We start from the raw sequence: 60,948 nt of genomic DNA, 5'->3' as shown, positions 1-60,948 counted from the left end.
GAGAATATTTTAAAAAGTGAATTCACAAAAAAATTTCATAACATTCTATGACTATATAACTATAATCAAAATTAAACAATTATACATAGTTAGTTGTTTATTTAAATAACGCCATGCAAAGCTTCACCCAAATAACAGAAAATGAATTAATCAAGATCAGATCAAATTCTACGTCTTGAAATAAAATAAGTTTTTATTCCATATTCATGTATTTTCCAAATAAAACAAGAAGCTTTATGGAAATTGTTAGGAATGACACTGTATAAAAAATGGAAAAAGCTTTGAGAAAAAGCAAAAGTAGTTGCTTCCCGAGGCCTAAGCAGTAAGTCATCTCTGGCTTAGTAGATTAAGACCGGTACCTACATAGGCGGATCTAGCGGTGGAACATATGAAAGTCTCAAACGGTATTCCACTCTCACCTATCTAACAAAAAAGATTGATTCTTCTTCTGACTCCGACTCCGACTCGGACTCCGACTCCGACTCCGACTCCGACTCCGACTCCGACTCCGACTCCGACTCCGACTCCGACTCCGACTCTGACTCTTCTTTTAACACACAGTAAATGGAAAAATTCTGATATTTCTATCTGTTAAAACTTTGCCTATACTTGTTCTAGTCCTTAAAAATATCTTGAATTATACCTCATATAGTTGAACCAATGGATTCCGTCGTGCTTCCAGCAAATCAATAATCTCAAATAAGGCTATGATCACAGTCTTATACTAAAGGTCACGATTACACATACACCATATGCTGAATTTTCGGCTCAAATTTGACACGCCTCGCGCATGACGTCACGCTGGATTCAAAATGTTTTCTTGGTAATTAAGATTAAGTTAGAATTGTAAATATTCACCGGGTTCTTGTGTGCTTTTGATATTCTTTTTATACTTAGCGGCTTAGCCAGTATTAAAGACTATTGTAGAGTTGCCCTAACTGTTATTATTTTATTATAAAAGATTGTATTTTCTATTATAAAATGATAATATGCGGAATTGAGCCGAGGCTACATGCAAAAACACTAATCGAAATACCAAAGGAACTGGTATTAAATACTTGTTTTTCAATTAATGAAAACTTGGATAGGAACCGGTAGTCGAGAGGATAAAATTAATTTAAAATATGCTAAACAAATGTTGTAAATTTTTGAGGTTAGGTCATACAATTCCTATTCTATGTTGTTATCAATTCACATGTAGAATTAGAAACTAAAACGACTTCAGCCTAGTTGGAAATTTACCTATATATTGTTTTTCTTATTTTCCAATTTATACTATTTCTATCGGTAGGGTGAATTTATGAACACTGTCTTTTACTCACCTAATTTATTTAAATGTTTCCACTAAACTTAACAAATTATATAATAGCTTATCACTTAATCACTAATACTTAACTAGCTTATATAATTTATTTAAATTTATTAGTTACTTTTCTATTTCCTTTTGTTCACTATGACTATTTATTATAAACTAACTAACTATGCTAAACATGCTCGATTTATATAGCAGAAATGACATTTTTAGAATTCTAGAAAGTAAGCAAACAAAAACAAATAAATAATAAGACCTTCCTAGAAATTAATTCAAAAAAAACGTAACATAAACAACTCGCCCCTGTTTATAAAAAATATACAATAAATGCGCGCAGAAAATTCAAACGATTCAGCGTATGGGGCCATCCATAAAGTACGTCACACGAATTTTAGGACTTTTGAACACCTCCCCCTGTCCTTATTACAGGTTGTCACATTTTTATAACCCCCCCTCCTGATGTGACGTCACACATTTTTAAAATTTATGTATGTATTTAAAAATAATCGGGAGAAAACAGCTATTTTCATTTTTTACTTATTTTTATTAAATAATAATCTAATAAAATCAACATATAGTCCAATATTTCATAAAATTTTTTAAATTTTCAATTCACATCCAAACTTTGCGTTTTAGTATTTTATATTTTAACATGTGACGTCACAAAACTATTGACCCCCATGCCCCTTGTCACACGATGTCACACTTTGGTGATACCCTCCCACCCCATTAACGTGTGACGTATTTTATGGATGGCCCCTATTAACCAAATTTTAAAATTCCATTATAACCGGACAGAACCGGCCTCACAACCTATGTCGTGGACTTGTTCGTAATAATATTTTGCTGGCAATCACTTATTTACGTCTTTATGTGTCTCCTCCATTCATTTTGAAAAGTATAGTTCCATACAATGCAAAGTATCTATAATTAAAACAAAAATGACTAAAATATATCTATAATATATACTATAAGGAGCCTTAAGCACGTGTTATTTGGTAAATTCAATAACCATATATATATTTTCAAGGTTGGCCACTGAGTAGTTTCGGTTTTTACTGATAGAGAGCGTTACTTTGTTTTTTTAATAACTTACGTTAGTGCTGTACTTTGCCGTTTGTCACGTGATACTGGTCACATTGATTTTAGAAGCAAGTTGTGCATGATTTTAGTTGTGGGTTAATTTTAAATGGAGTGCAGAATCGAACATTTTCGGCATATTTTACTTTTTTTTCCGTAAAGGAAAAAAGCGGCTGTGGCTTACAAAGAAATATGTGAAGTTTGTGGTGCTGATTGCTTACACGTGTCAGAATTGGTATAAAATATTCCGTTCTGAAAATGTTTTCCTCAAAGATGAGCAACGTTCTGGTCGGCCTACTGTAGTTGAGGATGATCAAATCAAAGACATAATTGAAGAGGATCGTCATATAAATGTGCGAAGAGGCTACATGTATAGCACACAACAATTGATAACATGTCTTGTGCTAGTTAAGAACTTTGATATTTGGATACCTCGTCAATTGAAAGAAATTCATTTAACACAATAAAACGATTATGGAGCAAACACGATGAACCAGCACAAACCACATCGAAAGCTGAAAAACAACAACAAAAGGTCATGCTATCAGTTTAGTGGGATTACAAAGTGTGTTTTTTGAGCTGCTTTGAAGAAACCAAACGATCAATTCTGATGTTTACTATCAACAATTGATGAAACTGGATGAATCAATCAAAGAATAACGGCCAGAATTGTCAAATCGGAAAGGTTTGCGTTCCACCAAGATAATGCAAGGCTTCATACATCTTTGGCAACTCGTGGGAAACTAGTGTACCAATTATTCTATGGTACCATTTATTTCGAAGTTTGCAGAATTCTTTGAATGGTCAAACTTTCACAAATGACGATGATCCTCAATCGCACCTGGTTCAATTACTTTTCTGATAAGGACCAGAAATTTTATGATCGCGGAATCATAAAGCTGGAAAAAAGGTGGCAAAAGATCAATGAGCAAAATGGAAAAAATATAATTGATTAAAAAGTATATTTCGTTGAAAAAAATGTTTTATTTTATACTACAAACCGAAATTGCATTGTCGCCAACCAATACTAATAATATTCATGTCTTTGTATCAAATATTACTTTTGGAATCAAAATAAAATTTTATTTTATTTTTACAGTTTTCATTACATTACACATTTTGATTCCAACATGACGTCACGACGAAAGAAATCGCGCGTATCTACGCATTTGCATACCGGTGTATGTGTAGTGTGGTGTAATTTTTTATTGATAATTTAGATAAAGGAAAATGCCATTATTTTGCTGATTTGCTGTCACGTTTTGTTGCTAAAGTTAATTAACAACAAACAAAAACAGCATTTATCGATGAAAAAAATTTTGTTCCATTCCGATGATGCTGTGAATTGTCTGTGAATGTTGCAGAGAAATTAGACAATTTACGTTATAATTTATTGCTTAATCCCTTATATTTATATATATTTTTATTAATATCGTTTTTAAATTATTACAAAATAAAAATTAATTCTATAGAAATTTAACTTTTGTATTTACCTATCATACTATAACGCGACTTTTATAATAATCTACCTGAAAAAAAAATCTCTCGAAGTTATATAATAATAAACATAAGCTGTTCCATCCTTCTTACTTCATCATTGTGACTCATTCGTCGTTGTTGAAATACGATTTGGCAACGCGGTCTTTGCGAGGGCAGTAAACCTGAAGAATGCCGGTTTGAAGAAAATGAGACTTGTTTTGATTCAAACAGAACCAGCTAGTATAGCATCACAACTAAATTCACAAAACCAGTTGACGAATTATTTTGAACAATATTTTTCTGGCCAACTGAAATCTGTTGAGCAAAACAAATATTTTACCTTTACGATGTACCTGACCAGTGAGGTAAAGATTAAAATTGTAGCAGCCAGCATCCAAATCCATCATCTCAAATAGAAAAATAGACAGTTTTAAGTTATTGTGACAACAAGTAGCGTTTCAATTTAACGGATATACCTAATTGTTTGGAATGTGTGGTAATATCATGTGCTGAATGGTAAGTATTTTCATTATGTATTTAAATCTTGTCTGCATACAAATTATAGTCAGAGATGTTATCTGTGTTTTTATTATAGATTATGACATGCACATTATTTGTAGTCACAATAAATATAATTAAAAACCAGTACACTCAAAAAAATTCATATAGATTTATTTCAATTTTTCGTTTAAAAATAAATAGATCTATTTTTTAATTCGACAGAATTTCTGATTATATATTTTTAATATGAAATCAAAAAAAAACGTTCATTCAATAAGAGACATAGTAAATATTTCTTGTATTGTTTGTATTAAAATAAATACTGTAACATCTCCATATTAAGAAGTAGCTGGCAACATTGGAATAAAAATAACGAAAGAAATTCGGAGAAAGGTAAGGACAATAAGATTTTACATAGATCACTTCATATCGCAATATTTGTCTTTGAATAGTTTAGAAATTACAATTTTTCGAATTCTTCATTGAAAATCAACTTTACGAGGTGTAGCTTTCAAATAACGAGACTGGTGATATATAAGTCAGGCAACAGTCTCGAATTGGACAGGTATCCATGGATAGGCAGACGAGGATTTGTTGAGTGATTTCTTCCTAAGGGGCCTCTCAAGGACCGCGTTTTTACAGGAGGAGCAGGACCCTTCCCGACTTCCGAACTGCAATTGAAGAAGAATTTGAAACTCTTCGCCGACAGCTTGACATGCCTCACATCAATTTGAACACCCATATTGGGCCAAGTATGTACAATTCCGGCCCTAGCTTGGAAGCCATTATTAGCTCAGATTTGGTGGGACTCTGGGTCTGCAAGCCTGGACCAAGCCTTGTTACCTAGATAAACCCAAGACTGGTCTGCAACCCTGGGCCAGGCTGGTTGCTTATAAAAATTGATTTTTAATATATTGTTAATAAAATTTATACGCAGATGATGCAAAGATCATAGCAAATGGACAGAGGGAATTAAAAAAATCGATCAACAAATTAGAAGAAGAAGCAAGAAATTACAGACTGGGAATAAATGCAGAAAAAACAAAATATATGAAAATAGGAGGAAAACCAGAACACAGACGAAACCAACTGAAAACTAGCAAATACAATTTTGAAGCAGTATCGACCTTTAACTATCTAGGAATAACGTTGGGATAAGTAACCAGAGAGAGAGGATAAAGGATAGGATACAAAAGGCTATCACACCTATGGAAGAAACAAAAAAGTACTAAAAGACAAAAACATAAGCAAACAAAACAAAATAAAAATGTACAAAACCCTAATAAGACCATTAATCACATTTGCGATGGAAATAACAGTAATAAACAAAAGAGAAGAAGAAGAACTTAAAAGAACCAAAAGAAAGATAATGAGAACTATATCAGGCACAAACATAACACAGGAAAGAGAAATAACGGCAAATAATAACGAATAAATAGAGAGAGAATTGGAGAAGGAGAATATAGTGAGATACATAAAAGTACAAAGGCTCAACTGGGCCGGAGCGAGGAGATAACCAATTGAAATGATCAAAAGAATAACGCAATGGATCCCATTGTGGCCAAGGAGAAAGGGCAAGCCGAGAAAAACTTGGAGAAACGAAATAGAGGAGGACATAAGTGCACTCGATATAGAAACCTGGAGAGTAAAATGCCGAAACCGAAAAGAATGGAAAATAATAACAAAAGCAGCCAAAACAAACGACAAACTATAAAGAAAATAACAATTAGAAAACTAGGAGTAATCCACCTCAAAAAAAAAGGTTTTAAAGCGCCAAAAGCGATGATGATGATGATGATGTTAATAAAATTATAGTTTTATGACAAATTTCTATTAATACACTCTACTTATTAATGTACATAAAAATATTGGTTAGATAATTAAACATAATAAGAAATGATACTATTTTTATTGTCTTTTATGCGTAAAAGAATTTTATTCATAGGAAATTATTACTTTTAATGTTAAGAAATATATTATGGATATTGGAACAAAACTTTATATTGTTATTCAGAGTTCTGCCTAGCTTGTCTGACTATATGCCGGAGCTAAGTTACCCAGACTTCAACCAGGTTTGGGCCATTATTGGTTTGCCAAGGTCAATTTCCCAGCCTTGGCCCAAACTAAGCCCCGTCGTTCAAGTCTGGGGGCTCCTACAAGGGTAACCTTTTTTCAATCCCTTTTGTAATTTGAATAAATTCATTTCGACGGTGCATTTTCTCCTTTTAATGCAAACTTGTTGCCTGATGTATGCCGACCTCTGTATATTTATTTACTATCACCTTCCATAAACTCCTCCTATCTAATCTTTTTCTATCAGTCCCTTCGAGACGAGCCTCACTTTTTCGTTCATACCTTCAACAGACTCAAATCTTGTTCCTTTAAATGCAGATTTGATTCGTTGTTCTTGTTGTTCAAATGTCAGGTTTTTATGTACAAGCTTTGCACACTCTTTTCTCATATTAAAATTTTCATGTAAAATTTCCTGCACTAATACTTAGCCAGTGGTCATATTTTCATCCGTTTTTTATTTGGAAGGGCGACCTGCATGTGAATAATCTTCAACATCTTCTTGGCCATCTTGAAAACGCTTGAACCATTTAAAAACACGTGGACGCCACAAACATTGATTGCCATACACTTTCTTCGATAAATGATAAGCTTCATTTGCAGTTTTCCCAGGTTTCCAGTGAAATTTCATAACAATCCGTTGCCTCATTTTCACGTCGACTATTTGTACGAAGAAACAATAGAAACAAGTGCAATGACCTAAAGTGTCAGTATGGGCAGCAATCTTAGGCAAAGGAATAATTGGTCCTTGTTTTTCTTTAAGAAGAGAGCAAAAAGTCATTGTTAATATCGAACGTCATATTGCGATGCTGGAAAGTTTCTTCGACTTGAAACTTCAAGAATAGTGAATTCTAGGACTAGGTTTCAAAAAGGCGGAGCTACCAGTCAAACGTTAAATCATTTAATGATGTTTCCGAAACAGATATTCCCAGACAGACTGATTTCGAAAAGAAAAGATACCCGATGACCTACTTGTAGTTCATTATTGACGCCTATTGACTTTTTTGGTTGGAATACCTCAAACAAAAAGTCTACATTAATAACCCGAGAAACATCGATCAACTCAATAATTTCCGTTCACGGTTAGATGAGTTTCGTATAATTATTAAAAACAAAAACAAATTTTTTAAATATGCACGTTCCATTATGCCACCCTGTATTTAATTCATAAATAAATGAATATTTTTTTTGATATCTCATGGTTTGTGTTAATGCAGTTTTCTTGTTGGATTGGTGGCTCTTTCATCTAGTTTCATAAATAGTGAGATGTCTGTCCAACGTCACAATTGAGGACTTTGCAGCAAGAACGACGCAGCTCCAGTTTTAACGAAAATCGGGGTTATGCGCTGTTTACAATGATCAAAATATTAGCTATCGTTTGGTGCAAGATCGACGCAGCTATGGTGATTGGGTATACTAAAGCATGTAATAAAGGAGATGCGTCATACTGTGTTTGGAGCAAGAAAAACGTAGCTCCGCAGCTACGTCGCTCTTGCCCCAAACGCGCATCGCATTTTGTTTTGACGTTTATTAGATATTTTAGTAATTTAACTGTTTGCGTTAGTTTTCTACCTTTGCTATAATATTCTTAGTTGTTATTTTTGAGTTTATAACAAGTGTAATATGTTAGAGGAATTGGACAGTGAACCTGAACCTTTTAGTGGTGGTTCCAGTGATGAATATGTGGCAGATACAGCCGACAGTAGCACATCAAGTAGTGATAGTGATAGTTTGGAACTTTTGGCTACTGGAGCAAGACATCTTAATAGTGTGAACAAAATGGTCGGTCCTAGAGTGGTTGGCGAAGACTGTAAATGCAAATTTAAATGTTTCGAAAACTTTAATGAACAGGAGAGAACGCAGATCTTAAATAAATTTAATGAAATTGGCGAAAAAGTAATGCAGGATACTTACCTTGTAGGCCTAATAAGTACATCAGAAGTAACCAGAAAACGTCCTAAGACAGGAAATGGTATATTCGTATTGGTTCAAAATCCCACCGAGTATGCAAAAAAGCATTTGGTGCGGTTCATGGTATATCATCTAAAAGAATTGATCGCTTGTCAGTTTTCTTAAAATATAACGACGCTATCACATCTCCTAAGGATGGTCGTGGAAAGCATCACACTAGACCCAACATGATCCCCTCAGAAATCGTTGAGCAAGTAGATAGCCATATTCGCAGTTTTCCCAAGAGATCGTCTCATTACAGTCGTCAAAAAAATAATAATAAAATGTATCTTTCACCGGAATTAAATGTCAAGAAGCTGTATGAATTATATCTAGAAAAATATGAAAAAGATATGTTTGATATATATGGCCTAAAAGAAAAAAAACATCATTTCCGTCCGAAAGTGACTTACGACTTCTACTTTAGATATTTCAAGGCTAATTTTAATATTTCGTTTGGCAGCCCACTGTCCGACACTTACAAGACTTGCGACGAATATGAAAATAAACTTAAGCTACCCTTACCCGATGAAGAATTAAACCAAATTAAAACTTCTAAACAGCTCCATGTAAGCAGAGCTCAAGTATTCTTTGATGCACTCAAAGAAAAAACAGAAGAAGCTAAAAATAATCCCGAGGTATAAGTACTCTGCTTTGATCATCAACAGAATGCACCTTTACCTAAAGTCCCCTCTGGAGATACATTTTATCTTAGGCAGTTATGGGTTTTTAATTTCTGCATTTATTCTGCCAAATAGGAATTTCGCATTTTTACATGTATGATGAAACCACTGGCAAAAAGACACCCAATGAATCCATTAGCTTCCTAGATCATTATTTAAAAAATATAATGTTCAAGAATGTGAAAACATTGTACATCTTCTCAGACAACTGCGCTGCTCAAAACAAGAACGGAAGCCTAGTACAATATCTATCCACTTTGGGCCAAACTAAACAGTTTCAGTCGATTCTTCATCGATATCCTGAACCTGGCCACTCCTTCTTGCCATGTGACAGGTCATTTGGGGTTGTAGAAAAAGCAATACGAAAAATCGAACGAATATTTACTCCTCAAGAATATATGACACATTATGGCAAATGCAGCAGAAACTTTGAAGTGGTCCCAGTAGAACAAAACATGATTTTTGACTTTGTAAATTATTTAAAGCCACATTTTAAGAAAACAGTCATCAACCAGCATAGACAGAAATTTGCGATAAGCAAATACAAACTGATTTTATATGAAGCAAACAGTGGAATCCAGTGCAGCGAGTCTTGTAATGTACCTATCTATAGTACATTCAATATTCAACGTTCTACGTTAGATACCAATACAGCACCAAATCAACTGTATAAAGAAAAATTGCCATTGAAAAAAGTAAAATATGACAACGTGATGGTGCTGGCAAATCAATACGTGCCAAAAAACGACCTATCTTACTATGAAAAATTAACTTTTGCTCAGGGGAACACAGGTAGTGACGTCGAAATGACCAACGACGAAGAAACTACGAAGAAACTATTGAATAGTATTAGATTCTATGACTTATTATTATTGTTTTTGTTTAATGAGTAACATTGAATAAAGTTTATGTAATAAATATATACAAATTTTGCGTTCAAATGTAATTTTAGCTCTTTCATTATTGCAGACACGCACACTTTTTGAAGTTTTGGTGCAAGAATGACGTAGATCCATTAAAAAACAACTTTTTATTTGCTTTAAAATATTATATTTTTAGAAGATTTTCGGTATTTGTAATTGTTAAGGTACGTGCTTTTGGCAGTTTAAAACATAAAAGTGGTATCTAATAAACTATGGCGTATAAAAGTTTTTTTTTATTTTCTCAAAATCGACTTTTATGGAGCTGCGTCATTCTTGCTGCGGAGTCCTCAATTGTTACAAGGAAGTTGTTGAGAAAGTCTTTGTACATATAGTGAGGAAAAATCTTCTACATTTTGATGTATGATCTGTTTTGTTGTAAGGTTGAAGAGATTTTATTTTAACCTACATTTGTTCTAAAGTATTGTCTATTAAAAAATCAATTATGAATTAAAAGAGACCCTAAATCAAGATATTTATCAGCGAGAACGTATAAAAAGTGTAAGAATACAGAAATTAAAAAAATATATATTATATCCTTATATTTAGTTTCAGATAGTGATCATTATAAATATAAAATGGGTTCAAGAATAGGTGGTTTAAGTACTGTGCTACCAGCAGACAAAGCACTTGCAGGAGTTCCTCGTCTTCTTGATGATCTCCGAAGATTATCGGAAGATACCGATTCCGCAGATATTGTTTTCATTCTTGGAAGGGAAGAAGAAAGGGTATTGGCTCATAGAGTTATAATGATGGCAAGGTATTAATCCTCACAACGTATTTAGAAAAAAGTTTAACTTATACTACCCTAATTTTCAAACTGAACATATTTTAGGGTTTGTTCGGTTACTAAATTTACATAGGGTGTAACAGAAAAATGAACTACACACATTGATATTCAAAAATATATTAAAACAATATAAATATTTTCTCCGCGAAATTAAAGTTCGATATTCAAAATTATCTTGTTGAATATGTTGCTGTACAAACAATAATTTTTGATACTTTCAATAATACAATAAAATGTATCTAAATATCTGCAGATTCAGAGACTGAAATGTAGATTTCAGTGGAAATAAATTTCATTCCTCTGATATTGCTTCTGATTTGAAGCGCTCGTTTCCGGTCCGAATTGTTGAATCCCGCCATCATCAGGAAATGAATCTTTTCATTACTCGCAATTATTGACACTTCGAATATTCTCAGTTCTCTGTCTGTTTCATGATAAACTAGAATTTTGTAATAATGTTTATTGCCAAAATAAGTATACGTTTCACTGAAGCTTTTATTAAAATAAAAATAAACTAATACGTGACATATATAGCCTATGGATGGTAGTGAAAACAAAGTAGATAAAGTGTCCAGCTGTATATGATAAGTAACAGTTCAAAAACCTTCCAGAATGGCGCTAGTGTAGACAAAGAGTATGGTATGCAAAAACTTCAATATCATTTTTATCTCAAGCATTTCATTATTGAAATTTTCATTAACTTGCGTTATACGAAATATAACCTAAAATAAATTTACCCTGCTGCTAATGTGACGTCACTGATATTTAAGAAATTTTCACAGATTTTTCTCCCTCTCTCTCTCTTCCATATTATAAATGAATAAATTAAAAGTAAATTACAATAGTCGAAGCAATTGACTATTTAAACTACGTTGATTACTTACTAGTATATAGTTCACGGTAACTATGAGGAAAAAGAAGATTTTTATAAATTTGACAATTGTCAAAATAAGCTTATGCTCATTGAAAAATGGCCGATGTGGGGTAAACAAATGCTCTTGTCGTAAACTTCTGAGTACAAATTTATTTGTGATGTTATTTGTTGTATTTTAGACCTCATTATTTTCATTTAAACTGCGAAAGGTCTTCTTAAATGATTGCTACTTAACAAAGTGCGAAACTTCCTCCCGAAAAAGTCGTTTGGTGATTGGTTATTTTTCGACTATGCAATGTTGTGATTAACCTAGAAAAGTGATTCGTTCGATTCAAATATTTGTGGTATAAAACAAAAATTCAGAATGCACCTTCACGTTTTCACCTTCTTTGTCATCTCTTTATAGTGAAGTACATTTTTTTATTATTTTGGGGAAAATATTTTCAGACGTCAAAAGGTTTCTGTCTTTTACTGTGTAGAAAACTATAGTTCTACTTGTAATCAAAAAGGTGAAGATGAAATTTTCACAGATCTTTCTCCCTCTCTCTCCCTTCCATACTATAAAGGAATAACCGAAAAGTAAACTACAATAGACCAAGACTATTTAAACTGCGTTGATTACTTACTAGTATATAGTTCACGGTAACTATGAGGAAAAAGAAGATTTTTATAAATTTGACAATTGTCAAAATAAGCTTATGCTCATTGAAAAATGGCCGCTGTGGGGTAAACAAATGCTCTTGTCATAAACTTCTGTGTACAAATTTATTTGTGATGTTATTTGTTGTATTTTAGACCTCATTATTTTCATTTAAACTGCGAAAGGTCTTCTTAAATGATTGCTACTTAACAAAGTGCGAAACTTCCTTCCGAAAAAGTCGTTTGGTGATTGGTTATTTTTCGACTATGCAATGTTGTGATTAACCTAGAAAAGTGATTCGTTCGATTCAAATATTTGTGGTATAAAACAAAAATTCAGAATGCACCTTCACGTTTTCACCTTCTTTGTCTTCTCTTTACAGTGAAGTACATTTTTTTTATTATTTTGGGGAAAATATTTTCAGACGTCAAAAGGTCTCTGTCTTTTACTGTGTAGAAAACTATAGTTCTACTTGTAATCAAAAAGGTGAAGATGAAATTTTCACAGATCTTTCTCCCTCTCTCTCCCTTCCATACTATAAAGGAATAACCGAAAAGTAAACTACAATAGACCAAGACTATTTAAACTGCGTTGATTACTTACTAGTATATAGTTCACGGTAACTATGAGGAAAAAGAAGATTTTTATAAATTTGACAATTGTCAAAATAAGCTTATGCTCATTGAAAAATGGCCGCTGTGGGGTAAACAAATGCTCTTGTCATAAACTTCTGTGTACAAATTTATTTGTGATGTTATTTGTTGTATTTTAGACCTCATTATTTTCATTTAAACTGCGAAAGGTCTTCTTAAATGATTGCTACTTAACAAAGTGCGAAACTTCCTTCCGAAAAAGTCGTTTGGTGATTGGTTATTTTTCGACTATGCAATGTTGTGATTAACCTAGAAAAGTGATTCGTTCGATTCAAATATTTGTGGTATAAAACAAAAATTCAGAATGCACCTTCACGTTTTCACCTTCTTTGTCTTCTCTTTATAGTGAAATACATTTTTTTTATTATTTTGGGGAAAATATTTTCAGACGTCAAAAGGTTTCTGTCTTTTACTGTGTAGAAAACTATAGTTCTACTTGTAATCAAAAAGGTGAAGATGAAATTTTCACAGATCTTTCTCCCTCTCTCTCCCTTCCATACTATAAACGAATAACCGAAAAGTAAACTACAATAGACCAAGACTATTTAAACTGCGTTGATTACTTACTAGTATATAGTTCACGGTAACTATGAGGAAAAAGAAGATTTTTATAAATTTGACAATTGTCAAAATAAGCTTATGCTCATTGAAAAATGGCCGATGTGGGGTAAACAAATGCTCTTGTCGTAAACTTCTGAGTACAAATTTATTTGTGATGTTATTTGTTGTATTTTAGACCTCATTATTTTCATTTAAACTGCGAAAGGTCTTCTTAAATGATTGCTACTTAACAAAGTGCGAAACTTCCTCCCAAAAAAGTCGTTTGGTGATTGGTTATTTTTCGACTATGCAATGTTGTGATTAACCTAGAAAAGTGATTCGTTCGATTCAAATATTTGTGGTATAAAACACGTATAACTTCAAAAATTCAGAATTCATCTTCACGTTTCCACCTTCTTTGTCTTCTCTTTATAATGAAATACCTTTTTTTAGATATGTTGGGGAAAATATTTTCAGACGTCAAAAGGTTTCTGTCTTTTAGTGTGTAGAAAACTATAGTTTTACTTGTAATCAAAAAGGTGAAGATGAAATTTTATTAGATTATATTGTTTACCCCACGGCCGCTATTTTGAAGTAGATAAGCTGTTTTCTTAAATTGCCTAATTGTTTCCAGTCTAAGACTATAGGCACAAAATGAATGAATGAATATAAAAAAGCGTAGACCGAGAACACTTCCACAAAGAATAGAACGGTCTCCCTAGCCAAATCTGTTCATGTTCAAAATTGATGAAATATTAACTGGACTCAATTATAGCCTTCTTTTTTTGCATGAAATCCCAGATAATTTGAACTGATTTAATTCTACATCCCATTCAAACTTACTCAAATCAAAATAATTGAGATAACCACCCCTTTCCGATTGAGCATTAACCGTTGTTTTACGTAAATAACTCAAATCAGCATATTTTTGTATTGACAAGTGAATTTTAGGTTAGAATACAATGAGCTGAATGAATGTCTCAGTTTGTCATTCAACTTAATCCACTATATAACATCAATTAAATCAGATAATTTGCAAAAGTTGTTTTCTCGAACCCATTCGTACAACAGACACTTTAGCTTTACACCTACAAACACCATAAAAGTTGCAGTCAAGGAACAAACTCAGCAATGGTTTGCTTTTTAATCTGGTAAGTAGATAAAAAGTAATGCTGAGAGACAACATTCGCTTTTGGCTAAAGTATTTTTCGTTGTTGAAATAAATCGATTCGACTGAGGCATTAAGTAGTAAGTGGGGCTTGTTTCGTTGGATTTGTGACATTCTTAACTGCTAGATAGTCTTCCCCGGCAGGAGACTCTTCCTCAGAAAGTGGTATTAATAATGAATAATTAATATTAAATTGGACGCCACCAACTCTTTAACAAAGGACTTTAGAAATTAATAAAAAAAGAGATACGATTATCCAAAATAATATTTATTGCTAAGAACAATAAAAAAGTTTCAGCAATAAATAGGTTTTATTGAAAAAATAGTAAATTCGCATTAACTGCATAAGACACAACGAACAAAAGAAGATTTGTGTATATATTAGATAAGGCTGGGACTTATTTGGGATGGTGGTAGCACTCTAACCCAGATGTTAGAGTGACTTGAATTCATAGTCTGGTGGTTGGATCCTTGATTAGGTTAGGAAAAATAAAATGAGGAAGGAAAAGGAAACACAGATGGAACTTATGGAAGAAAGAACAAGAAGAAAGAACAGATTTGAGCAAAACGACCTTATACTCTAACATATAAAAAAAGCTGAATTTATATTTTTTAAATTATAATCAAACAGGAATCTGTTCTATTCTATTCTTTCTATTTCCCAAATAAATAGAATTTATATGAAAACTATCATACAAAAATTGCTTGGAACAAAAGGAAATCCATAAGATAAATGAAAATTTAGTGAGCACAATAAAAAAACCAAAGAAAAACTTACCAGCGAATATAAAAAAAATCAGATAGTTGATAGATAAACAATTCGATTCAATTTCGAGGTTTTATTGAATTTCTTAAATAGAGTGGGAAGTTGATAACAAATTAATTTTTCGAAAAACTCGAGTTAGAGTTAGAATAAATAAATCCGAAGTGACTACTGTACCGCAATACGTGAACAAAAGAATATTCAAAAATGTTTTAAGAAAAACGGAACAAGCCGAATGGCATGTTACAGGTTATTGAATATTGGGTTTATATGGTAACCATAAGAGCTTTGAGTGAGCTCACGAATTCGAGAAACTGTTTCTAATTCATTGTGGTAGACATGCGGTCAATAAAATGAAGTAAACTGGTTGGGTTAATAATGAAATGGCTCTGAAAACTTGCACAAGACACACGAAAATGCTCAGTCGGTTTTTCTTGATCCTCGGCACCAATTTGTTATAGCAAATTAGTTTGAAAAGGCGCTGGTTATGTGAACGGCTTGTATTTATTGAAAATAGATCGAATAATAATAATAATGTGACATAATTGATAAGCTTGATTAGAATCAGGAGATCCACAATAACTGGAGATACAACTGGATGGTTGTAAAGTTGGATTGTGTGAATTTAATGAAAATATTCCTTGTAGAAGAGTCCTTTAGTTAGTGCTCATCCTATTTTATTAAATATATCGTGAACCAGTACAATAAAAATAGTTTTTGATTAATAAGCCCTTTTTCGGACAGTATCTAACGAAATTTAGATACATAGATATTGCTGATAGTTGACACTGATACTGTAGAAAGGTTATACAGCGTTGCCAAATGCGATATAGAAATTATATTTATATGTTTTTATATAAATAATTTTGTCATTATTCATAACCCACGGCCGGATCACCCTATATACCCTCTTGCATATGAGAACAGAAGATCAAAGTGTAATTGTCCAAAGAAGACATCTTCAAACATAATTCTAAACAAGAGCCATTAAAAAATAGAAGAGTCTTATCATTAGCGTCATTACCATGAATTTCTAAAGGTGCGTAATAGACTTAAAGACAATGTCTCATAAAACCCCAGTCATGAATTACTTTGATGTCGTAATCAAAGATGAGCTGCTAGGGAGAATTGAGTGAAATCTATTGTTTGTTACTTCTCTTGTATAAATCACTTTTTCAATTACTTGAAGAACGTCTCGTATGTGGAGGAGAAAGAACGGTTCGATAAAACCAGTAGAGGATGATACTTGTAACCGGTTAATTCAAAGGTATACAATGCGATGAAAAATACTCGTAGAACGTAATTAGTTACTTTTTTTAAACAGCTTTTGTTTAGCCCTTCTTGTCATATTCAATTTTGAAACAAAACAGATTAAAGCAAAGTTAATATTAAAAAAAAGAATAATAGAAAAACCCAAAAGCATGAAGAAAATCTAAAATTGCAGTAGAAGAATGTAAAAAATTTGAAAGATTCATCGACTTACCTCCTTATTTTTCCTCTTACAACCGTTAAGTTCAGTTGTATCCTCAATCAAATTATTTATTTTTTTGTATCTTTGAATATTTAGTGGGAAATTGATGAAACGACATACCAGGAAATGAAAATAATACTTCAATTCCTTGGACCCTTAGTGTATGCAAACAAAGTTTCAGAAATAATCTTGGCTGGTGTGGAAGCCTATACAAACTGCACTAGAGCGAACAAACAACAAAAATGCTGCTTATCGCTCAAATCCTAGAGCCGAAAATCGTATAAACTTTGTTATTTCAAAAAATATCTGCAAGCAAACTTCTCAATTGCCCAAATGGATCAAAATCTTCCTGGAGATTATGGGTCAGTCGCAGTGACCACAAAAGAGAAAACGGACTTTTTGGGGCGCATGTTTGCTTCAAATTCAACTCTTGATTCGCGGGGAAAACTACCACCCAGCACGTCTAGAGTTGGTACATCTAGAATTTCAACACCGAGATGTGGCAAAACCTCTTAAAGACCAGAACATCAATAGAGCGACTGACCCAAATGGAATACCACCAAACGTATTGAAAAATTGCACAGCTGAACTAACAAATCCGTTATAAAAACTATATTCTCAATCATATGAAAAAGGTCTTTTCCCTGCAGATTGGGAAATTTCTCGGATTAAAGCAATACTGATAAAAGGAAAAAAGACGGTTCCCAATAACTACCGTCCGATTGCTTTAGTCCCAACCATTGCCAAGGTCATAGAGAAAGTCGTTAACCAGCAAATCATGATATATATTGAGTCTGCTAACATCACCAGCGACCATCAATACGCCTTCCGACTAATAGGCGATCCAGAGTTGACCAGAAACTTAGATAGTTTAGAGCATAGAAGAAAGGTCATCGTTCTGACTCTGTTTTACCGATACTACCACGGCAAATTCTCTTCCTGTCTAACATAATCCCGTCTAAAGCAGTTTTTGCAAGACCTACTCGGCAGGCAGACGAACAGCAAGTTCGCCTGCAGACGCCCAGAACTTCAATTTATCAGAACTCATTTCTTTGGAGGAGTGCAAGTCTGTAGAATCAGCTATCATGGTACGATATATACTCAATCAAATTATTTACTTTACTTCAAATGGGAAGTTGATCAAACGACATACCAGAAAATGGAAATAATCAACTGGCATATATCTGCATACGTGTTTTTATAAATAAATCAAATTTTAACATATTTATATTCCCAATTACCAAGGTGACAATCCATTGTTTTCCATTTCATAAGTGAATGTCAAAGTTATGCATTTTGGATTGAGTTCCGAGATGAAATCATCTGCATTTGCTTTTTTTATATCAAAAATAACCGCACTCTGAAAAAATGCTAAAATTCTTTATTAATCTACTTTTAAAAGTGATTTTCTACACTTTTATACCTGAGTAATATAATTGGTAAGTTCCAATCTTCTACTATGTTTTCCTGATTCATTCTCTCGTTTAATAATTCTTTTAGTACTCCATGTATTCCATAATTTCAGCATTTATATTGTCTCTTTCTGGTGCTTTTTATAGCTTTAATATTTTAATTGCTTCTACCATTTCTTCTTTCATTCTCGCAATCTGTAGTATTCCTTATTTCTGTCATCTTCTCCTCAACTTTTGAACTCATAAGCTCCTCATAGTATCCCCTTCATTACTTTAACTTTTTCCGTTCCCAATTGTTTTAATCTTCTATACAATAATGTTTTATTTTTTCTACAGTTTTCTAGCTTTCTATGTAGGAAATTTGGGACTTATTTTACACAACTTTTTTCTTATTGTTTTATAGTTATCATAATCGTCTTTAAATGTCTTATAATACTCATCCACATATAAGTATATAGATCAACGATGAACGTTGATGGGCAATTTTGTCCAATGATTTTCCTTCATTTTGATTCTATTTTGTTTTGCTACCAGAATTAGTTTTACTATATCAGGAATTCTGTTAAAAAATTATTAGAGTTCAATCAGTTTTCAGGATATTCCAAGGTCTGCAGAAAAGGTACACTTGGAAATATTTGGCTGGTATAAGGGAATTGAATTTAATTTCTATTTTCTTTACTCTCATGATAGAGATAAAGAATTTTCAACTGAAAAACTACTTGGTTTGAAACCATTTCAAAATATTCTATCTACGTGTATCAATTGCTCAAACGTAGGTCCCATTGTCTTCCCAAATTTGTAAGAACTATCAAAACACCTTTTTGTGAATTCAAACTTGTTAGCTTTAGAATGGGTAAGACCAAGAAACTAGTTGAAACTCGTGCCTTAATCTGCATAATCTAGACAAATGCAATCGTACCATTGCCACCGAATTAAAAATACCTCGACTGCAACGTGAAAAAATATGCAACCAACAGCATTTTTGGCGATAGAAAACATTGAGAGCTGCCTCGAAAAAGTACAACTGCTGAAGATAAACGTTTTATATTGATCATTAAACGTGATTAACGTTTCCTGGCCCATAGATAGCTGCTCAGATCAATTAATTTAGAGAGAGTTTTGTTGAGTGATGAGTTAATGTTTGAAGTTGTTGTGAAGAGATTTTAGATCAATGTGTAATCCTGGAGAATGGAGAACTGGTCGAAATTGAAGGGATTTTGAAAAAACAAGGCTATAAAAAAATATAGGTGAATGTAGTATATTCTGGCCAAAACCTGATCGACACAAAATTTATTTTTCAGTATGACAACCATCCCAAATATTTCTCGAAGCTGTACAAAGTATTTGAAATAATTGGAAAGGAAGAATGTACTGAATGTAATGACTTCAACCCGATTGAGTCGTTATGGAACAACAAGTCGAAAACCAGTTTCTTACTTCCATTTCACATCTTTGGAATATCCTGAAAAACAAATAGACGACGATTATTTTTCGAAATTGTTACGGAGAATGCCAAAATTGTGCACCGAAATAATAAAAGTAAAAGGGGGTTATATCGACAAACAAAAAATTTAAATATGTAATTACAGACTGTAGTTTAATTATTACTATATTCTTATCTTTATATCATCTTTAAAATATGTTCAGTATGAATTATTTCGACGATTCAAAAAATTCAATCTTCGAAAAAATGGTGAACCACTGCTGGAAACTAATTAACAAATTTAAAATAGAAATTTAAGTCTCCTAATTATGAATAAAATTACTTTAACAGAAATTATTTCCAAAATATCTTGAGAATAAGCGTTTTGTATCAAAACTTACTGAATGAATTATAAGACTGGTTTTTACTTAAAGTATTCAAACGTTTCGAAATGCAGGATTTCTACTATTCACCTCTGAAATCATTTCGAAATTCAATATTTCGACAATAAATTCTGCCGCTCTTCAAAGGAGAAAACAATTACTTTCCTGGCTAATGCCTCGACGAATATTGAATTACAACTCATCCGAAGAGCGTGATGTCAATCGACCTTTTTTTCGATATTAACATCCCCAATGGCTCTCAATTACAAGGAGAAGGTGTAACTACTGACTAGTTTCGACGTCATTACGTCTCATCAGAACAGTTTAACATCCGTCGTTCGGGCTTGAGACCCTGGTGATGGCAATCCCCAATAATCCGATGATAAATGAGGTGTGTAAAATGTATAAAAATAATTATTTACCATCGGAATATATATTACCGACTACTACGCTACACTAGATTTCTACCTGACTAGTGGTTCGCAGTTGAAAGTGAGGATGGCGCCACTTAACGTTCGCTGGAGAATATTTAACTATATATTCCAAATAGCGAGGCTCTTCGACGTTGTTTTCAGTTCGGGTTCCAAGCCCGAACAATGATTGTTAAAATGCTTTTATGAGACGTAATAACGTTGAATCTAGTCAGTAGTTACAACCTCTCCTTGCAATTGCTAGATATTGGGGATGTTAATATCGACGAAAGGGTCGATTGATATCACGCTCTTCGGAGGAGTTGTAAATCAATTTTCGTCGAGGCATTAAGCCAAGAAAGTAGTTTTTTCTCCTTTGAAAAACGGTAGAATATATTTGTAGATTGTAGATATCCTTTATTTTGATATATTTCAAAAAAAATGTAGTTATTGGATCTTAATCCTTGTTATATTCAAATTGACCATGAAACCTTGTACTATACAAAAAATATATTAGGTTAGCCTGTGTAATCAAACATTGTTATACGTATTTATTATTTGAGTGTTCCAAAATATTAATCTTTCTTTTGTGAAACACCTGATACATTCATGATATACACTTTTGTCCATATTCAAACTTTTTAATTTAAAAAACGCTGAAAGATTTCGTCTTATTAGTCTTTTTTGTCACATGCCAAGCACAAACTTTGCCATCATATTCATAAGCATTAATTTAAAATGTATGTATCATTAGAAAAATTATTGATGGTTATTTAAGAACAAATAAATTCCCAAATTTGTATAAATTATAGGACACTAAACAGTTGAATTATATATAATTATCATTTGATTAAAAAAATTTCATCTTATTTTCTCAACAAATCACTTTAATCTTATGCTTTAGATGTAGAAGTTTCCAAACTGCAAAAAGAGGTGAAATTTGCAGAATACCTGGGTGTACAGTATCACCTGCAGCTCCTGGTACCCCAACTCCTATTCGACTACCACAAACTGCTCCAGAAACATTTAAACAGTTCCTACTTTACATTTACACTGGAAAGGTAAATATTCTAAACATTAAACAGTGCTTTGAGAATATATAAATGTACAGAAACAGATGAACTGAGGTTCCATTAAAATCGACAGGATGAACTCCAAAAGCAAAGTCATTTATAGAGTTATTTAAAGGAAAAGAATATCAAAAGAAAACTATCAACTTTGAAGTATAGTCCAATTATATCCCTGAATCCACGCAATAATAATATTTTTTACAGATACTCCTTCAAGATAATGGTATATTTGAAATGATGGCGTTAGCTCAAGAATTGGGAGTTGACGAACTTAGAAATGCTTGCGAAGATCATGTTACTTCTACACTCTCGGTGCCATCTGCTTGCACATTTTTATCTGCAGCAATGGATATTCATGATAAATCTCCTGGTATGTAATTTCATTTCATATTACTCATTTATATTCTATTTTCAGATCATATAGACACTAATAAATAAAATCTGCTTATTACCACGGGCTTTTATAATGATGATCTATATTTAAAATCACTAAATTGAAAAAATGAAAAATTAAAAACGCCATTCTAAATTTATTGTAAAGTATTAATAAAAATACACTAAAATTCAACCCTAATTGTCCTATACAAACCCTTTGTATACTTAATATTAAAATAATATCTCAACTATCTTCCTCTCTACGTTGCAGTTATCCAAAAAGTGTACATTTTATTTACTCTCCTTGTCATCACAATTGTTTTTATTTCCAAACGTCCTCTACCTATTAAGGTAAAGAGTATAGCTTGATATCCGATTAAGTAAAGGCCAAAATAGTTCGTCTTAGAAGAATGACTTTTTTTAACCGTTGGTATTGAAATTGACAGTGACCATTGACAAACGTTTTGTTAGCGCTTGTTTTATAAAGTAAGGTTATTCATAACTAAGAGATACTTATAGTACTTTTAAGTAAAAAAACATCTACAAAAATGTCTTTCAAGCCGCAAAAAATACAAAAAGTGATGGTTCAACCCATCAACTTGATATTCCGATTCCTGCAGAATCGTTCCCGAGTACAAGTTTGGTTATATGAAAATATAAACTTGCGTATTGAGGGTCACATCATTGGCTTCGACGAATATATGAATCTCGTATTAGATGACGCTGAAGAAGTTCATATGAAAACCAAAAACAGAAGACAACTTGGAAAATTAATGCTGAAAGGAGATAATATAACAGTGATCCAGGATACGGCACCACCGAGTTAAACGATAAAATAAACAGTTTTAAGTGTAATATAAGTTAACGTATTTCCAAATCGTAATATAAACTCTTTTGTAATTTGCCTATTATTACCGAAACCCTTTCAAGTAGATTTAGTCATTTACCAATATGTTTACTTATAAATATAAAAAATATATATGTACAGTAAAATTCAGCAGTTTGAAATTGAATGTTTTGTATTGATATATAAATAAAATTAAATTTTAGGTGGAAAAGCTGCATCTGGTTTTGTTGAAAGATGTGTTAGTTTTATTGGTGAAAATGCTACCGAATGTGTCCGAACTAATTCATTCTTGAATCTTCCGAAAGAAGCTGTGATTAAAATTATATCCTCTGATTATGTAAGTTCTGATTTTTAGGAATTAATTTGTATAATATCATAATTACTATTTTAATTTGTAGTTATGTTTAGAGGAAGAGGATGTTTGGAGAGCTGCTCTAGGATGGGCAAAATATCAAGCGGGAGTTACACAGCCTACACATCATTGGACTGAAGAGGAAAGAGCCAGAGTTTGTCAATATTTATCTTTAGTTATAAATCATGTTCGTCTGTTGCTCATAGGTAACTTATAATACAAATTGGTATACAGTAGTGACTTAATGTTTTTTTAAATATTTTTACAGATAGCAGAGTGTTTGCCGAAGAAGTTGAACCTACTGGTGCTGTACCAATGGAATTGAGCTTGGAGAGATACCGTCATGCAGCTTTACCAAGTAAATACCCCGAAGCCTCTGAAGATCAACGTCTAAAACCTAGAATATCTCCACATATGTTTCCAGGATCCTCAATTTTGGGCCAAGACAAAAGCCATTTCCAGAGAATATTGAATGCTTGGTACGGAAATAGCAAACAAAATTGGAGGCTGGTTTATAGGGCCAGTAGTCATGGATATGCCGCATCTTCTTTTCACAGGCATTGTGATGGAGTTTCACCAACATATGTCATAGTATTAGTAAGTGGATACCTTCATTTAAAAACATTAATGACAAGTTTTGAGTTGTAAATAGTCATGTATAACTTTGAAACAATTTATTAATCTATTTTTTGATTGATCAATGCTTAAATATTTTTTTGTACTGTTATCATTAATATTAATTAGGTGTGTTGCTCAAGGCAAGGATGACCAAATCTCTCTGAAGCGAAGTGGAAGAAAACACCAGATATCTTCTATTTTCTCTTAAAATAATTCAACCACATACACATGTTTGTGTTTTTACCACAATTTGTACCAGTAACATTGATGATTAAAATTTAAATCTTTATATCGATTTATGATGTAGATTCAGCATTTATCTACGTTTGAGAAATTACGTCTAAACCTATTTGTTATATTGATGTAATAATTACATTCAATTCAACCTTATCCAAGTCATTTGTTGAACTTTTGTTTGGTCGATTTCAGGGTAAAAGAGGAGAAATCTGCGGAGGATTTAGTGATGCTGCATGGGGAAGACCACCAGGGAAAAGCCACTACGTCCATTCAGACAGAGCATTTATTTTCACTCTATACAATCATCAAGATGTCCCTCCTACTCAATTTCATCTTGTAAAGAAACCGTTTGCAATATGTTATCATCCTGAGTGAGTGAACAGATTAATTTTTATTCACAATTCACCTTAAATAAAATCAGAATTCTCGATAAATTAGTGTAAACTATTAAAAATAACTGGAAATCACTAGAGGGGTGTATAGTTTGGGATTTATTTCAGTTCTGGTCCGATATTTGGAGCTGGCGCTGATCTTCTAATTTCAAGCAATTGCAATACTAACATGGACAGCTATTCAAATTTGCCACATACGTATGATGGAGAAGGAGCTTCGCCATCTGTTTTAATGGGAGATTACAACTTTATGGTAGCCGATTATGAAGTATTCACACCTGTAATCTCAAATTCGAAAATAAATAAAACTGAAAGATACCAATAAGAACGTTAATAAAGAATATTTTAGTAAGTTTGTAATTGTGTAATTTTTATGAATATACACCAAGGGCGGCTAGTGTATAAATGTTTTCAAAAAATTAAGAACTTATAAAATAATTATTAAATAATTCAAATAATACTATTCTATACATTTTCTTTCACTTATCAAAAAGAAAAATTTTAATACTTATAAGTCGCCTTTAAATACCTTTATAAACAAATGAAATGATGGTGTTAGCTAAAGTCGACTGGTTATAGTATTATTATTCATCCGGAATACACGAACATGTTCTGCGCGCTCTTTTTATGACGTACATTATAGACCTGTCGTTCTACATCAGTGGGTGTTAAACTGGTGAAGTTCGCTGCTTTCAGTCCAGCGCGATACGGTAGGTACATGCCGAGTAAATATTTTTTTTTCGCGACTTTCTGAATTGTCTAGTTCTTTGGGAAGATTCGAACTGAATAACAACATACTATAATAGAGTGTGATCTTGAATAGTATTGAAGTTGTTATTGCTCGATAGATTCTGCTTATTACTTAAATCTATAGAGCCATAAATAAAAATGTGTCGGCACCTTTTAGTGAGTTTCGATGCATACATCAGTTAAATGAACAATCTCTCAACATAATTAAGTTACTGGAAGTGTTAAATCTCTTGTTGTTGATGGCATTTTTGATTATTGAAACATAGCGAATTTTTTTGAAGGATAATCAAAGTAAAGTGCTTGGTGATTCCAATAATAGGCAGCCGATAAATCAATGGAAATTTAACAAACAAATAATCATTAGATATAAATTGATAAATATGATTTTTTTAAAGGGATTGATAGTTGTTGTGTTTCTAATAAAAGCTTCTTTTTGACCCACTACGCTGTGATCATATAAACGGACAATTTCTGTAAGTGGAAGCTGTTCTGACTAAGGAAGACAGAATGATAATGCTTTCTCTATCCTCCGAGGTTCCAGCTCGGTTCTGCACATTCTCAAGCATGTGCAGTATAGATAAAGTGTCTGGAACGAGAGAGAAAATAGTATATTGTCGGCACCTTAATAGTGGGACATTCCTTCCCGTTTAAACTGTCTATATAGAAGTATTACATATATGGCTGTGATAGATAACATTTAACCTCTTCGTTTACTATAATGATTTTAAATATCCCATTTTTAATAATAAAAGAAATTCACATATATTTTTGAAATAGTTGAAAAAGTTCGTACAAAAATTTTTATAACATTGTTCAATGAGAATAAAATATCGATTTATAGGTTATATTTTTGACGTTTGCATGTCAAGATTCTTTTAGTGAAAATCAGATGATGTCCATTTCTTGGACAATTTTATTATTCCCTTTTTTATTACCAAATGGCTTCATAAAGAGTTACAGCTTGAAGAAGTGCTGAATTTCTTGTCGGAAACGTGGCTTTGTTAGTTTTTTTTTCGACTGTGCAGTGTTGAGTTTAGTGTAGGTAAGCGATAAATATAGTCAGAAGAAAGTATATTGGAAACTAACCAGGATCCTGACTAAAGCTCTTTTCATAAAGATGAAAAGGGGTCAACTTCACCTAAAACTTTAAGTTTGTCCTTGTACCTTCCAGTGACCAATGGGTTATCACTATATAGCCCTAAACAGTACTCACTCAAGTTTGAAAAACTTGAACGTAACAGTCGAAATTAACCTGTAAAAAAACTAAGTGTTCTTTATTTTGTGAATTGTTTGAAATTGCAGACTAACTAAAAAAATGTAGAAATACTCAGTTTCAGCCAAATTATTTTCACTGGAACAGATTTAAAAACTAGCTATGTCGAAGTCCGCTTAACATCATATATTAATAATACTAAATAACCTAACTTTTTTTATTTAGTTACTTAAGCTTGTTCGTTATATTATAAACTATGTTCATAACAAAAGTAAAGGAAAACTTGAAAAATATGAAAACGCTGCCGAAATGCAATCATTTCCATCTAACAGGAAGTTATCGTCATCAAAAAACTTGAATAAAATAAAACTCCTTCATTCAAATGAAATAGTTAACTGTTTTTTTATGCACATTTTTATACATTTTACTATCGTTTCACTAATTGTAATTTAGATAAACATATAAAATTCCAAAAACCATGTAATAGTTTATTCAAATACAAAAAAGAAGGAGTGGTAATTACAAATAATTGAATCTTATCACTAGTAAAAGTTGTTAAATATAAACGTAATTAGGATACGCAGTGACATCATGAACATAACCTATCATTGCAACATATTTCAGCATTAATTTAGAAGTCATGAATTAGTTGATTCTCATATTTCAGCATTTAACAAAATTTAGCCATAGCCAACTTCCTGTATTTTTTCTTCAGTTAACTTAACAATGATAAAGAATAGATAATTCAATAAGCATTAGCACTTTCATACTTCCGTTTGAAAGGCACCCATAGCAGAAAAAAATGCTTGATGTAACATAGAACAAGGTAACAAAAAATTCCCGAAATTTTTTCATTATTCAAAAATGTTATTTGAGACTATTACTTTTATTTAGGAGTGTTCATTCTAAAGTTACATTAAAAATTATTTTCTTTGTGGTAGATAATTTTTTATCATATCATACCGGACGTTAAATAGATACGCATACTGACTCTTCGATCCTTTATTATTATTGAACTCATCTATTATGATTTACATAATTGTTTAAAATATAGTAGTCCAGCTAAAGCTTCTAGTTCATATGAATAATATTCGAATCAATTATTGTTCTGACTAACTGTACGAATCGATACCGGACCGAACTGGTTCAAAAGAACTAAAATAGCTGTTTGTATTGTCATGAAAAACAAAATAAATAGGAAATCATTACCAGTTTGTTGTTTTAGGGTAATAAACACTATTTTTGGATTGAAAGTTAATTTTGTGAATAAATAATTGAAATGAAAATAAGGGAGGTGATAAAATCCTTTAAAATTAGAAGAAACCGTCAAATATCCTCTACAAACTTGGTTTCATTTGAAGCATTTTACAACGATCGTAAAAATAAGTTTTCTAATATTAAGGAACCATGTACTAAGACTAATTCATTTCCGTCCCAGGTAAATAAAGTGTATATTGAATTGTAAATATTCATAAAAATCTATGATTTATCTCCAATACACACTTTGTATATATGTCGCATACACTTATTAATTAATTGGTTTGTTATAAAATCAACTTATCATAATCTTCGTAGTACTATTAATAGTATTCTATTAACGTCATATGTTTATAAATACTTTAGTATTTACTAATCATCTTTATTCAATAGAGAACAATGACTTTTTAAAGAATCTATACATTTTTTCAATTATTAGTATTCAGTTTTTTAAATTATCAAAGTTTACTTTAAAAATGGGTATTTTTAAATCGTGTTGTTTTCAGAATGAGGAATATGCTGGTGGATATGTACGTTTTAAAGAAACAAGTGAAGAAAAACCAGTGATCCGTCCTAGTCTACCTATAGTTCTAGTAATTTTCATTCTTACGTCTGTATTTATTGTACTTCCAATAATATACTTAATCAATTGTTTTAAATTTTCGTTTGATAATCAAGAATTCTATCATCGGATGACTCCAGCTGTAAGTACACTTTATACTATCTTTCATTTTTTGATTGTTTATGTAAAAATAAACTTATAGAGTGTAGGGAACGGGGAAACATATTAAAAGAATGAAAATAGATCCAATATGAATTGAAAAAAAATTTTTATCAAGAATTTAAACTATAACGTAAACTATTGGATTACCTGAAATTGTGCTTTATTTATATATTATTTTTATATTCTGAAATTTCATATCAACTAACCAATTTCTACTCTACATTTGGAAAATAAATAAGAATCAAATTGGAATTTCTGGAGCCATTGGTAATATTCATACTGTTTATTACCAATAGACCAACACTCACAATTACACTGCTTAATCTTTTGAGTCTTCCATAGTCTCTGATTCTAGGAACCAGAATTGTGTGTTGGTGTAGTGGTAGTAAACATTATGTTAAGCATAAAATTACACTTGATCTAGTTTTTTAGCAATGCAACAAAAGAATACGACACTAAGAAACCCCAAAAATTTCATGATTTACCATTTCCTCCTAGTCCAGATTACAATCAATGTAAACTCCTAAAAGACATTGATAAATATGACTGTTTCCCTGAAGATGATGTTGATGCTGAAAAATGTGAAGCAAGAGGCTGTTGTTGGATACCGAAACCAAAAAATAAACCTGATCAACCAATTGACGTGCCATACTGTTTCTACCCGCCAAATTACAATACTTATAAAATCATTAATATCACTGAAACTAGTTTTGGATTGATAGCATTTTGGAAGAGGCAATATAGAACAGCTTATCCTGATGATGTAGAAGTTTTGAAAATGATTGTTAAATATGAAACAGAGACCAGATTAAGAGTGAAGGTAACCTCAAGTCGATGGTTATTGAAAACCCAATTGATCTTGATAATTTTTTTAGATTGTAGATCCAAATAATTTCAGATTTGAATCGCCATATCCAGAAGTTCCTATTGTTGATAAAGCTTCAATTTCCTTAACGTACATCTTCGAAATTAATATATTTAAGTCTGGTTTTAAAGTTATGAGAAAAAGTGACAATACTACTATGTAAGTCGTAAAGTTCTTAAAATGCTTATAAATATCTGTTTTAAACTTTTAAACTCACACTTATAAACTCAGCTACTTGATTAAAATTCATACATCTCATGGTGATTTATTGTATAGTTATTTTTTTTTATTTACTATAAGATCTTATGGATTTCTTTAAATTGTTAATTTTTACCTACTTTTAGCTACTGCCGATTAATAGATAGTTGAAAAAAATACTAAAGAAACTGATTTAATCTTGACTTATTGTGTTATAGGAAGATCTATTATATAGAACTTTGATAGAGAAAATATAATAATTACTGCAGTAATTATGTTTCCATATTTTTTGATAAAAATTGTTTTTTTTTGTATCATGTAAACATTTTATTTCAGATTTGATTCTAATAATTTCTTGAACTTAATCTATTCGAATCAGTTGCTACAAATTAGTTCAAAACTACCCTCAAAATTCATTTATGGAATTGGAGAGCATAGATCTAATTTACTACTGTCTACAGAATGGTCCAGGTTCACTTTATTTAATCATGACGAAATTCCCACAAATAATGTAAGTTCATTGTATTTGGAATTTAAATTATACAATATTCTAGAAGGTTCTTAAATGTTCTAGAGCTATTTTGAACAACTTTTGAGACTATTCTAGTGCCTTAAAATTGCTATATTCACCCTATCCGATAACCAAGCAGTCTTCAGAGCTCTAAGCTCCAATATCATAAAATCCAAACTAGTTTGGTGAGTGTCTGGATAAGTTAAACAAGCTAGGCAAGAAAAATAAAATTACCCTGCAATGCATTCTGAGATACACCAAAATAGCTGACAAACATGCTAAAATAGGAGCAGACAAACCCCTCTGAGGTATCAACTACAAAACTTAGAAAAAGCATTTGAATAGAAAGTAGATAGGGGACAATCTACAGGGGATAAGACAGGCACAGACTTACCTGGAAAACTATGACCAGATAATGTATCAGCTCAAGTAAGAACAACTTACAAATATTAACAGAAGACCTGTTGAAGTTCCGTCGCTTCAATGGACACCTAAAGGTGCTAGACTTAGCAGATAATGCTGGAGAAACCTCTATATCGTTCTACGGTACTCCAGAGCACTACACCTGGAAGCATATGTAATAAAATACAAAGATATTTGCTACAGCCAATTCCCATTTTGAAATTTCTAAAAGGAGTGCTATTAACAGATCAGCTGTAAACAATGAGTTCCCCAGTATTGCAGCAAGAAAGGAGGACACAATAGTATACATAGATACAGATGTCTATATAACAAGAGGAATGTGGGACAAGGGTTTTTAGTTTAAAAAAATCAAAATATTTAATAGAAAGTTATACTTTTATTATAGTAAAGGCTTTTGGCACAAAAAAATATTTTCAACTATCATAAATTTGTATATATGTAAACAAATGTAACTTTAAAGAACTAAAAATAATTCCCAAACTATTTAGTTTCTTAAGATCTGCATTTAATACTAAAAGCAATTTATTGCAATTTTCATTATTTACTTTTTAGAAAAATTTATATGGGAGCCACCCATTTTATTTAGTTATGGAAAACTCTACCAAAAGCCATGGAGTATTTTTATTAAATAGTAATGCAATGGGCAAGTATTTACATATTTTCCAATAATCATAGTTATTTAACATTTGATAATTAATATTAATATTTTTTATCATATAGATGTTATTTTACAACCCACACCAGCTATCACATTTAGAACCATTGGCGGAATTTTGGATTTCTATTTCTTTTTGGGACCATCACCGTCTGAAGTCATTAACCAATATACCGATCTGATTGGTAGACCTTATATGCCTCCATATTGGAGTCTGGGATTCCATTTATGCAGGTTTGGATATAAAACTTTAAATGAAACCAAAAAAGTGATGCAAAGAAATATTGATGCTGGAATTCCATTGGTGAGTAGATTTGAATATTCTACAAAACATCCACATTTTCAGATTACAATTTTATTTCTTAGGATACCCAATGGAATGACTTGGATTATATGAATGTTAGCAATGATTTCACATATGATCACAACAATTTTAAGGAATTACCAAGTTTTGTAAATGAGTTGCATTTGAAGGGTATGCACTACATTCCCCTAATTGATCCGGGCATTAGTGCCAGTGAAACTCCGGGATCTTACCCACCATACGATGTAGGAATGGAAATGGATATATTTGTTAAAAATTCCACTGGATTACCTTTTATAGGAAAGGTGTGAAATATAAAATATCCCAAACTGAAAGAATTAATGTGCACTTGCATGCTTACAGGTGTGGAATAGAGTGTCTACTGTATGGCCGGATTTTACTAATCCAAATGCTGTAGATTATTGGACGTTAATGTTAAAAAATATGCACAAAACAATCCAATTCGACGGAGCTTGGATCGATATGAACGAACCGTCAAATTTTTATTCGGGTACAAATAATGGCTGTTCAAATTCCACTTTTGACAATCCACCCTATCTCCCATATGTCGACGGTGGAATTATTTACTATAAGACGTTGTGTATGGCTGCTAAGCATTATGCGGGGCTGCATTACAATGTTCATAATTTGTATGGACTCACAGAGGCCATAGTTACCAGCTTGTATGTATTTTAAATATTCATGTTAGTAGTTCTAGTAATGCTTATAATATTAACTGATTAACCTTCAAAAAATTTATCTAGTTAAAGTTATACATAATGTTTAGTTACATTGTATATTTATTTCAGTGCTCTTGCAGAAATAAGAGGTAAAAGACCGATGGTTATATCACGGTCGTCATTCTCTGGTTTGGGACATTATGCGGGGCACTGGAGTGGAGATGTTTGGTCTTCTTGGGATGATATGAAGTTTTCAATTCCAGGTAATTATTAAATGTGTAGAGGTGTTAATATAATCTCAATCTTATACTGTTATTTTATATTTATTTTGTTTTTTTCATAGTATATGACATACATAACTTGTTCTCTTGAATTTATTGTTCCTTTAGATGGTTTTTCTTTCATTACTCTACTTGATTAGTCGTTTCTTGATAATTTTTTGGACCATTCTTGTTTCCAACTATTATTACTATTCAACAATTTTTGTCTTTTTCATTTAGTCTCAGAATTTCTTTATAGAACTTGCTCCTGTAAGAAACTAAGTCAATTTAGTGATTTAATTTTCATTTTTGTTAGTAGAATCCAATTTCTATTCTTTTATTTAATACTTATTTTAATTTTTTCAATCTTTGTAAAATTTTTACTAATTCAGTTGAGGTTATTGCTCCTTTTAATCATATTTTCTTCATTTTTGTTGTTAACTACTTCTACTATTCAATAATTTCCATTTAATCACAGACTTTCTTTATGGATTTTGGTTTTGCTAGAAACTGAGTAAATTTAATAATTTAATTTTCATTTTTGTTGCTGTAATATCCAACCTGTATTCATTTATTTGATACTTATTTTGCTTATCTCAATCTTTGTAACAGGAAAAACCTTCCGCACAACCTTTTACAATTCCTAAAATCCTACCTGTAAAACAGACACTTTCATGTCAAAATCCAAGATTACATCACCACTCTATATCCAATTATGTCAGGAATTCCACAGGGAAGTGCACTTGGCCCGATCCTCTATTTTATGTACACAGCTGATATTCCCACACACAACAAATTAACTACCACAACATATGCAGACGTCTCTCATATATTGCCGACTAACTCTGACGCCATTTCCTTGTGACTAAAAACATGGAGAAAAAAAAGTTAATGAAAATAAATATGTTCATGTTACCTACACCCAAATGTAATTAATATTAAACGGGCATCTTCTGCAGCAAAAAGAAAGTGCAAAATACCTTGGAATTCATCTGGACCGACAACTAACCTGGAACAAACACATCTTTTTTATTTTTTTTCAAGTGAAAGGAAATTGCCACTGGGTAATTTTCCTACAATATAACTTATATATTTTGCTTTGAACCATTTGCTCATTGTAAATTTTACAAATTGAAATTCAATTAGGCCTCATGCTCCTTTTGAGCATATTTTTATCATTTTTCTTTCTAACTATTGTTGCTATAAAATTATCCTCATTTTTTTCGTCTAGGCATAGATTTTTCTTATATATCATACTCTTGTTAGAATCTGAGTCACTTCCAATGATTTCTTTTTGATTTGTTTCATTTATTACCGTTAATTAATATATTTTTTAACTTACTACTGTCTTGAATAGAACATTTTTAATTCTTATCTTCTTACGGTATATTTTCATTATAAATATATTTTTTAGGAATTCTATCATTCAGCCTATACGGTATTCCTTTAATGGGAGCTGATATATGTGGTTTCAACGGAAATACAACAGCTCCATTATGTAATAGATGGATGCAGCTAGGAGCATTTTATCCTTTTTCTAGAAACCATAACACCGATGATGGTATTGTAAGTACAACAAAATTCATTTAACAGAAATAAAGTATTTTGTGATTTAATTGCCTAGGATGTAAAAACTATTTTCACCTTTGTAAACTGTATTGATTTGTTTTATTTTAGGATCAAGACCCTGTAGCTCTAGGAAAGCAAGTGATCGCATCATCCGTAAAGGCTCTAACAGCTAGATATTATCTATTACCTTATCTGTATACATTATTTCACAAAGCGCATGTAAATGGTGAAACTGTAGCAAGGCCATTATTCTTTGAGTGAGTATTGGAATTTTAGAACAGAAATTGAGAAATATAAACAATTCATAGTATTAATTTTTATATTTTTGTTGTATTTTAGATTTCCGGAAGATGTGAATACGTATGGAATAGATACTCAATTTTTGTGGGGTTCTGCATTAATGATAATCCCTGTTTTACAGGTAAAAACAGTGGAAATAATGAATTTTTTATTAAAGTGAAAAAACGTCATTTTCAGGATTCTGACGTTACAGTTACTGCTTATATACCAAAAGGTACTTGGTATGATTTTTACAACCTCGAAGGATCATATAGTAAAGGAGAAAAATTTACTCTGGATGCACCATTAGATACGATTCCATTATTAATTAGAGGTGGTTGTATAGTACCATTACAAGCACCAAAAAATACTACTACCGAATCCAGAAAATCGAAAATTGAACTTTTAGTAGCTAGTGATGAAAAGAAATATGCTATTGGTGATTTGTATTGGGATGACGGTGATTCACTCAGTAAGTATTTAGTAAAAATTGATTTATTTCAAGTTTTATTTATTTTAATGATGATTTTATCTATTTAAAGAAATTTTGTGCTTGAAACAAGTCACTTCAATCTAAGGATTCAGCTATACCAGAAAAAGACACAATTGATCGATTGACTAGTACATTTCAGTGGAACAGGATCTGGAAAATTGTCCAAGAAAAACAACAAAAAGTGGGGGAATTGAAACAACACTGCACAACCGAATCACACAATACATACTAAAATATTAGAAAATCTACTTGAGATAATATTTAGAACTAGAGCTTTTAAATCGAAAAGACAAACTAATGATAATAAGTAAGAAACATCAGAAGAGTTTATAAATGAATGAAGTTATGAAGCAACTCCATTACTGTTTCTATTTTCCATAGAAAATAAAGTCAGAACATAAAAAGATAAAAAGCTAAAAAACTATGGATATTTATGTGAAAATTGAAATGTATAATGTGGTAGTAGCACCAATTGTAACATGTGCGACAAAAAATTAAACAACAAAGGGATAAAATTGAACACAATGGAAGTAAAATACCTGAGAACAGAATTTTGGGAAAATGTGTGGGATGAGAGAAAAAAAACTTTGTTTGAGGTCAGTGAGGACATTAGTCTTTGTTAAATTAATATCTAATGGAATTTAAAAGCCAACGCACTTGAAATTAAAACAGAGACTTAACATTTTGCAGCTCATATCTTCTTCAAGTGAGTTTTAACCAACTTTGAGGAAGATAGGGGCTAGTGAGGGCATTATTAGTCAATTCAAAACTTCTGTCTCGGTTAAATCGATATCTAATGAAATCTGAAAGCGAACGTAACCGAAATGCTTGATAGAATAACAGAGACTGAACATTTTGCAGCTCAAATCTTTTCCTAGTGTGTTTTAATCAACTTTTAAGAAGATAGAGGTTAATGATGGCATTATTAGTCAATTCAAAACTTTCGTGTCTGTTAAATCGACATCTAATGAAATTTAAAAGGCAATGCACCCAAAAAGGTTGAAATAAAAACAGAGACTGAACATTTTGTAGCTCAAATTTTCTCCAAGGGATCTTTAATCGACTTTGAGGAAGATAGGGATTAGTGAGTGCATTATTAGTCAATACAAAACATCTGTCTCGGTTAAATTGATATCAAATGATATTTAAAACCTAACACACGCGACATACTTGAAATAAGAATAAACACTGGACATTTTGCAGCTCAAATCTCCTATAAGTGACGTTCATTAACTTGGAGGGAAACAGAGGTCAGTGGGGGCGTTCTTGGTCAATACAGAACTTGTATGTCTCGCTTAAATCGACTCAAAATGAAACTTGGTGCACAACACTTGCAACATCATCGAATTAAAAACAAACGCTGCACATTATGCAGCTCAAATCTCCTATAAGTCACGAATGTTTAACTTTTAGAGCAGGAAGCAGCGGGGACGTTCTTAATCAATACAAACGATACTCAAAACATTACACACGTGACGTGCTTGAAATAAGATCAAATGCTGTATATTTTGCATTTTAAATCTACCAATAGTGAGTTATAGTTAATGTCTAGGCAATCTGTTGTCAATGGACATTGATTTTTTGTATTTTGATAAAATAATTTAATGACCTAGTTATATGCATTGCATATAGAATAATATTATGTCAACTTTATTCTACTTTAATAACAGAATTGTTGTCTTTACCAATTAATAACTGGGACGATGACAAGGTGAAAATAACAACATATATTTTCGAAAAATTTATCGCTGCGCCACATTTTAATAAAAATCAATAATAGAAAAATAAAAAAAGAAACAGCTGAATTGGTATTGACATATTATAAGATATATAAAAAGAAAAGATAAGGGGGAGACCAAGATAGAAATAGATAAACCAAGTAAAAAAAATTAGAGCCATTGAGGAATATGGCAATTAAAGAAATTAGTTGAACAGGAATCTGAATCCTCATCTGATATTTGAAAAATAAGCGAGGTTAAGGAAAATGAGAAAAAAATTACACTGAATTATATAGTTAAATTATTATCTTGGCTTCGTGTTGATGAATTTTAATTATATTCTTTGCATACATTCACCAATTTTTTCAATTCCATTTGTGTTATTACTTTTATAATATTTTTTATTTATTCATGAACAGACAAAATTCGATTATTTCCTTTAAAAATTCTATTTTAACAAAAGGTGTAGTTTGATTTAAGAGTTTTTAAAGTGTGTTAAAAATATAATTCTTCTTTTAACACCTTTGTATATTTGAATTATATTTATAATTTTGATATCTATTCCATGTCCAGTTTAGATCATTTCACATGATACGTAACTATTGTGAGGTTGTAATATTTCGGTACTATTTACAATTTTGACAAGTGACTTAAGTTGTATTGTGATATTTGTCTATTTTAGATTCGTTTGAAGAAAAACAATATTCCTCAATTACTTTCGAGCTGGAAGAAAACACATTAAGATCATACGCTACTTTTATAGGATCTGATATACCACCGAATTTAGACAGAGTTGCTGTTTTGGGTATCGATGATATCATTAAGGAAGTATCAGTTAATGGATTTATGCACAAGAATTTCGACTATAACTCCAAATTTAAGGTAAAAACATCCCTGTTCTAACATGATTCCATCAGATAACATCTCTTCGTCCTCCACTTCCATTAAATTATGCTTCCCTCGTTGGGGGTAAATTGCTTCTGGTGTACAGTTCACCCTGGGCCTCATGGGCATAGGCATAAATCCATCACAGTTTATGTTTCTATTAAAACTAATATAAAAAAATTTAGTAACACTCCCTGAATTGAATATATACAGGGAGTCACTCCACTCAGTGTTACTCTTTATCTTTGATATCTCTCTAGACAAGAACTTTTATGTACAATATATATAAAGGACTGAAAATATAAAAAATCATTTGATTCATATATTTTAATAATTTTACCTTGAAAATTTGAAATTTCGTATTTCCTTACTATTTCTACGGATTTTATTGCGTACACATGAATAACTTTCTCGGTATACTTTTCACTTAGCTTTAGTTAGTAGCTCTCTGCTGCTACATACTCCAATCTTTGATTTTGATTAGTGATAATCATATACCATATTCATAAAAATTAGTAACATTCATAGCTTTCCTTTTGTAAATTACCTGTTTTTTTTTCCAAATTGAGCTGATAATATCATCTCACCTGTTCTTACTTTTATATGAGGGTCGAATGGAATGACAAACCTAGACCTTCATTCAGTTCATTGTATTGTAATCCAAAATTCACTTGTCAATACAAAAATTAAATAAAAATAAATTCGCAAATCTTCATCCCAATTCATCTGATTTAAGTAAAGTTAAATAGAATGTAGAATTGAAAGAGCTACACTTGAATGAGTTCAAATTATTTGAGATTTCATGCAAAAGGAACGTTACTATTAATAGTACCTATATCGATACTTTCATAATTATTAATAAATGTTTCGTTAATATACTAATATGTTTAATTAATTTTTTTTCAGTATTTGAACATTGAAAAATTGGACATCTCTCTACAAGCACCTCTGGTTATTTCATGGAAGTAAACCAAGTTTATTTATTGACACGCACACTTAATAATCAAACTTTTTTAAGTATTATTCTAAATGTCATTTAGACACTTCGCTTCTAAGCTCAACGTTTATATTTGTATGGAATTATTAATATTTTAAAAAGCCATGTTTGAAACTTTTATATATAGAGAGCTAATATCTATGTTTAAACATTTATATGGTAATGGAATTCGAAAACCATTGAGAAGGATATTTTGGATAGAGTATTATAGTGACATTTATGTATGATCAACTTCATCGCTTAATTTTTCAGACTAGACAATTGACAATTTTTTTAAGGTATATCGAAAATATTTCTGATGAGAAAAAAAATGTTAGATCCATCGAGGTAAATGAAATTCACTGGGTGGCATTTTTTCAAGATGATTTAATGGTCTACAAAAAAAGAATGATTGAATTTTTTTGTCAGATGAACTGTTTTCTCATAACCACGACTTAAAAATTGGTATGATTACAGAATTTGATTTTTTAACTTTGGAATATTGTAATTACTTAAAAATTAGTATCCGTATTAATTCAATGAAGATTCTTGAAGAGAATTTAATTTCCTAAAAATTTCTCTTGATATTTTTAGTTAAAGTCACTCCTTTGAAAGTTATTCAGAGTTGAAGTCAGAATGAAATTCTAGTTTTTTTTTGCTGTAGATTTAATTTTTTTGATCCCATTGAAAACTTCATTCTTCGTTTATTCCATCAACAAAAGTGATTGATTGAAAATGCAATTTTCTGAAGAAATTAACTTTTCTATAAATAAAAATTATTACCTATAAAAAGGTCAAATTTTTCAGTGGGCTCAAAAAAATTGCATCTACAATGAAAAAAACAAGAAATTCATTTTGACTTCAACTTTGAATAACTTTCAAAGAAGTGAATTTAACTAAAAATCTTAAGAAAAGTTTTTTGTAGAAAATTAACTTCCCTTCTAGAATCTATTGAATTTTGTCTAACATTTTTTTTGTCATCCGAAATATTTTCGATATACTTCAAAAACAAATAGATGACTTTTTTGACCCAAACTATTGTACACTATAACATGATATTTTAATATAAATTATTTTTTATTTTGAGTCTCAGATATTTATAATGTTTATAAAACAATTGTAGAATGATTAATTTCTATTTCTATAGGCTTTTACCCTTTTTTACCTTTTTAAAGATCCTTACTGTTATTTTTATTGCCTTTAATTTGGATTTTTAATATTTGATTTCATATTTCATCTTCACTTTTTTTATAGTATATATTTCTTTTCTCTCTACTTTATTTATCTAGATTATTGTTCTATTTGTTTATTTTTCTTATGTTTTGTAGCTGACGTGCATATACTTTCTCTAACCATATTTTCTCACACATATGAAAGTCATTTTATCTTACCAATTTATTTTTTCATCACTATTTATGATTTTCAGCATTTTACCTCAAAAATATTTCTACTAGCAAACCTTTACTTTTTATATCAGCCGGTGTCAATCAAATTGAAATTATTTCCGTCCAAATTAAATTCATGTAGTCGAAGTATCTTTCAGTTAGATCAGTATGGCTCTCAAAATATCTATAATTTAAGAATTACTTTAGAGATTATTTGTTATTTGAAAATATTTTCAATTTATCGTCTATATTAGTTAATTTAGGATTTTTAGGTGATTTAGTTCAAGACTCTGTACACAATAGGTGTTGAGAGATTCGTTAAAACATTTTTTGGAAAGTAGAAAAATTTGAATGAATTCCGTTCTAAATGAAGTCTGTGTAAATATTCCAAGATTTTAAATGGTACCGTAGATTTCTTCCTTATACCAGATTAAACCAGTGGTTCTGGTTCAGGCAATGGGCAATTTGTGGCAAAAACTACTCAACGTTCGATAACTTAGCACTCTAGGTTGCTGAGCAACTAATTGATGGACTTTCGTAGTACCTTTCAGCAGAATAATTTCACTTGGAATTTCTATTAAAATGTGGACAATGTCATCTTTTACAATAAGCAAAAGCTTCATCTTACTACGGTCTTTAAGTGCTTCATGAAATTGTAAAGCCTTAATAATTTGTACACTGGTGACGATATGGTCTGCTAATGAAGTCTGTTTAAATATAACAAAATTTTGAATGGTACCGTAGATCTCTTCATTAAACCAATGAGAATATTCCAGAACCGATTTTTATCAATACTAAGAGTGATATAATGGAAATGTATATCATTATGTATGATATTAATTCAAAACTGTTCACATGGACTACATTTATTGCTATATATGAATTTTTCCACGTAGTCAATTATTTAAAATTGATATATTTGTGGAAAGTATCCGTTTCATAATCATATGTCTGTGTTATACCAAAGTTTAAGTAAGTTATTTACTATTAGATGTGTCAAATTTTACAGAAAACAAAAATCTTATTAAATGTTACCTGATAGATAGTAAATTAGATGTAGAATTAAAAATAAGAAGAATCTATTGTGATTTAATTGCTCAATGACTTGTTTAATTTGAACTATTTTAATTTCATATACACTCAACAGCAAAAAAAACAGATAGTTGTATTCAAAATATTAATCTGTTGGTTAATTTATAAATTGTTGGCACAAAATCTGTCACAAATCAATAATTTTAATTGATTATGAATATAAAAATACAGAATAAAGAGAGAGAGAAAAACACATTTTATTAGAACCTTGAGATATGGAAGAAATTAAATTTTGGACGTAATCCACAAATTCTCTATGGACATCATATCGGAAGATTGTGCAGGCCAGTCTAGAATATAACCAATTTTTCCAAGTATTGCGTAACGAATCTGGCGATATGTGGACGAGCATTATCCTCCATCAAAATTAATTCATCACCAATAAATGGAGCAAATGGGATCACAACCTCTAGCAACAGTCATAGCCTTATTATCAGTAAAAATCAGTGGGACGTGGAAATTAATTCCACTCCAAACTATAACTGATCTCCTTTCAAAAGGTTATAAATTGTTCCCCTAATAATCCCTATCGTATAGACCAAATCGAGACTGGTTAACAAACAATCACCTTTCTCTTTAATGCCTTTCCAGGAGTTGGAGTCCTGTCAATCTCCACCGTAATGTGTGTGAGCCACTTCAAGTCTATCCCGAACCTTAGAAGCTATTAGATATTGAAATCTGAGTTTTATATAATGGTCTACTAATCCCTTAGGGATTAGTTCGATGGACTCTGACTCTACATTCTCTATTATAATCAGATTACCCACAAAAACAAATACATTAGCTTTTAGTTTGAAAAATATGAAGTGTCCGATTTTTTTGCTGTTGAGTTTATTTAGAACTGATATTCTAAATTCATCCTAAAACTTCAAACATAAGTACAGTAAAATCTTTCTTAACTGAAATGGGAGTTGAGGGTGGTTTCAGGCAACATAAATTAAAAAGGATTATTTTAACTATATTTTTACATATATGCAACTAGCAACGTTGTTTTTATAAAATCTTTATTTCTTTTGGTATCGTTTTCTGGTAGCAATATCTCCCTAACTGTTACATCAATAATGATCTTTTCCAATCTTTCCCCAACATGAAAAGCAACCTAAACATAACAGTATAAGGAATCTAAAGTGAATGTGATTTAATACTTATATGAAGCCTTAATCATAGTTTGCATAAAAATTTACCTTCATGGGATTGAAGATCTCATCAACTCTGTCATCGCTACTATCTGTCTCAACTTCGTCATCTGATTCGTTGTGGCTATCTTCATTTGACAATATCTTGACCCATCTATTTATATCAGAGGTATATGGTTGTTGATTCCCTTCCAGTTTCACTCCCTTCTATGGCGTTTTGTCTCAATGACTGATTTATTGTGTTTTTATTTTATTTTTTCGACGTCGCTTCGGTTAAGAGAGCTTTTATTGTATAGTATTTTTAAAGTCAACGTGAAAAGAGATATTTTTAATTCCACTGAATTATAAAATCGAAAATTTTGCAATATAGGAGGACATTAAAAGCAGAATAAATACTTTAGGAAGGGAAGGCTACAGGAATAGGCAATAGGGGTGCTACAAAGCTGCGCCAATTGGTCTATCAACACCAATGTCAGTAATATTTAGTGTCAAATCATTTGACTGCAGACAAATAAAAATATTTCAGTGATAGGTCAATCAGAACTAACTTTCAAATGTTATCCAAAAGGACATTTAATATTTATACAACTTATTCGTCGTTCGGTGTAGATGGATTGTGATAATGTAAAATATTTAATTAGACTGCGTTGTTTTTTTTTAGTAGCCTGCTGATGAATTCCAACTTTTAGAATTGTTTTAACCCTCTACTGCATGAATTATAAAAAAAGTATTTGATGGTTATTTAGGCTTTATTTAGGAATAAAATTTACTAAAAAAAAAGAAAATTAAAAAAATTTTCTTACATAAATTGAGAAAAAAACAAAGGTCGTATATGGGTTCGTATGAAGAATAAAGAAACAAATATAAATTTAAGTGTTTAGTATAAAATAAAAATTACAGTAATTTTAATAATGAAATACCGATAAATAGTTTCGTTTGTTGTAACATTTTCTACACTTTGTGTAAGTTTTTTGCCCTCAAAATTGACATTTTTCTCCGTTTCATCCATTCAGATATATGGTCTATTCCATGAGTCCTCGCGGAGTTTAAAGGTACATCTTGATGTCTGACAGATTGGATTGGATGGAGCAAGACTTCCTTGCCAAGAAATTGGTGTTCCATCTCTAATGTGATTTACATGAAGCCCGAAGTGCTCTGAAACAGCGTGCTTGAAATCAAATAGAGACATGTAAACGTCTGAATTGTTCCTGTCTATCACATGAAAAAATATTCGTTTATACCATTTCTTGGATCTCAAATGAATTCTATACAACCAAGCATAAAGTCTCATTAATCAACACCCCCTTATGCCGGTTATATACTTCAATTGCTTGAGACAATTAATGTTTTTGTACAGTGTTTCCTTTCTAAAGGATTTTCGTTTTGTAGTCATTGGTTCACTACCTACATAAGTTGAAAGGATATTAACCAGTTTATTATTAAACCAAGTAACGGCATCAATAGTGGCAACCTTTTCTATGAAAAATTCACGTTCTTGTTTCTTCAACTCTTTTTTTTCTGGCGGTATATCTATATTAGGAATTCTGTTCAGGCACACTGTACTTAGAGGCAAAAGTCCAATCTTCGTAAGATGTACCTGGAGTCACGACATTGCCGCTAACACCCAAATCTTGTGTACCTTCAGGTCGTTAATTACTTTGATCACCAGCAAAAAAATCAAAATCATAACTAAATCCTGAAAGTTCACAAGAACTTGATTCCTGTATCCCCTATATCGCAGAATTGTATTGTTTCAGGTCATGATGAACTTTTGTAGGGATTATCCGTTCATCAACTGCCAGATATTCCTCTTTCGGTACTACTAAAAGTTGCTGCTTAGTACCATCTGAAAGTGGACGCACTTTGAATAACTTATTTCAAATCTATTGCATGCCGTAGTTTCGTAAATTTGTGACTGCTCTAAAGCCTTGTTCCAGTAATATCGTGAGGTAGGTAATTTCACTATAGACATGAATATTATCATGCCAATAAATTGATTAATTTCTTGTTTGGAATTTAAATTAAATTGAACAAGTAAAAAATCTGCTGGTGTTTCAGCTTTTTCAAAAAACTCTGGTAATTGCGTGGCTTCAATAATTTAAAAATTATTTTCATCATTTTTTGGATTCCTATTTTATTGTAGTGGGTTTATGATTTTGTCTGTGTGGCCGGTGGAGGTTATCATCAGAGCAATCACTACCTGTTTCAGTTATAACAAGAGATCGTTTATGACGTTGAAATTGTCTATATTCACTTTTAGAATCGGAGGCTAATTCATCATCACCAAGCGAGCTCCAGTTAGAATGAATACGAAACCATTATGATTTCATCAACAAAGCACTTTAATATGAAAGAAATATGCGTAAAATTAAAGACTAAATAATATATTTATAAAATAGTACAATAACAGCATCATGTTTTGTTTTTTTTACCACTTTTTTCGTGCAGAAAATATCTTTTGAAAATTGTGTTTACAGATACTAAATAGAACTTCACACAAGCGCTAGAAAAGTGAGGTTATAACCAAAATGACTTGACTATAGGTAACAAAAAATATTTTCGTATTGCCAACGTAACAATTAAAATGTCCACCATGCGTATAGTTATTGCTAGATTTTTAAGAATGTGAAGAAGTAACAATTTACTGAAAAAAGGAGAATAATTATTAGCAATTTTATAAGAATATATCTGACAATCTCATTTTAATCAATGTCTTCACGTTGACTTTAGATATACTATACTTAATACTTTTACTCTATATAAATATTGTAATATTTATTGTAAGAGACAGGGATCGGTTTCAAAATTTATTGTAATAAATTGTGTCACTATATATTAAATCGTTAAATTTTTTAGATAAAACGGCGAATCATTCCAATTGTGGTGTCCGTGTGCATCGTTTTTTGGGTTAGCTAGTGACTCTTTATATTATTTGAAACAATTGAGTCACAAAATTTGAAATAAGAACTAAAAAATATTGAGAAAGTTAATAAAACTCAAATTATAAATTTTTCACCCATATAAAAATAGGAAAATTTCAATTTGACCAACATTTGAGGTCTCAATCTTGCTTCTGTGATCTTAACATCAAATTTTTTGCTTTTCTATTGTTCTTTCGTGATCAGACTCTTTAGCTTGCATCTTACAATGGGTTAAGGTAGTGGTTGATTCATTGTTTGGTATATTTTATTATCCGATAATTCGCCATGCGGAAGATCATCTTCCAGCAGGAAAAAAGAAGATGGTTGATATGAACTACTATGTTTTCTTTCCGTCAAGGTTATTTTCCATGAATACAAAGCACATATATATATTTAACATTGAGTTCTTCTTGTACAAAATTCTCTTTCTTCGGTGATCTTCTCATCACATTTTTTGCTTTTTTATTGTTTTGTCGTTGTCAGAATCTGTAGCTTGTTTCTTACGATGGTTTGAAGTGTTGGGGCTTCATTGTTTTGTATATTCCATTATCTGATAATTCACCATGTGGAAGATTATCTTTCAGCTGGAAAAAAGAAGATGGTCGACGTAAACTACCATTTTTTTCTTCCCGTCAGGGTTGCTTTTCATAAACACAACGCACATATTATATATATTTAAAAATAACCTCTATTGCCATTGAGTTCTTCTTCTTGTACAAAATTCTCTTTCTTCGGTGATCTTCTCATCACATTTTTTGCTTTTTTATTGTTTTATCGTTGTCAGAATCTGTAGCTTGTTTCTTACGATGGGTTGAAGTAGTGAGGGTTTCATTGTTTTGTATATTCCATTATCTGATAATTCACCATGTGGAAGATTATCTTTCAGCTGGAAAAAAGAAGATGGTCGACGTAAACTACCATTTTTTTCTTCCCGTCAGGGATGCTTTTCATAAACACAACGCACATATTATATATATTTAAAAATAACCTCTATTGCCATTGAGTTCTTCTTCTTGTACAAAATTCTCTTTCTTCGGTGATCTTCTCATCACATTTTGTGCTTTTTTATTGTTTTATCGTTGTCAGAATCTGTAGCTTGTTTCTTACGATGGGTTGAAGTAGTGAGGGTTTCATTGTTTTGTATATTCCATTATCTGATAATTCACCATGTGGAAGATTATCTTTCAGCTGGAAAAAAGAAGATGGTCGACGTAAACTACCATTTTTTTCTTCCCGTCAGGGATGCTTTTCATAAACACAACGCACATATTATATATATTTAAAAATAACCTCTATTGCCATTGAGTTCTTCTTCTTGTACAAAATTCTCTTTCTTCGGTGATCTTCTCATCACATTTTGTGCTTTTTTATTGTTTTATCGTTGTCAGAATCTGTAGCTTGTTTCTTATGATGGTTTGAAGTGTTGGGGCTTCATTGTTTTGTATATTCCATTATCTGATAATTCACCATGTGGAAGATTATCTTTCAGCTGGAAAAAAGAAGATGGTCGACGTAAACTACCATTTTTTTCTTTCCGTCAGGGTTGCTTTTCATAAACACAACGCACATATTATATATATTTAAAAATAACCTCTATTGCCATTGAGTTCTTCTTCTTGTACAAAATTCTCTTTCTTCGGTGATCTTCTCATCACATTTTTTGCTTTTTTATTGTTTTATCGTTGTCAGAATCTGTAGCTTGTTTCTTACGATGGGTTGAAGTAGTGAGGGTTTCATTGTTTTGTATATTCCATATCTTATAATTCACCATGTGGAAGATTATCTTTCAGCTGGAAAAAAAGATGGTCCACGTAAACTACCATTTTTTGCTTTTCATAAACACAACGCACATATTATATATATTTAAAAATAACCTCAATGGCTATTGAATTCTTCTTCTTGTATTATCTAATAAGATATTAAGTATTGTTAACGTCATCTTTTGTCTCATACTACTTTAGAGTCATCTGTGATTTATTATTGTGCTTTGAGCTGACTCTATCAACAGTATGTCGGCTCCAAAAACAAATTCATAATTTTACTTTTCTTGTGTAGTTATGAAATCATTGTTGCATCTTTTGTGAAAACAAATATCGTAAATTTTACAGGTCTAGTGTTTATATTGAATTGTAATGGTGTAAATCTGTTTTATTTTAGCAAACAGTGCCCAATAGCTAGTTTTTTATCAGCTAATGGGACATTAGTGAAACATATGTCATTTGTAATATTTCTTCTAGCTCTATGAAGTTATTGAAAAAATTCTGAAACAACACGGAATTCTTGGTTTTCTTCTTATTTCGTACCAGAGACTTTTCTAGTATAAACTTTCATTATACAAATATGCCGTTTTCATATCTGCAACTGTCCAAATTTTCATACCTTATCAACCAGATTTTGACTTATTGATATTAACAAACCCAACAAATATTCTAGAAGATTGATTTTAATCAAAATACTCTTCAATATGACATCAGTTTTTTACGTTTATAGAATGTAGAAACAATATTGTGGTACATTTCGTATAGGTTTGGCAACATTTTCTAATTCAGAAACTTGATTTGTAAAATATTAAATTCAAAATTGTAATTCAACTTTCAACTGGACTAATTATTTAAGTACAAAAAACCGCCATTCTTGTCTCTAACAAGGTTTTTAACATTCAATCTTACTTTAATTTTTGAAATAACTGTATACATATCATCTAATGATGAAATAAATTCTGTTTTAATCTAAATTAACGTTTTTTCTTCTAATTTATAACAAACTTTGATTTTAAAAATCACCAGAAAAATTTCAAGCCGGATTTACGCAACACAGCACGTAGTTCTGTTATCTGCAGGATTGAACACATCGACGCAGCGCGACTTGATACGACACGCGCGAGCTCACAGACGTGTACCTCCGTAATTCAGACACAATTTGCTGTGCCACACGTGTAGATGACTAGCAAGACTTTCCTGATTTTTTTTAAGAAATAATGACAGAAGAAAAGTTAATAGGGAACACAGAGTGATTTAAGCATGTCGGGTTGCCTTTCATCGTTTTCTTTCGAAAATCGACCATCACTTTTTTTAACCTTATTCCAATTCCGTCATACAATAGCGAAGAGATTGAACGAGTAACAAATTTAACTATCTGGTAACTTGGTTACGTAAAGAATGGTCATTAGACGAAGAGATCAAGTGCTAATGTATGGTATGGAAAGCTGGACACTGAAAGTTAACACCATGAACAGATTGGAGGCATTTAAGATGTGGATTTCCATGGACAAGAAAAACCAACGAGGTAATTCTGAGGAGAAGAGGAAGACAACGATAAAACGTAAGGACATGTAATACGGAGCTGGAGGTACCATTTGCTTCAACTCTTGATAGAAAGAAAGATTGAGGGTAGAAGGGGATTGGGCAGAAAGAGGAAGTCGTGGCTCCACAATGTCAAAAATTGGACAGAGGAGAATTAATTCGTACCACCAGAGACTAGATAAAATGGTCAAACGTGATCGTAAACATCCATTAATGAATAGCAGAAGAAGTTTAAAATCCTATACGTGGGTGTGAATTCGTCGATACAATCGATTCTTCCCATATGAAATGGAGCAATTCGCATAGATTCTTTTCGAAATACCGATTCGCAGATTTTGGGAACCTAGTATACAATTTATTAAAACTGTAACAACATTATTTTCATTTCATCATATTCAATTTTCCATCAGAAATCTTTTGACATTTACCCCATATTTCTTAAGAAAATTAATGTTTATTTTATATTAATTTCCCTATTTCTACAAAACTTTTGGTTAAGTTTATTTGAGTTATGTCAAAAATATAATTTTTTTCATATATTTTTAGTTTTTCTTGAAAAAAAAAGTAACAACTTCAGTTACATCAAAATTTGAACAATTTTTTTTCCAATTCCAGGTTTTAAACATAACAAAAGAAATATTGGAGCACAAGACAACAACAATGGACTTACAGTTTGAATATTGATTTCACGGAAACGTTTCTGTGATAGTTGATCATGAGCACGTAAGGATCATTTGATTTCAAGGCTTCTATTGAGAAACTGGAGGAGTAAAGCAACTGGTAGCCTTGGAAAAGACTGAAGCATCAAAAGGTTTTGGATGTCGTAAATGATAAGTTGACATTGCACTGCTGACGGTTCCAATAAGGATGAATTCGAAACCAAGGACTCGCTAGCTCAGCTCTTTTTGGTGAATACGCTGAATGCTACCAATGAGGAACTCTTGTAAAACGGCCAAGGATATTTGGGCCAATTTTAGTTCCGTTTATGAGCTGAGTTCGAGATTAGATAGGCTTCTGGAATCTTGATTTTCATATGGAATCATGAATGCTCATGATGGAATTGATCACATTGCGCGACTTCAGCGTCATTTCAATGAGCTCAATTTTGAACTGAAGAGGCTGCAGCAGGCTGAGTTGTCTGAATTAATATTGATGGGGCGGATCATGTCAACTCTCCCTTCCTCTTACTTTGAATTTAACCGAAGAAGAAATTATTCATCGCGTTCCTTTTTCCGCAATGAAGTCGAGCAACTTAATAGCAAACAAAGATTTACCCAAAACAAAATCCCTCTTCACTATGAGTCTTGTGATATTGTCAAGTAAAACACGTGTTCATTTTTTGACCTTCACTCTTTTAGCATTAAAAGTTTCTCTTAAAAACTGAAATTTTTTTATTCCTAGAAAATTCTGGATTGTCATGCAACCTTAGTTGCAGTTGGTCACTAATGGGTTAATCAACTGTTTACAGTAAGTAGAAAAAAGGTAAAAGTGGAATAAAAAAACAAAATTTAGATCGATAAAGTTTAATATCTAAAAAAAAACATAAACAATATTTTTAGAAATAAAAAAATGGCACTAAAAAAGTCAATGTAGCACTCTAAACAATGTAAAAGCTTTCTATCCGCCGGAATATAAAATCTAAAATTGGGAATTCGACTGTATTAAATAAATTTATAGAGTAACCCCTTTTAAATATATTCAACTTAAGCTAATATTTTTTATTATTTGGTTTAATTTCTAAAACAGTCTATATTTTGTAACTTTCAATATATTTGTATAACCAGAGGTTATTTTATGCATTGAACTACTACTAAGACATACATTATCATACTTAAAAACATGGATACTATATTTGATTCAATATTTTAATAGGAAGACAAACTTAAAAGATATAAAAAATGCATGGAATTGAACTAATATTTGAAGACTTATAAACCAAAACCTAATCGAAAACTACATGCCATTTAATATAAACGGTAAATAAGTCGAACAAAAACTGTTGATTGGTTAACACAAAATTGAAGCAACTAATTTCCGTTTCTAGAATTGAATTATACGAGGCACTATCAGAATGTACTATCTGCTTAGAGATAAATGAGTTTGTTATAATTTCGATCATTTACAAAACAAATTTCTTTCATTTACACGGTCCTGCGTTTGAAAAGTTTGCTCAGGTTTGACATAAGCAGCTTTTAAAAACTCGATGTAAATTATACATTATATTCTTTTTAACGGAGTTGGGCTCTTTTGGACTAATTTTATTTTAAACATTGCATGAATCTGGGAAATATAAGATGATAATACTACATAAGGAGGCAATACTATGGTTACCACAATTCTAGAGACTAATAATAGTTATTATTCACTCATATTTTTGGAAATGTGTCCACAATTCATAGTATGGTAATAAACTTATTATTTATTGAAACTCAAACCCAAACTAAACATAAATTTTGTCAAGAAAATTATATATTTCTAGAGTCTTCTTACATTAACCAGTGACACACCCAAAGTCTTCAAGTTTCCATGTAAAAAACCTACTTCCAAAGAATTTTAGAAATTAATGGTTCAATTTTGAGTTATCACTATTGTTGAAAATTTTTGTACAAAAATTTAGATGATTAGTTTAGATGAAGTTGATGTTATTTTCATTACATGAATTATGTCGTTACCCAACATAGGTTCCCACAAGAAAAAGCTGACGGCACGCATCCCACAGACGATTTCCCTGAAGCAGCCAGCCTTTACAGAAACTCCAGCAATATTGCCGGTATTCACAAGAGCAATAATATAATAATAATTTAATTGTAATTGTTTTCATATTTTTTACTAATTGAGCTACTTCGTGATATCAAATTTATTTTTGGCGCAGTCAGTAGGATATGCGGGTAATCGCGTATCAAACGTGGTAATTTCGTTTTAACGATTAACTGGATACATTTTCTATCTAAAAAATTTCAGTTAGTTTAATAATAATAATATACAATACTGTACCGACAGCCAGAAATATTCCATTAGTTGTTAATTTGAAAAATAAGACACTCTTTCAATAGAAATTTAATAGAACTTTGAATGCCTGTCATATTATCTTTAATATATCTTTGGTAACGACTTTGTTTCAAATGTAAAAATTATAGTCACATATCTCTTATTTTTATAATTAGGTGATACGTTTATAAACAAATACTTTCACTGATAAGAAGATTAATAGATTTTAAACCCGCTCTTCCCAACTTCAAAGTACACAATATAAATCAATCGGAGATATTTGGGGAGAATAAGCTTAGACGAATGCGCATCCAAACTTCAAGAGACCGCCATTTTGATCTTTGCATAAACGTTGTAAACTGTCCGTTATAAAGTTCTAGCGCATATTTATCAAAATTATCAAATTTTCATAAAAATTATATTATAATAAGTATTTTGTTGTTGTTCTCATAAAGTAGTGCTAAAATAAATATTTAATGTTTATAAATTTGGGCTGAAATGATGATTATGCGTCAACTGTGTTTGTTGTTACAACTAATTCGGTGTTGAAGATTATTTTCTGAAGCAACAACGTGCTCGTCTATCTATAGTTTTGGTCACAGATTAGTTTATAAGTATCAGTGAACACTAAAGTTGTTATTTTCGTTTTTTATTGGGGACGATGTCTTGTGCGGTGAAAACGTCTTAAAATATTAAACGATTTTTTTCACATGTAAGTACATGTATGCAAATTCACTTATTTCCTCAAATTTAAAGTAATGCTTATGTTTATAGTGATATTATGTGTTCCAAAATATCACAAATTTAAAAGTAACGTCTAAAGTCTATAGATACCGTATTTTCAAATTTGCCGCCGAAGATAAGATCAAAATGGCAGCTTACGTTCGCGCCTGTTGAGGCTTATTCTCCAATCCATATCTTTAATATATAGATTATGTTCGTTTGCATTATACATCTATACATAAAAATCAAAACTCACAGAACTTTTAACAGAACATAATATATGAATAGAATGAAGTTATATGCACTTTAAAAATAAAACTAAATATTCAATGCACATTTCAGTCAGACTATTGAGCAATCTAACAAATGGTCGCAGTGGGAGTAACAAATTATAGTGAATTGTGAAATGGCTTCTTAAAAAAATGCAAACGATGAAAGGTTAGGTTATCGTTTTTCAGTTTTATAATAGATTCTAGATGTTTGATACATGTTATTGACTGAATTACCAACATTTTTCACTACAGTTTAATACCAATTTTGTTGAAATACCAAAAACTATAAAAACAGCAAGCCTCAAATATAAGGGTATAAGGGAAATTGATAATTTATAAAGTTGAGAAAAACATAAACAACCCGTGAGCTGATCGTATTTACCCGATTAACTCGAACAGTCAACCCGATCAGGGTTAGTTACCGAACATTAAGATCGTGATCGATCAACCCCATCATAGTTACCAACAAGTCCTTTTGGTTTATTGGAAACGCCTCTTTATTTTCACATCATTAATCGTTGCAAAAGAAAAATGATGAGGATGTAACAACAATCATGTTAGTGAAGAAAAGCTGACACGTGAAGGTGCAATTTCATGTTGATATTCGATGCTAGCTTAAAGCGTCAATTTCGACTAGAGCGCCATCTTAAATTAATACAGCATCTAAACACTATCTCTGTCAACAGATAATTTATTCAATAATTGCTTGATTAAATTCTTAACTTAACTGTTAAATCGTTAACGTTATCAATAAAATATTTACCTCGTAGTTCATTGCACTTTTCAAAACTCTAGTAAATAGCTGATACACTATAGGTTAAGATTTTTTGTTATAAGTTGTTAAAAGTTATGGGTTTCCCATAGGTTTTTCCCTAAGGTTCCCAGCTAAGGGGAAATCACGAGGGGAAAAGTGTGGGATGGGATGTTTTTAGGGTTATTATATTTTTATAACTTCAAATATTTATTTTTTTAATTCGATTTAAGGAAAATAAAGGAGTAATATTATAGACCTTGAGAAATTATTTAATGTCAATATGTATGATTTAAAAAAACCGGAATCTGAAAAAAATGATTTGTTACTTGAAGTTTTCGATAATTTATGAGAAAAGAATTTTAAAAAATGTTGCTGAATGAAATTATTTAGTAATTTTTCGAAATCGTTTAATGATATTTTATTATTTTTAATGTAATATTTATTTATTTATTTTATGAGCCATAACATTTTTTTGGGACAAATCGCTAATAATTATGGGAATTTTAGTGATTTTGGATTGCAACTTTAAAAAAATATATTTTTGAAAGTTGGAACAATGTTTAATTTTGACGCTGCATCAATGTAAGATGAAGCTCAATGTCAAAATTGTGCCACGTGACCTCATTTGACGCTCTAAGCCAGCGTCGAGCGTCAACATGCACCTGCACCCGAATAGTTTTAAGCATAGGGAACAGAATGTTGATTATATAAAAAATATATGAGGCAGCATAATTATATAGATATGTTTAGTACCTCTGTATGCTAAATATTGATTGTAAAAACAAAAAAATTACTGATTAGAATTTTAAAAGTATGTACCACTTTATCATAAAGTAAATATTGAAGTAGTTTGGTATATTTAATGGCTATGTATATACATATTGCTCAACGTAGGTAAATGTAAAGCATTGTTGATCTTCAGGAAACTATATCAGAACAAAAATATATTTATGTTTCTAAATCGTCTTGATTTTAGGTCTGATCAGTTTTGAAATCAGTTATTTTTATAATTTTTGAAAAATAGATAAAAATTTTACGTTTCGACTACTTACAATTTGCGAATATTTTATCTGTCTTTCAAAAATTATAGAAAAAACTAATTTTAAAACAGAAGAGACCTAAAATCAAGTCGATTTAGAAACATAAATATATATAAAAGGTATAAAAAATAAAAAATTGAACAAAAATATAATCTAATAATATAATTAAATGGCAAGAAGCTGTAGTTGAATCTTGAAAAAAAATATCTTCAACAATTAAGCGAAAAAAAAGAAGGTAATTTTATACTTTCGCGGTCCCCTCGTTTTTTGACTCTAGAAAATCGAAAAATCATTCTATTTCAATGTTTTTACAGCGGATTTACGAAAAATATTATGAGAATAAAAAAAATGAAAACTTATATTGGTTTCGGGGCTTGTTCATGAAAATGCACTCATTCACGTATAATTGTTGATAACTTTTTTCCAAATAATCCAATGAAAAATATTAATTTATCATGTTTTAACAATTAAAAATATTAACAATTTATCTTAAAATGGACCTTATTGCAATCAAGTGTACAATATTAAAAGTTAACTTTGAAAAATTGAAAATTTCCACCATTAAAAAATGGTATCTTACTAAATTTGACTGTTAAAGAGAAAATGGGGGGTTGTTTGAAAACCAGACCAAATTTGGACGTTCGTTCTGAATTTTTAGCCCACTTCCCTAACCTTATTTGTTTATTCCCATAATTTTTTCGTAAATCCGCCGTAAAAACAAAGATTTACAAAAAAATTTCATCACAATCGGATGATTTTTCGATTTTCTAGAATCAAAAAAACGAGGGGACTGCGAGTATAAAATTATAAAAAGAATAAAAAACAGTAAAAACAAATTAAAAACGACAACTTGATGCATATAACAAGATAAAAAATTATGAACTCGGAAAGTTTCCTAAAAACCAACAAAAAATTAAGGCTATAAATAAAAACAATATTCTACTTGATGACGATGTAAATGTGTATAAATAAATTTTTTTCAGCCTCTAACACCAATAAAAAGTATGTTTTTTATAAGGTAAATAAAAATAAAATAATTTCAAAGACGGAAAACCTTCCAAATTTATTTAACTGTACTTTTGGATCATTATATAATCACTAATCGAAATAACTAAAAGAATTTTAGAGGTTATAAATTGCTGATGACAATATGGCGTATTATAAATCATAGTCCAAACCAGGGTTGCCAACTCCCGGCCAAATAAATCCGGGACACGCAACATTTATCAAGCCCTTATCTTGTTTAAAATAAGACAAAAAATCAGTGCAATCATCTCTAAATTTTAAAGTTATGAGAACTTCGGTTCTTATCAAATCCATGCAGTGGTTTCCTGAACCGTCAAAGTTGAACGCTTGCCAACAGAAAAAACTGGTTTTACAATAGACCTCTAGGTTAGGCTACCGAGAAGAAAAACATTTCGATTGTTTTAGCAGCAAAGCATCAATTCTCCTGTTACATTTTTACTGCTTAACTCGGGAAAATCCGTGTCCCGGGGGCAGACAACACGGGACTAGCGAATAGAAATCGGGACTGTCCCGGGAAATCCGGAACGGTTGGCAACCGTGGTCCAAACGTTTTGGTTTGATAAGTTTTTTGTATTTAATCAATTCAGTAATAGTAAAATATATTGTTTATGCTATAAAAAATTAATTTTCACATCACTTACTGACATCGTGTTCGAAAATAATCCCAATTTGATCAAAATTTAAATAAGTAAAACTTATAACCTCAAAATACCGAGTATAATTTATGGAATATCTGTAAAAACCACATAGGTAGACCTACATGAATTATTTTCCGTTTTTGTAATTAAAAACATACTCTACAGCGAGTTTCAATCACATTTTGTAAAAATAAAATATAAATAAACAGTTTTTCTCTAAAATAAACAGGTACAGTCAGATTTATACCCCATAAAATTAAAATAGTATATGGCAAGATATTTCTATTGAAAACAGTATTTGGTATTTGAAAATATAAAAAAAATAATAATAAAAAAAAAACAAGTAATTTATGTCGTTTGGTTGCAAAACCGGTCAACTCATCTACGTCTGACGACGGTGTTATTTACATCTTTTGTAGGTAACGGAAAGTTCTGCATAAAGGACAAGCGCGATTAAACTCTCAGATACAGAAGTTAGATTCCACGGTCGCAGAGGACGACCCGTCAAAATCATGGGTAGAAATAGCAAGTGTTTTAAGAAATACCTCACAAAGTGTTCTAGGATTCAAATCTAGAAATAAAAAACAAAAATGGATGACCGATGAAATTTTGCTCTTAATGGATGAGCGTAGAAAACTAAAAAAGGACATAAATGAGTACAGAGACTTACAGAGACTCATAAGATCAAAAATTAGAGTTGCAAGAAATGAATGGCTTAAAAACGAGTGCAACGAAATAGAACAACTGCAACGAAGACACACGATGATTTCAACCTCCATAAAACATTAAAGGAAGCCGCTGGTATATTTAAAAAACGAAATCTAGGTATAATAACCAACCAGGACAACCAGATCATGAGAAATACAGGATATAAGAAGACTATATAGAAAATCTTTTTGACGACAATAGACCAGACCAGAGAACTAGATGTCTAACTGGACCTTCTATTACCAAAGAAGAGGTAGAAAAGGCTGTACTAGTCGCTAAAAACAATAAAGCAGCTGGTCCAGATGAAATACCAACAGAAATACTGAAACTACTTGATGAAAGGGGCATTAGAGTGCTTCACAAGCTGTTCAACAAGATATATGATACTGGTCATTACCCTGAACAGTGGCTATCTTCAGTTTTTATTCCTATCCCAAAAAAATCGAACGCAAGAAAGTGTGAAGATCATAGGCTAATTAGCCTTATGAGCCACTCCCTAAAAATATTCCTAAGAATAATACATCAGAGATTATATAGAAAATGTGATAATCATGTAAGCGACTCGCAATTTGGATTTAGACAGGGGTTAGGTACAAGAGAGGCGATAGTCGCAACACAGGTCCTTGTACAGAACTGCTTTGACCAAATAAAAAATGTTTGTCTATGCTTCATAAACTACAAAAAAGCTTTCGATAAAGTTCCACATCACAAACTTATGCAGCTACTTAAAAAATTGGAGTTGGACGAAAAGGACATTCGATGTAACGAAAATCTGTACTGGCACCAAAAAGCGCAAGTCAAAGTAAATCATGGTCTAACTGAGCAAGTTCGGATTCGCAGAGGAGTACGTCAAGGTTGTATATTGTCGCCGCTCCTGTTTAATATATACTCTGAAGCCATCTTTCGAGAGTCACTTGAAGATACAGACTTTGGGATCAAAGTCAATGGATCTGTGTCAACAACATGAGTTACGCCGATGACACAGTGCTGATTACAGATAATATAGATGACCCACAACAACTAATTAATATATTCATGATTATCACTAGGGAATGGAATACGTTTAGAAAATCTAGAGTAACATATAATGGAAAACCTATAGAACGGGTAGAAAAATTTAAATATCGAGGAAAATGGCTCTATGAAGAATGGTCGTCGGACGGTGAAATAAAATGCCGAATTGAACAAGTTCGAAGTACATTCATAAAATTTAAAAATGTATTTACATGTACCGACTTTGATCTTGATCTTAGACTGAGACTTGTGCGGTGCTATATTTGGTCAGTGCTTCTTTACGGGATGGAGGGTTGGACCCTTAAGGTAAAAAACATCAACAAATTAGAGGCATTCGAAATGTGGGTTTATCGTAGAATCCTGAAGATACCATGGACTGCTAAAGTGAGGAATGAGGATATTCTCAGGCGTATCAATAAAGACCGTGAACTCTTTAACATCGTGAGGAAACGATTGCATATCTTGGCCATATAATGCGAGGCCAAAAATATCAATTCCTTCAGCTGAGAGTCGAGGGCAAGATTGAAGGTAAGAGAGGATTGGGACGGAAGAGGATGTCATGGTTACGGAACGTGAGGCAGTGGACAAGTATACAAGATATTCAGACATTGATCCATACCGCTAGAGATAGAGAAGCCATGAAAAATGTGGTCGCGAACATCCATTAATGGATAAGCATTAAAAGAAGATGATTTTATCTTAAAGAAATGAAGATATTCGTTGATATAATGCCAGCAAATCAAACCAAGAGAAAACAGAGGAATCCAATCACAAGTAAAAGAAACCAAGAGAATGTTTTGTAAGTATGAATACAACTATATTCACTCGTATTGCCTTTTTGATCTCCATTTAAGTTCTGCTAGGTTACTACGGTTTTACAAGTTTATTGATACAAATATTATCACACTGGGAACCCGAAGAAGCCCTTATGCTAGCTATCATCTAAAGCTCTCTGAAGCGAAGTAATAAAAAATATTTTTCCATTCCTGGGCATTCATTTAACTCCTACTGATAGGGTTTTTGCTCAAATTGAAAAGTGGTTGAAGAGTATGGATACTCGCTGATCCTGCAGCTCATGAAAACCTTCCAGTTGAAAGTCAAACAGTTTTTAAGTGAATGGTGACTACACCAACCGTAATTGGAAGAAGGTCATCAAACTACTTGGCCCTAAGTTGGAATTTAAACTGTTCATCTTGAGTCTTTGAAGATAACTTGGTTATCAAAATGGGCGTCTGATGGTGTAATTGTCAGTGTTGTGGTTGAAGTGGTTGAAGAGTATGGATACTCGCTGATCCTGCAGCTCATGAAAACCTTCCAGTTGAAAGTCAAACAGTTTTTAAGTGAATGTGACTACACCAACCGTAATTGGAAGAAGGTCATCAAACTACTTGGCCCTAAGTTGGAATTTAAACTGTTCATCTTGAGTCTTTGAAGATAACTTGGTTATCAAAATGGGCGTCTGATGGTGTAATTGTCAGTGTTGTGGTAGTGTAAACAGCCTCGACGAAATATCAAGTTTTGTCACAAAGCTGTAAATACTGTGAAGTCTCTAAGCATCGTGATTTGAAGAAAATATTGACATAAAGGACTAGATTCTCTTATGGTGTTTCAAAAACTAATATTCTAAAGACACAGTAACGACGAGAGTTTAGGTTGAGAAACGGCTCTACTGGAAAAATTTCTGTTATGAAGATGACCGATTTTTTCCAACCAGGCCAAAGCTTGTGGGAACTGTAGGTAATTATTATCACTATTATGATTCACTGGTAACTAAGAATTTTAATAAATGGTAATATTTTCTACTTCAACATATCTTACAAATTTACAGAAATATTTCAATTGTAATCTCAATTTTTTAAAAATTTGTACACTTTAATTTAGGAAATTGTAATAACGATACAATGATGTATAAATGTTACCAAGTTTTTATTGCAAGAAACACAAATATAAAGACACACACAAAGACAAAAACTTTGATTGGTGTTTAAAATTTTATTTAATCTTATTTTAAGGACTTTATGTCTGACGCTTTGTACTTATTATCAAAGGTTTCATTTTATACCGATACCCAGTGTAAGCTAATAATTTCCAACTAAAAGATAAAATAATTGTCTACAGTTTTTATAAATATTGAAATTCTTTGGTATTTTAAAAGGAAATTAAATTTCTACAATACACAAAATTTAATTCTGTAGGAACTTTTGAGAAAAAATTAAATTTGTAATTATTGGATGCCTTATAACGTCTTTCTTTATTTAAATGGCTAATAGTCCAGTCATTATAGGGGATTGACCTCGGAAAATCGACATACCCAGTATATTACTACGTGAAAAATTGACAACTATTCTCAAAATTAACATATAATTGGATGGTCGCGAGATTTCCGGGACTTTATGCAAAAATTCGAAGTAAGTAGATGACGTGAAAATAATACTGTGAAATTTTTGACGACTTTTCGTTTCTGAATTAAAGGCCTTAAAATTTACGAAATCAAAACTTAAGTATATTTTCTAAATTACACGTTCGAACATTATGAATTTTTAATTAATGGATACGTATGTCCATGTAGTGTGTTTGAGGGAATAAATAATTCTACACTACTATCTGAAGACCAGAGGCGGCTCATGCCCAATGATTAACAAACCATAACTCTTACATGATAACCTGGACAAACTAAAGATAGCAAAAATCGATTTTTCGATCAATTTTTTAACAATTAACGGCAATTTGAAAACTTGCATCTGAATCCAAATATTGTTTTTTGAAATATATTTGGCTTCCGGTCTGTGTGAGCTTTGATGATTTGTGAAAGAAATTTATTCTAAAGAAATGGAAAATACTAATACCAAGCAACGAAGTAGCAATTTTATTCTTGAAGACAGGTATTTACTGTTAAAACTTGCTAACAAACAGAATATCATTGAAAATAAAAGAACTGATAAATAAATAGAAATGAGTTGAGTGTTTGACTAAATAAGTAATTCTACACTGCTATCTGAAGTTCAAGGAAGGCTCATGCCCAATAGTTAACAAAAAATAACTTTTACAGAAGCAACCTGTACAATTTTCAATCGATTTTCTAACAAAAACGTACTCTTTGTTTAATTAGATAAAATTTATACCAACAAATCCGTTCGACATAAAGAGAAATTCTGAAGAAAATTACCATAAATTGTAATTATTTATTAAAAATACTCATAGAGTATATTAAAATACCATCAAACATTTCTACAAAATGATTTCCCACCCATGTTACGGGATATTCCTTTAAAAATTCGCAGAGACATGTAATTCACGTGCGATGGAGCCCTTCCCCACTTCCTAAATGATGTAAAATATCATTTTTCTTAAAGGTGGAATAGTCGTGGAAATCCTTTTGTATGGTTACCACGTTCCACTGAATTAAATACAATGGATTCATTTTTTTGGGGATATCTTAAAAGCTTGGTATATGTAACACCGGTAAACACAAAGAACGAAATGATCGATAGAATAAACTTCCACTGTGACGCTATGAGACAGAATGCTTTTCCAATTTCAAAGAAACATCCTCCGTAGACTCCGGAAGGTACCCACTTCGAACATTTGTGTAAGTAAAACGATGTTTTATTGTGTTTTAATACCTCCTGTAAGTATTTTTAATAAATAATTCCTTGGCATGAACAACGATCTAAAAATCCCTGTCCCTGTAATAGTTACGGATTGTTAACCATTGGGTATGAGCCGTCCCTGGCCCTCAGATACATACTACATGGACATACGTAATCATGCATTAA

The 60,948-nt window shown here is 31.4% G+C and overlaps 3 protein-coding genes and 1 long non-coding RNA gene across 7 annotated transcripts; 3 read left to right on the top strand and 1 right to left on the bottom strand.

Moving 5' to 3' along the window:
- Positions 1 to 4,293: 4,293 nt before the first annotated feature.
- On the top strand, positions 4,294 to 24,773 carry LOC130448700 (uncharacterized). The gene is made up of 9 exons (XM_056786176.1): positions 4,294 to 4,387; positions 10,545 to 10,755; positions 21,427 to 21,583; positions 21,797 to 21,962; positions 23,018 to 23,151; positions 23,213 to 23,372; positions 23,435 to 23,763; positions 24,214 to 24,392; positions 24,522 to 24,773. Exons 2-9 carry the CDS (start codon positions 10,574 to 10,576, stop codon positions 24,736 to 24,738), a joined length of 1,524 nt encoding a protein of 507 aa, XP_056642154.1. The 5' UTR covers positions 4,294 to 4,387; positions 10,545 to 10,573; the 3' UTR covers positions 24,739 to 24,773.
- Positions 22,420 to 22,921, top strand: LOC130448701 (probable small nuclear ribonucleoprotein E). Its single transcript, XM_056786177.1, has one exon. The coding sequence runs from the start codon at positions 22,516 to 22,518 to the stop codon at positions 22,792 to 22,794; it is 279 nt and encodes a 92-aa protein (XP_056642155.1). The 5' UTR covers positions 22,420 to 22,515; the 3' UTR covers positions 22,795 to 22,921.
- A 1,345-nt stretch (positions 24,774 to 26,118) lies between the features above and the next one.
- On the top strand, positions 26,119 to 47,701 carry LOC130448953 (lysosomal alpha-glucosidase-like). 4 transcript variants are annotated; one of them, XM_056786565.1, is made up of 18 exons: positions 26,424 to 27,202; positions 27,318 to 27,542; positions 27,602 to 27,814; positions 28,140 to 28,337; positions 28,782 to 29,177; positions 29,233 to 29,381; positions 29,757 to 29,931; positions 30,907 to 30,997; positions 31,075 to 31,313; positions 31,376 to 31,618; positions 31,677 to 31,996; positions 32,123 to 32,256; positions 33,668 to 33,819; positions 33,931 to 34,079; positions 34,162 to 34,243; positions 34,300 to 34,573; positions 36,995 to 37,194; positions 38,104 to 47,701. In XM_056786565.1, exons 3-18 carry the CDS (start codon positions 27,656 to 27,658, stop codon positions 38,164 to 38,166), a joined length of 3,024 nt encoding a protein of 1,007 aa, XP_056642543.1. In that variant the 5' UTR covers positions 26,424 to 27,202; positions 27,318 to 27,542; positions 27,602 to 27,655; the 3' UTR covers positions 38,167 to 47,701. The 4 variants fall into 4 exon arrangements, with proteins under 4 accessions (XP_056642544.1, XP_056642543.1, XP_056642545.1 ...); XM_056786566.1 differs by lacking the exons at positions 26,424 to 27,202; positions 27,318 to 27,542 and adding an exon at positions 26,119 to 26,205; XM_056786567.1 differs by lacking the exon at positions 27,318 to 27,542 and having other exon boundaries at positions 26,889 to 27,202.
- LOC130448954 (uncharacterized) lies at positions 32,631 to 33,262 on the bottom strand. Its single transcript, XR_008910404.1, has 2 exons — positions 33,174 to 33,262; positions 32,631 to 33,118 (listed from the first exon to the last, which is right to left on the bottom strand). It is a non-coding gene; the product is annotated as an uncharacterized LOC130448954 (long non-coding RNA).
- Positions 47,702 to 60,948: the final 13,247 nt, after the last annotated feature.

The sequence above is a fragment of the Diorhabda sublineata genome, chromosome 9, assembly GCF_026230105.1.
Source record: "Diorhabda sublineata isolate icDioSubl1.1 chromosome 9, icDioSubl1.1, whole genome shotgun sequence".
Lineage (NCBI taxonomy): Eukaryota > Metazoa > Arthropoda > Insecta > Coleoptera > Chrysomelidae > Diorhabda > Diorhabda sublineata.
Note: the sequence above shows the minus strand (reverse complement) of the source record. Positions and strands in the feature narration are given on the sequence as shown.

What these genes read in the sequence shown, in the direction of transcription:
- LOC130448700 (XM_056786176.1), top strand. Translation starts at nt 10,574, where the DNA reads ATGGGTTCAAGAATAGGTGGTTTAAGTACTGTGCTACCAGCAGACAAA. An exon ending in AAATTATATCCTCTGATTAT is followed by an intron (nt 23,152 to 23,212) that starts GTAAGTTCTGAT and finishes TTTAATTTGTAG; the next exon opens with TTATGTTTAGAGGAAGAGGA. An exon ending in CAACATATGTCATAGTATTA is followed by an intron (nt 23,764 to 24,213) that starts GTAAGTGGATAC and finishes GGTCGATTTCAG; the next exon opens with GGTAAAAGAGGAGAAATCTG.
- LOC130448701 (XM_056786177.1), top strand. Translation starts at nt 22,516, where the DNA reads ATGTCTTTCAAGCCGCAAAAAATACAAAAAGTGATGGTTCAACCCATC.
- LOC130448953 (XM_056786566.1), top strand. Translation starts at nt 27,656, where the DNA reads ATGAAAATAAGGGAGGTGATAAAATCCTTTAAAATTAGAAGAAACCGT. An exon ending in ATTAAATAGTAATGCAATGG is followed by an intron (nt 30,998 to 31,074) that starts GCAAGTATTTAC and finishes TTTATCATATAG; the next exon opens with ATGTTATTTTACAACCCACA. An exon ending in TTGATGCTGGAATTCCATTG is followed by an intron (nt 31,314 to 31,375) that starts GTGAGTAGATTT and finishes TTTATTTCTTAG; the next exon opens with GATACCCAATGGAATGACTT.